This window comes from Aethalodelphis obliquidens, unplaced genomic scaffold (assembly GCF_003676395.1).
Source record: "Aethalodelphis obliquidens isolate GAN/ISIS:26980383/991018 unplaced genomic scaffold, ASM367639v1 scaffold57, whole genome shotgun sequence".
NCBI lineage: Eukaryota > Metazoa > Chordata > Mammalia > Artiodactyla > Delphinidae > Aethalodelphis > Aethalodelphis obliquidens.
The window spans coordinates 8,495,862-8,567,950 of record NW_020838001.1 but is presented as its reverse complement, the minus strand read 5'-3'; positions in this window follow the sequence as shown (position 1 = coordinate 8,567,950).

The window sequence follows — 72,089 nt, the reverse complement described above, 5'->3', positions numbered from 1 at the left end:
TCACATCCACCTTAATGAAATGCATAATTAACATATTCTAATTGTGCTGAGCGCTGCGATGATTTTGACAGAACTCACTTTCCATGTCTAATTTGATGCTAATTTAATCTGTTCCTCTCCCGCTGACATGACCTTTCTTGATTGAGTTTCACTGAGGAAATTTTTTGATGGATTGATTTATCAGCATTGCAGAGACAACAAAGGCTCAGGGTGCACGACAGAAAATAGGAAGGGAACGGCCCTCGAAGCCAGCGCGCTCTGAACTCACCGGCTGGAATGTCCTCTTTCCAGAGACGGCTTGTCTGATCTACTGATGGAATTTGAAAAATGTGACATCTGTGTGTGGGTTTGATCTCTCCGATAAAGACAGTAAATATCTTATTGTGGTTGTGAAGCTTTGCATGGAAAACTCCTCCGGGGATAGTGCAAGGAAGCTGAGGTTCCTCCTGTTGACAAAAAGCCAAGCCTGCGAGGCTCGTCCAGCGGCTGCTGGCCACTTCCTGCCGGGATTCTTGGGTGGAATGTTTGGGCAGTTGGCGGCACCCAGGAGAAGGTATGGGAGGCAGGCAAGTGTCCATCTCAAGTTAAGATGGAGAAACATTGCATCTGTGGAGGTCACTGAGTGTGGATTTCATGGGTTCCGGTGTTTTACAGCTAGCTAAAGGAGAGGCAGACCTTGGTCTCCTGACATCTTCCCCAGGGCCTACCCCCTCCCTACCTTTGTCCAATGCCAGGTCTGTGTGGAAGGACGTGCTTCGGATGCATGCTGACTGTCTTGGAGTTAAACCAATCCTCCCATAGTCAATGGCTGAGGGCGTGTTAGTCTCTCTCATGATGTAGGTAGAGGGGTTAAAACCAGGATCGCAGCTAGACCAGGTGTGAGACAGCAGTCCCTCACCCTGCGTTACACAAAATCGGCTTCTTTTCAACAGCCCTTGAGGCTCGGGTTCAAAGGGGTTAGACCAGGACTTCCCAGCTTCGGCACTCTCGTCATCTGGGGCCAGATCACTCAGGGGGTGCAGTTCTGTGCGTTGTAGGTTGATTAGAAGCATCCCTGGTCTTTACTCACTAGAAGTCAGTAGCACCCCCTTCCTGAGTGGTGACAACTAAAAATGTCCCTGGACTTTGCCACATGTCCCCTGTAAGCAAAATCATCCCCAGCTGAGAACCAACAAGACAGAGGACCAGCTTGTAATGCCTGTGACCCCCGCATGTCTGCACTGCCTGCCCCTCCACTTCTGCCCAGTGTCAACTCCCCAGCTGGGCCTTGCCTGACCCCCTATCTAGGATCAAACCTCCATTCACCTCCATCTTCTCACTCAACTTCTCGGTCTTTTTTAAAATTGTGGTAAAAAACACATACCATAAAACTCACCATTTTTACCATTGTAAAGTGTGAAATGCAGTGGCTTTTAGTACCTTGACAATGTGCAAGTATCACCATCATCTAGTTCCAGAACATTCTCATCACCCCAAAAGGATACTTTGTATCTATTAAGCAATCATTTCCCATTTTCCCCCTCCCAGTTCCTGACAATCAATAATTTGCTGGGCTTCCCTGGTGGCGCAGTGGTTGAGAGTCCGCCTGTCGATGCAGGGGACACGGGTTCAAGCCCTGGTCCGGGAAGATCCCACGTGCCGTGCAGCAACTAAGCCTGTGCGCCACAACTAATGAGCCTGTGCTCTAGAGCCCGCGAGCCACAACTACTGAGCCCGCGTGCCACAACGACTGAAGCTCGCGTGCCTAGAGCCCGTGCTCCGCAACAAGAGGAGCCTCCGCAATGAGAAACCAGCACACCGCAACAAAGAGTAGCCCCCGCTTGCCGCAACTAGAGAAAGCCTGCGCGCAGCAAAAGACCCAACGTAGCCAAAAATAAATAATTAAAATAAATTAATTAAAAAATAATAATAACCAAAACCCAAATATCTATTGTGGACACATGTCTAACAAATAGAAACACTGACTCCTCTTTCCAAAATGGCATGCTTTTTCTAGTTAAAAATATTCCTTAGGGCTTCCCTGGTGGTGCAGCGGTTGAGAGTCCACCTGCCAGTGAGGGGGACACGGGTTCATGCCCCGGTCTGGGAAGATCCCACATGCCACGGAGTGGCTGGGCCCGTGAGCCATGGCCGCTGAGCCTGTGCGTCCGGAGCCTGTGCTCCGCAACGGGAGAGGCCACAACAGTGAGAGACCCGCGTACTGCAAACAAACAAACAAAAACAATAATTTGCTTTTTGTGTCTTTGGATTTGCCTATTCTGGACGTTTCATAAAAGTAGAATCGTACAGTAGGTGGCCTTTTCTGTCTGGCAGTTCCTCAGTCAGTTAAACATGGAGTTAATATAGGACCCGGCAATTCCACTCAGGTATATATTCCCAAACGAATTGAAAACAGGTGTTCAAACAAAAACTTGTACATGAATACTTGTAGACACACAATTCACAGTAGCCAGAAGATGGAAACAACCCTAGTGTCCAACAGCTAAAGAAGGGTATAAAAAAATGTGGTCTATCCAGACAATGAAATAGCTGTACATAGGAATAGAGTCATGCCGTCCACGACACCCATAAACCTTGCCTGTCTTTTCATTATTGCAACTTTAGTGCCCACAACAGTGCCTGGCTCATAGTAGGTGCTCAGTAAATACAGGTTGACTAAATAAAAGGCATAGAAAGCTAAATGAAATATAGTCAAGTGCAGTGAATAAATAGAAGTAGCAAGAGGTATTGATATTAACTGTTTCTTTCAATTTAGGGGAAAAAAAGGAAATAGACTCCAAAAGAGTAAACAAGGGAACAAAAACAAACCTGATACTGAATTGGAATTTTTTGCTGTCGTTTTTGTTGACCATTCTGTGGGAAATAGTTGAGTCACGGAGCGGGGCCCTGTTATGAAAGTGTCTAGATAGAATCCTAATAATTCTAAAAACGCCTTGTTTTTTTATTTTTCAGTGTAAAGACTCTGTCTCATCTTTCCAACTGTTTCTCTTAGAAGAGGCTGTACTTAGGGTGTCCACAGTAAATAGATGTTTTCTTCAAAATAGCCCCCTGGGAAGATGAAACATTTATTCCAACATAGTTGCTGTGACTGCGAAGATTTTTGCAAAATTTCTTCAGGAGCTGCCTGATGAGCCCCACAAGGATAGCAAGCTAACGAGATTATAATCATTATAATTACACTTCATCATAGATCAAAAGCAGTTTAACTCAGCAAAATGACCTGGTCGGCTTCACTATCCTTTATTTTCAGTGACTTCTGGCTTTGCTCAAAGATTAAATCTCTGCAAAACCTAGCTGGACCAGGCTGTCAGGTGCATCCCCATGGCTCTGCCACCACCTGGGAAACTGTGCCTTAATTTCCTTGTTGGTAAAATTGCATAACACTAGTCCTACCTTAAAGAGTTCTCTCAAGGATTAAATTAGTTAATAATACAACTGCCAAGCATTAAGAACAGTGCCTGACACTTAATAAAGGCTTGGAGGTATAAGCTCTTCCTATAAGAAAAGTGTCTGAGCCTTTCCAATAATTGTGTGGCTTTCCCAGGGGATTTCTGAAATGGGGCTGCACTTCCTATTTTCTAAAATAATTATTAAGGAATCAGATGCACAGTTTTAAGGCACGTTTTAATGATGTGCCCACGTCTACTGCTGTTGTAACAAATTACCACAAATTTAGTGGCTTACAACCACACAGGTTTGTTACCTTCTAGTTCTGGACGTCGGAGGTCTAAATCAGTCTCACCGACTTAAAATCAAGGTTTCAGCAAGGCTACTTCCTTGCTGAGGCTCCAGGGGGAATCCCTTTTCTTGCCTTTCCAGCTTCTAGAAGCTGCCTGCATTTTTTGGTGCATGGCTCCTTCCTTGAATTATTCCAGCCCCTTCTGTCCTTATAATCTCCTATTAATGGCTCTGACCTTCCCACCTTCCTCTTATAAGGACCCTTGTGGTTACTTTGAACCAAGTGCATAATTAAGCTAATCTCCCCAGTCTCAAGATCCTTAATTTACTCCCATCTGCAAAGTCCCTTTTACCATGTAAGGGGACATATTCATAGGTTCTGGGGCTCAGGATGTGGACATCTTAGGCGCCATTATTCAGCCCACCACAAATGATTTCCTTTTCAGTGGAAAGTGGTTCTCAGTCGACTCCCTTCCACCTCTCAGAGTACCTCTGCTGTGCCACTTTGAGGAAAGAAAATCAATTTGGAGGAAGCTGCCGGAATCCGAGATTGGAAGGGAGGTCTAGGGTGGTGCAGTCTTTTGCAATCCTTTGCCTCAGAGGCTATGTGAGAATTGTTTGACCATCAACCCTGGGCTTGAAGCTATTCAAGGATTCTAACTCCAAATATGTCACATTGGGGGATATCAGTTTGGCTGCGAGTTTGATCATGACATTGCATCCTACCTGGTGCATTTAAGACAGCACACTCCCCTAGTGCACCTGGCCAAAGCCTTTCTTATTTCTTACATAGCCTCCATCAAGTCAGAATTTTGTTGTTTGTCTGTTCTCTGCTGTCTCTGCAGTGCCTAGAACAGTGCCTGGCACCTTACAGAGAATGAATAAATAAATATTTGCTGTATAAATGAACGAGTGGTTGATATTGAGAGGTTTTATGGTGTTTGGAAACCAAAACTGTTTTTCATAAAGATGAATCCCGTTTTGTCTATTCTACCAATATTCCACCTGGGAAATCCTGGATTTCTCTGAATATTATCATAATCTGTGGTCACCTTGAAACTTCAGGTTTTTCCCATATGAAACCAGAAGAGAGACTGTGAAAGCAATGCTGCTTAGAGCAATGCCTGTTCATCAAATCTTGTCCTTCATTAGAATAGCTCACTTCAATAAGATCCTGGGCATTTTTGATAAGCCAGCATCCAGGGAACAAAGCTGTTATAAAATGACTTACTTAGAGGTTCCAACCATAATTTTTGGCCTCAGAATATTGCTGGGTGTTTTTTTCTTTGTCAGTCTAAAATGAAAATGTAACATTTCAAATGCAATCCATTAGAAAGAAGGGGCTATTTGCATTTGATCCACAAATTGGACCAGAATAATTTTTGTCAACGTCTAATCTGCCAATACTCAGTTTTTTAAAAAATTAAACTAAATACTCATTAATTCACTGTTTTCCCTTATTGAGTGAAAAGATTTTTTTCTGTCAACTGTGTTTTTATTCAGAATCAGCTATAGAATATTTGCATTATTAAAAATTGGAGAGGAGGAAGTGACATTTCCTTTGAACTCCAAACAAATTGCAAACTTCAAAAAATGTCTGATGAAACAACATAGCATTATAACCCAAAGAGTCTACGATGGAGGGACAAAAATATAAAGGAAATAAAGAGATTTTTTTTTTGCAAATAAGATTCTAATGATACTTAACTCCACAATGTTAATGTTAGTGTTTACAAGTATTAATTGATTCTCTGTCAAAAGAAGTATCATTCCAGGTCACATAAAAAATTAATTCAATTATCATCAATCCAAACTTTTGAAAGGCTATACGTAGTAGGGAAAATTCTAAAGATGGTCTCCCATGATTCCCATCTCATATTTATTCAACCAAACACTAAGCGAGGTACTGCAGAGAGGGGATCTTGCAGGTGTAATTAATATCTCAAATCAGTTAAATTTAATATATAGAGATTATCTCAGGTGGGCCTGATCCAATCACGTGACCCCTTTAAAGGTAAAGTGCTGGACTTCCCTGGCGGTCCAGTGGTTAAGATTCCAAGCTTCCACTGTAGGGGGCACGGGCTCAACCCCTGGTCTGGGAACTAAGATCCCACATGCTGTGTGGTGAGTCCAAAAAAAAAAAAAAGCAGAGTGCTTTCTCCATCTGGCAGCAAAAGGAGAAGTCAGAAATATGCATCCCTACTGGCCTCAAGGAAGAAAACTGGAAGAACAGGGAGAAAATTACAATCAGACAGATTTGAGTTCAACTTCTTCACTTATGGTTTTGTGACATTTAGCAAACTCCTAATATCGAATGCTTTCATTTCCTAATCTCTACTACTAGTAACCTCATGAGTTTATTGTGAAGCATTAAGAGACAGAATGTACGCAAAATACTTAGTACAGCGCCCGACCAAGTCCATGTGCACAGCAAAAGGTGACCATTATTTTCTTTTTATGTCCTCTTTATAAGATTATCATTCGCTGACTCTTTTGCAATCTGGGTTTTGATTCTAAAACCATGTGAGTCTGCATGCAATGACGCAGAAAACCATAGTTCAAGTATGGAGTGTTGTATTACGTTGGCTGCTTGTTTAGAGCCAGTTCATCCCTCCATGTTCCAGTTGGCTCCTTACCTAAGCTCAACTTTTTTTTCTTCAGTTTACACCATAGCAGACCAACCCTACATTTTTCCAGAAGCCCAAACCTTCGTCACCACACATTTCTCAGCAAAAATTAGCTAGCCTGTGTCCAATTCTTACAGGTCTTCACAAGCTGACTCGAAATAATCTTAGAAATTAATTTACACCAAGTTGATAATGACCAGCGATGACTTAACTTTCCATATGCATCCCATTAGAGACTTTTGAAGCCTTAACTGTAAGAAATAAAGTGGGAATTTTAGGTATTAACTTCAGAGCTGATGGAAGGATAGTTGGGGAGCTGCAAATCTTTTTGGTATTACTAAAAATTACCCACATGTGTAGCCATCTATACCATGTCCAGTAAATGACATTTTCTTGTTACCAACCCCTCTTCTTATACATGTTTTTGCCTAATTTCTCCACTTAACACCATGCAAAGATCTCCCCAAGTTCTTCTGTTCTCATATAAATAATTTGTATCACTTAGAAATAACTAAAAGTAATACACATTTATTTATAAAGGAATATAAAAATGAGGAAAATCAAAATAGAAAAAAAACCCTGCAAAAACTATAATCCCACCATCCATAGAGAATAGTGGTCTGGGAATGTCAGTAAAGGACATTTAGGTTTGGTAAAGCAGATTGAAAGAGAGCCTAGATTTGCCCTGAAGCTATGTTGCATAGCAAGCACCTCATGGTACCTGGGGGTATAACTGAGTTAATGGAGATTAAGACAGGGATGAAGCCCTATCTCCCAGCTATCCAAGACCATCCCTTTGTACTGTAACTGCCCACTGTCAATATTCTGGTTTGTAAATATTTATACGTGTGTACGCATGCGTATCGTAGAATTTTGTTCCTTGCAAAAATTAGAGTCATATTTGCATATTGTTTTGTAGGTTGACTATTCCTAACCTAAAATTGTGAACATCCTCCCCATGCCATTAAATATTCTTCTACATTCATTTTTAAAGACTACATAAAAATATTCTGTGGAATGAATTCATACTTTATCTATCAGTGGCCTATGGTTGAATATTTAGATTGTTTCCAAGTTTGATTTTAATTAACAGCACAGAACTAAGCATCCTTGAAACCAAATAGTTGCACCCATCCACGATTAAGTGAAATTTCTGGGTCGATGGGTTACATATTTAAAGACTTTTCTAAGATAACTGCATCATACACTTCATCTCAGCTCCATCATTGGGCAGTGGAAACAAAGGTATTAGAAATCTATTTAGATTAATATAGAGGGCTAGGCTAACGGAAAGGCACCAGTTGTCTTTAAGTTGTCTTAAAAAACCTGGGAGTAGGATGACCAACTGTCCCAGTTTGCCCAGGATTGAAGGGTTCCTAGAATATGAGTCTTTCAGTGCTAAAACAAGGACAGTCTCAAGCAAATCAGGAAAGTCAGTCACCGCACCTGGGAAGACCAGAGGCTGGCTAGCCACACTGGAAAGATTTCAGTGTATTAGTAAACACTGAGAGGAAGTGAACCAGCCTGGGCATCTGACTTGGACTAGAGTCATGGTCAGAACATGGGGAAAAATTTAACAACATCAACAGAGCCAAGATGGCAGAAGGCAAGTCTTGGACTAGAGTCATGGTCAGAACATGGGGAAAAATTTAACAACATCAACAGAGCCAAGATGGTAGAAGGCAAGTCTTGGATTAGGTCAGTAGCTGTATTCAAGAACTTTGAAAAGTAAAGGTGTAGTCATAATTATGGGGTAGGAAGCACAGGCTGGACAAAAGGAGAGTTTCTAGGAGTCCCATGACAGTTTTAGGGGATGCTGGAAAGCATGGTGTTCTTCCCGTGGTAGCCTCTATTGGAGTCTGTTTTGCCCTTTAAGTGATGAACAGTGTTGATTTGAAAATTTTTCTCTTTTTATGTTCTCTTCTTTAGGAGATTTTCTTGATAATTGCAGAATTCTGAATGAAATAGATGCGTATATGCTGCCATTTTGGCTTATATAGTAGCAATGTGGAATTCTCCCTATTCTTAGCTTGAGAAAGCATTAGTTTGAGCACAAGAAGATGAGTCAAAGTGGCCCATGGCAAGGCAAGATCAATGCTCAAAACATCATAGTTGTTTCTAAATTTGAGTCATTTTTATTCTCTTGAATCAAAGGGCCACTTGACAAGCATATGTTTCCACTATATATGTCTTGTCTTTTTTCTAATATCACACAGAGATTCAGAAATCAAAATTCCAGACAAATGTCACTAATTTGGGGAAATATGGGCAGAGTTATATTAGCACCTGGATACTCTGAATGCAGTTTCATATATAAACAAGTCCTCTTCATAAATATTTATGAAGAATTAAGTATCATTTATACATTACTTTTTATGGTATGAGATTAGTGCTAAATTATTTTCCTTTGCATGTGGGTATCCACATTTTTCTTCTGACCTTTTTCTCAAATCTTACACGCTTTTAATGACTTTGCATTTGGTCCCAGGAGAATAGATGTTACCTTAAAATAGTGCTTCCCCATTTGCTGACTGGGTGTGGACGTTGGAAGTACAAAGTATATGCCATGTGTATTGTACCAAAAATTATTCAATGCAAGAGGTATTGATTCGTTCATACACTCAGCAATTATTTATTAACTGCCTACAGTGTACCCAGCACTAGGGATATACTGATTATCAAGGCAGTCCTAGTTTCTGCTCCATGGAAATTACATTCTAATTGAAGATACATATTTTTTAAAAGAAAAGAAAAAAAAGAACGACAAATGAAAATAGAGTATTCTGACAGAAGTTAACAGGGTTCAAAGAGGATACATAAGAGACAAGGGAACACTTTTGGGCAGCATAGTCAAGATAAACCTTTCAACTTGCACGCAAATGTTCTCAGTAGCATTTATCATAACGGCCAGAAAATAGGAACACCCAAATGTCCTTCAATGAATAGTAAGTGGATAAATAAAATGTGGTTTATCCATACAATGGAATACTGATGAGTAATTAATAAAAGATGAGGTACTGATCCATGCTACAACATGGATGAATCTCAAAAACATTAGGCTAAGTGAAAGAATACAGACTCCAGAGAACATATATTGTGTGATTCCATTTATATGAAATGTCCAGAAAAGGCAAATCTGTAGAGACAGAAAATAGATTACTGGTTCCCTGGGACTGGGGAAGGGAAGAATGAGGTTCTTCCTTTTTTTTTTTTTTTTTTTTTGGGTGTGGGAGGTGGTGTGCTAATGTTAGTTTATGGTAAAGGTTGCACAACTCTGAAAATAAAGTAAGAACCACTGAATTCTGCCTTTTAAACAAGTGAATTTTATGGTATGTAAATTGCATCTCAATAAAGCTGTTAACAAAACAAAAGGAAGGAAGAATGAATGCAAAGAAGAAAGGCCTTCCTGTGGAGGTGATATTTAAACTGACATGGGGTTTATACAAAGAGGGGGCTTGACTGGGGTTAGAAATAACATTCCAGGAAGTCTGTGCAAAGACCCTGAGATGAGAGTGGGCTTGGCATGTGTCATGAATGAGTGGAAGGCAAGGATGGCTTGATTACGTTGAGCGAAGAGCAGAGGTGGTGAGAGGAGAGTGGGGAGGCCAACAGCAACAAACTCCCACAAGACCTTGCAGCCCTGATGTGGAGGGTGCCCCAGGGACTGTGGGGTCATTGAGAGACTTTAACTGAGGGAGTGACATGCTGTGATTTACAGTCAACAACATTTTTTTTAAAGAGTAATAACAGCCAGTGCTGTGTCCTTACTATTCTAGGGATTTTACACATACAAACTTCTTTATTCTTCACAATAATCCTGTAAGGTACATACCATTAGTACGAGTAAGGAATGTAAGACACAAAGTAACTTACTCAAGAAAACTCAAGAGAGCTATGATTTGAGCTCAGTGAGTCTAACACCAGAGCTTGAAATCTTAACCACTGCCCTACACTTGAAAGTAAGGCTGGCTTCACGGTCCTACAATGTGTACGGTCACACAGGACCCCATGCTTAAAAGGGTCCCATATTTGGTTTAATGCTCTGCTGTCACCATTTTTAAATGCTTAATAATTTTTCAACAGGAGGCCTCTCATTTCCATTTTGCACAGGACTCTGCAAATTACTTAGCCAGCTTTGCTTGAATGGCCTTCCAGAGTTTTCACTATAGGAAAAACTGTTAACCCACTGAAGGTCACAGACAGGCTGGCCAGGGAGGAAGGAAAAGCTCTTAGAACTAAGCACGAAATTTCTTATGCACGTCCATTTGGGGAGCAAAAACTCCCAACTCTATCAGATACTCAAGGGGATCCAAAAATGCAAAAGGGAGATGACTCATTGATTTACCAGTGGCCACCCATTCTAATATTTGGGAATAGCTGCATGATGGAGTGAACTATCTTTTTCTCATCATTCAGCTTCTTGTTGTCTTATATTGATCAATAGAGAATCTTAGCATTGGTAACACTCTTTCCAGAAAACAGAAAAAAAATAATAATAATAAGGATGAATGAAAACAAGTGAAAAAATTATGAGCGAATGATTTTCTTTGATGTGTTGTTTTCCTCAAGAGCACCTGAAATTGTCTTTGTCTCCATTAACATAATTTTTTTTATCCCTAAAAAAAAAGTAGTTTTCTGAATTTATACTAATGAATGTATTCTAACATTTTTCACCAGATTGTATAAATTCAGTTTCTCTGTTTCAGAGACAAACTCAGATTGTATGACTACTTTTCAACAATCATTATTATATAGAAAAATATTCTGCACCCAAAGTATATTAATAATAATAAATAATATTAATTGCTAGTTTAAATATTATAATTAACTTATTCAATAAGTTGTTATTATTATAATCTTATACCCTGGGCTTCTATATAACTAGAAGAGAACTAAATTTTAAAGGCAAGTTTTCAATTCCATTTAAAATAACCCCCAATTAATTTCTAAGCTGCTGAAGACTAATGATAAAAATGTTTAGCTCCTGGTGCAAAATCTTCTGGAAATTGTTTGGGTTCAAAAACAATTCCATACCCATGAAAATGGAATTATCCATTTTAAGAATAATAGGAATGACAATAGGTCTCTGAGTTTAGAGTGAGAGGCTTACTTGCTCTTGCCTGTTGGGATGCTGATTTCTCTGTATGCCTAACCGTGGTTGCGTGAAGTCCCCAAGATCGCTGAGCTTTCAGATGAGTGATATTTGTGTCTCCCGGGGCTCTCCCAGGGCGACCCCACATGGGGACCTCCTGGCTCTGTTTATTCTTAGAGTGAGCAGTTGCATACAAATAGAAGATACTATGACATAAGCCACCAGAACAGAATACAGAGACAAGAAGATATCTCTATGAAAACAAAATATCAATTCTACTCTAAACCCAGTCTGAAATTTTCGCAGTGGAAAACTTTTCCTAGAAGGAACCAGAGATGGTTTTTCTTAGTTTCATTTTCACATTCACCACCACAAACTCCTGTCTCTTTGAAGGGCGATCGATGATGCGCCCAAGACACAAAGACTGTGGTCGTGAGACAGACAGAAGCAACGTTTTCTCATTTGCTGCCTAATATTCTTTTAATATACGAGACAGTTTTCTTTTCTGTGTCTTTATGGAAAAAACAAAAAAAACACAAAACCAGCTGTGAGTTGTTTCCATATAGTCACTGAACCTGGTAAACTGGAAGAGGACCGTAGCGATTGAAACCAGAGCGAAAAAAGAGTTCTATTCATTTTTTTTTCATTTCCATTTTCATTCCCATTTGATGGGGTAATTTACCAAATTTCTGCATAAATTAAAATGGTAAATTAGACTTCTTTGGAAAAATAAATTGTATAAACCATTCATCTTTTCGAGATGTTTTTTAATGGTCCTTTGCCACTTGATGAAGCAAAAATAAAACTTTACTCAGCTGGCAGATAACCCAGGCAAAAAAATCCTTCTTCCTTTCCTTATGTCATGAATGCTTTGGATGTTTTTGTTTTAAAAACCAAAAGTCCTATGAATGTTGTTTTTTATTTTAAAAACCAAAAACTGGGCTTCCCTGGTGACGCAGTGGTTAAGAATCCGCCTGCCAATGCAGGGGACACGGGTTCGAGCCCTGGTCCGGGAAGATCCCACGTGCCGTGCAGCAACTAAGCCTGTGCACCACAACTACTGAGCCTGCACTCTAGAGCCCACGAGCCACAACTACTGACCCCGCGTGCTATAACTACTGAAGCCCGCGCGCCTAGGGCCTGTGCTCCACAACAAAAGGAGCCTCCGCAATGAGAAGCCCGCGCACTGCAACAAAGAGTAGCCCCCTCTCTGCAACTAGAGAAAACCTATGTGCAGCAAAAGACCCAACGAAGCCAAAAATAAATAATTAAAATAAATTAAATTTAAAAATAATAATAACAAAAAAATAAAAACCAAAAACCAAATATCTATTGTGGACACATGTCTAACAAATAGAAACACTGACTCCTCTTTCCAAAATGACATGCTTTTTCTAGTTAAAAATATTCCTTATTTAATACTTTTCCCTGGTTGCTCTCTTAGCCCATATCCATAGGTATTGTTTACTGTGTTTACTGTGTACCAGGTGTTTTATACATTTATCTCATTTGACCTTACCAACAATTCCATGAAGTAGGAGTTATAATCCTGCTTTATAGACAGCAAAGCTCCGCAGCATGGACCTTCCTTCCCAAAAAGGCTGCAAGAGACATCCTTACACACAACTACGATCCGTTGTTTATCTGAAATTCAAAGGTAACTGAGCATGTTGTATTTTTACCTACTAAGTCTGGCAACACCAGCTTTGTACCAATGCTAATCTGGCAAAAAAGATTGAACTGTGCTGGCTTGAGATTATTATAATCTTTATTTGACTGATATGGTGCAGGTTTGGGGGAGAGGGGCAGCACTCACAGCAGCTCAGAGCCACGTGCTTGGTATATTTGACAGAAAGAAAAGCACAGGGAATAGAACAGAAAGATGGGCGGAGGCTCAGGGAGAGGCCCAGGAGATAAAGTCAGAGAGGAAGGCGGCCAAGAGCCAGATTGCATGCTAACAATGTGATGCTCACGGGGTTACATGGTATTTCAAAGTCTCACATCAAATTAGTGACAAAGCCAGGATTCAACCCTCGGTCAGTTCTATCAATACTTTCGCCAGTCTCTCAACAAACATCACGGGGGAAAAGTTATCCTTAAGACATCATTATAAAGATGTCCTTGGGCTCTGGTTCTAATGAAAGGATTAATAAATATGGCGGCCACTCAACTCCTACATTGACTTTGGCACCTTAAAGGGCTGCAACTTCAGTCGACTTTCTTTTGAGGTGGTAGCATTGATGCTCACGGCAAAGCCCTTGCTAAGTTTCTCTGTGACAGGGGAAGCATCTTAGTGAAAAACCAAGACTTCAGAACGAGGGGAGAAATTTTGTAGACAGAGTATAAATATATTTACATTATAAACACAATATAATAATGACAAAATAATTTAGTATCAGACTGTGCCTCATTTTATCCCTAATCGTGTACTCTGCTTGTCACACATATCACCTCCTTGTATGTCCTAGGATGTAATTTCCTCGGGGCTAGAGTTAGTGGAATGTGGTTTACCTGGCAAACCTACCTTGTGTACTTTGACCTGAATTTTCTACCTTTTTCACCCGAAATCCATAAATCTTCTTGAACCTCTACTCTGCATCAAGCATAGGGCTGGCCACTAGAGTCCTAGAAGTAGAGAAGATACTGTCCTGAATTCACAAGCTTGTAGTAACTACAACTGTTGTATTCTCAGCATGCCAAACAAGTGATATTTCATTGTCCCCAAAAGTTGATATTGTCCCGATTTTAATAATAATACCAACATTTAGCACATCCTTACAGTGTGCTTGGCACTGTGCTCAGCGTTTATGTGGATTATTTTACCTAATTCTTACAAAGCCCCAAGTTTAGCATTATCCCCATTTTTCAGATGGGGAAACTTAAGTGCTGAAGATTAAGTATCTTATTCAAGACCCAGAGCTTGCAAACGATGGACCTGAGGTATCAAACCTTGACAAGTCTGACTCCAAAGCCAACCCTCTTAAGCATAGTGCTGTGATACAATGTATATTAGAAACCTGTGTGTCCAGTTCAATGCCTAGAGCCAATCTCCCTTCCACTTTAGCTAATATGGTCTTTTACATAGAGAGGCTGCCTCGAGCCTCTTCTTTGTGTCATCTTAGAGGGCTTGTTCAGGCTTTGCTTTTGAACCGATGAAGCATAGAGAATCCACACTCACCACATGCTCCATCCTGGCTCTGCACCCCCCTGCCCGCCCAGCCCCCAGGATTTGCCCAGCACGGCTGTGCTCACTGACCCTTTCCGTACTGTCGCTGCTGAAGGGCTGGTAAATAGAGGACACACCGAAAGCCTGTGAGATTCTTCTGCACTGGTGCACACACCCCAATGATGAGCTAACTCCTCTATCATTTGTCCAGTATCTTTGAATTTAGATGCTGGGTCAAGAGAGAATGACACTTTTGCAGGAAACTGTTCTTCAGGAGAAGTGATATATTTTAGCATCTTCCCCAGGCCTGCAACATAATAGGCAGGTATTCCCCTGGCGATAAATGAAAGTTCCCCCAGGAAACAATGACAGCACTGTGGGTCGTAAGCTGAGGATTCTCCGGCATTCCTCTCTGCTATGGAATGAGGAGGAATCTTGCCACCAAATCAGAGGCACCTGCAAAACCAAAACTCTCTTTCCTGTAACTCAATTTTTCATTTCAAATTCCCATTCATCTTAGTTAATGGGAAATTATGTCTCAGTCATTCTTGGAGTTTCCCACCCACCCTTTCTTTAAATCAGCATTTTGTAAATGGGAGTGATACTGCCCCAAGTGGGGATTTCCAGAAATTATTTTGGGGAGTCAGTAGCCACAACATAGAGATGACATTAGCGCTTAGTGGTCAGAGACCAGACGTGCCAAATGTCCTGCAATGCACGAGACAGTCCCATGCCATGAGGAACTGTTGGGGAACCCGACTTCTGAATGTCCACTAGACATTCATATGGGTGAAGCACCCGATTATGATTCTCTGAGCCTAGACCCTAAGTCCATTTGACATAGGCTCACAAAGTATTCTTCACGGAATTTTAATACACACTGAATTTTACAAGAATGAAACTACCATATAAATTGAAAAAAAACTATACGTTGTTCTACCCAAACCGAGATTTGTTCCACATATCAGAAAATCATGTTGTAAGGGCCATACCATGAACGGCATTTGAGTCTTCAATGTAACGCGCAAGTCTCGATCTGTATTTGTGGCGTTGAGCTAAGTGTTTCTGTGTGTGAGGCCAATTGCTTTACTGTGTATTCTAGCGTGTCGATCCCGAGTATTTAAATGCTGATATATATTTTTTATTATAAATTTGTCCTCTTATTTGTTCTTTAAAAAATCATGATTGTAGATGAAGGATTTTAGGTTTGTAAGTGGGGTGTTTAACAGACTCTGCCTATGTCCTACCATCTCCGGAACACTCATTCCCACACAGAGAAAGATGTCCTCTGCCACCACCTGCCACCCTCGGCCTCAGGGCCTTTCCCTTGACCCTGAAGCAGTCCTTGACCAATGGCACATGGCGAGCTGATGGTGAGACACCCCTAGAGGTCTCAGTGGGAATAAGCCTCAGTTGCCTGTGGTGGTAACTCTCTAGATCAGGCATCCTGAACTGGCCTCTGGCCCTTCCCTGTCTCGCTGCACCAGTCATTCCCCTGGCAGTGCCTCCGGGGACCGTCTCCCATGTACACTTAAACTCGTGTCTTTGTCTCGGTCAACTTCTGGGGAACCCAAACCAATATATAGGCTGTTCCAATGCATTTGTTTGAAAAAGAGGACGTTGCATGTGACAGCACTGAGAGCCACCACTCCAGGATCTGTCGAGCTTGGAATATTGTGCAATGCCAAGGAGCAGATCCCTGGGATATAGATTACCCCTCCTCATGTGGCTCCTTCAGGACTGAGATTCTCTCCTGATTCTGGACCAATCTTTTTTGCTTTGAAGTATAGTTCATGTACAATATTATATAAGTTACAGGCGTACAATATGGCAATTCACAATTTTTAAAGGTAATACTCCATTTATAGTTATTATAAAATGTTGGCTATATTCCCCACGTTGTACAATATATTCTTGTAGCTTATTTTATACATAATAGTTTGTACCTCTTAATCCCCCGCCCCTCTATTGCCCCTCCCTCTTCCCTCTCCCCACTGGTAACCACTAGTTTGTTCTCTATATCTGTGAATCTGCTTCTTTTTTGTTATACTCACTAGTTTGTTTTATTTTTTAGATTCCACATATAAGTGATATCATAGAGTATTTGACTTTCTCTGTCTGACTTATTTCCCTAAGCATAATACCCTCCAAGTCCATCCATGTTGCTGGAAATGGCAAAATTTCATTCTTTTTTATGGCTGAGTAGTAGTCCATTGTGTATATATATATATATACATCTCTATCAGTTATATATATATATAATGTATATATGTATATATATACACATCTCTATCAGATGTATATATATACATCTCTATATACATATATATATACATCTCTATCAGATGTATATATACATCTCTATCAGTCCATCTGGTGATATACACTTAGGCTGCTTCTGTATCTTGGCTATTGTAAGTAATGCTTCTATGAACATTGGGATGCGTGTAACTTTTCAAATTAGTGGGGTTTTTTTAGGGGGGGATATATGCTCAGGAGAGGATTGCTGGGTCACATCATAGTTCTACTTTTAGTTTTTTGAGAATCCTCTATACCAGTGGTCCCCCACCTTTCTAGCACCAGGGACCAGTTTGGTGGAAGACAACTCTTCCACGGATGGGTGGGGGGGAGTGGTGGTTCAAGAGGTAATGGGAGCGATGGAGAGCGACAGGGAGCCATGGGGAGCGACGGGGAGCGGCAGATGCAGCTTCGCTCACTCTCCGGCCACTCACCTCCTGCTGTGCGGCCCGGTTCCTAACAGGCCGTGGACCCGTAGCAGTCCGCGGCCCGGGGGTTGGGGACCCCTGCTCTATACGGTTTTCCACAGTGGCTGTGCCAGTTTACATTCTGCAGCATTGAAGAACCCAGCTCCTCTGGCCTCCAGGGGTTGCTGTGTCAGACCCACAGAAATAAAGCAAATAACAGGAAAGAGCAAAGCTCTCTGGGTGCAAGAAACGTCACGCAGGTCGAAACATCTTTTGTTTCCCACTTTCGTTCAACAGTATTTATTGAGCACCTACTGTCAGGCACTAGACACACAGTGATGAACAAAACAGACAAAATCATTTCCCTCATCAAATTGGGAAAGGCTGATAATAAACGAATACATAACATGTGGATTATATTAAACAAAAAAAAATACTATAGAGGAAACGAAAGCAGGAAACGGAAGCAAGGGGGAGCTGGAGGTGAAGGTGTTGATTTTTTTTAAAGGCAGGTCAGAGAAAACCAAGCACAAGTGTGACAAATGGCAAAGACCCTCAGCCTTAATGTCCAGGGTTTGGTTCCTCACTAAAGGAGCGGTGGGCACGGTGGAGGGTTGGAGAGGGTTCACCCCATAGAAGAGGCAGCAAATATCTCCATGTCAGAAGGCAAAGCCCAGACTTGCAAGATCTTCTGACTTTCCAAGGAAAACCTAGGGATTCGTCACCTCTGTAGAAGGCTGCCAGCCAGCAGGGCAAAGTTCTTGGCAACTTTAGGATGTTCAAACTTTCCTTTCTTCGTAGTATTTTTAAAACAAAAGCCAGGAAGTTATGCAGGTGGCCTGTCTTTTACATCCTGCCCAGCCTCCCCTGAGCCATGATTCCCCGTCCCCCTCAGGATGGAGAGGGAAGAGGGGAGGGGAAAGCAGAGAGAAAACAAATCATAAATTAGGATTATCTGGCCTCACCTATTTTCTTTTCTTTTCAACATACTGAGAATATTGGAAGCACCGCCTTGCAGTATCCGTATTTGACAGGGAAGTTTGTGATTTTTCTTTCCTCCAACGCTTCGGGATGGCATGTTGCTAGAGATCCCAATGGGAAAGCCCCAAATAGAAAAGCCATATTGGCTCGTGGAGCTTCAGGCTTGGCATAGGGCACTGCCTTGGCAGAGCTGGGCCGACATTTCCCGGACGCGATTGCCAACTCCAGCGGAACTTCCAGCGGGAGTTTTACAACCCTCTCTCATCCAAGCTGCTATTTGGGCGGAGGCCTGATTGCTTCTAATGACTCCGTTTCTGCAGCCATGACCAAGTCCTTTGTCATCCTGCCGTGGCCTGGAACGGCTCAGGTTTTAGGAAAGAGATGCTCCTTGCGAGTCATGGAGGTGCTAACGGCCGCTCTCCGGGATGCTGGTCCGGGAGCCAAGAGCAACAATGCAAGTGTGCAGAAACCATCCCTGAAACGGGAGGGGTAATTAGTTTGCCTATTACTAAAGATGCCTCAACTCTTCTCGCGTCAGGAAAATCTTTGTCCTTGAACATTTCGGTATTTCCCTGGCTCCTAAAGAAGCCAAAGCCAGAGAAGGAAGGGTGCTTTTGTCATGAAGAGTGATGGTTGGGCAAAAACAGTTGGCCCGTTTTCTGGTTCTAAAGCCTTCTCCTAAAGTGTTCAAACTGGCTCTTAAGCTCCCGGGGTAAGGCGTGCGCAAATAACGGTGTTGCCAACAGTTCGCCCAGGTTGGGGGTCTGTAACTGGTTCGTCCAGCGTGCAATCCTGACACACACACACAGGGTTTCTGCACCGTCCCCTCACTAGATCACCACACCTCCTGCTTTTGGAGGGCTCACACTGCCTGGGGCTTTGCAAGTGGGGATTTCTACATAGAGCAAATCGAATGCAAACTGAGCGATGTCGTAGAATATGGATGAATGCTGCTTTGGCGAGGAAGTGACTAGCTTGATGCTGGGTTCTGAAAAAGTGAAGGTGTGGTGACAAGCAGTGGTCCACAGTGACGATACGTGGTGGCGGCTGACGGTGGCTCCACAGCTGCAGGGCTTCCGTCTTTCTACCAATGCGCCTCGCTGCTGAGAATTCTGTCGAAGCCACCCATCCCCGTCTAACCCCTCCCGAGCATCGATTGGTCTCTCGTCTCAAGAAGCCTCACCAGCTCAGATAGCAGGGACCCCTTAGAACCCACTTCCTTCTCTATCAGCTCAAATCCCTTGTGAGTCCAATGGTACGAGAACCTTTCTTTTGCTGGAGAGCAGAGCTCCCGTTGCCTCCACCACAAAAGCCTTCCTTCCTCTCTGTTCTTCCACGGTTCTAAATCTTGAAGATTCTTTGGGCCCAAAGCCAGAATCAGCCAAAATTTAGTTCTGTTTTGCTCCAAGGAAAGGAGGGCGTAGCATTCAAATCTTCTGATGTAGCAAAGAGAGGGAAAAGGGAAAAGGGAAAAGTCTCTACATTAGGAGAATGTAAACTCTTGTATTCCACCTCATCCAGCAGAGAGAGTTACTTGGGTCATTCTCCCAGTGTGTTATTTTAGGGTAAGTGGCAAAGGGCAGAAAGTTTACTGCCTACGGTGGAGGCCAAGTTTCCAGGATTCCTTGATCAGAGCCAGGAGTCAAGACAGCCAAGACACCGTCCACAATTTCACCGAGAATTTTCCTGTAGAGTTGATACATCATTGTCCTTGTCTGTTCGTAGGTGTGTCCATCTGTCATGAAATTTAGGAAGTAAGACATTTAGCCAATTTAAAGAAATAAATCCTCTAAAAATAATTTTGCCCTTTTTTTGCATGCAGACACGTGGGTTGATTCCAAACATGATAATCAACGTCTCAGTGCTGAATTTTAACGGCCTGGGATCTAATTCCAGCTCTACCTCTTACTACCTTTGTGGAAAATGACTCAGCCTGTGCCAGTCCTCTGTTTTCTCTTTCCCAATGCAGGTGGCAACAGGCTTTCCCTCGTAGAGCTGTCGTAACTGTTAAATGAGAGAGGCTACGTCAAGGGCATAGCAAATAGGAAGAATCCACCGTGTTAGGTGTTGGCTATTGTTACTATTAAGGGGAAGCCGATATAGACCAGACTCTGCTCTATATTGTTCCCCTTGGTCAATAGCTTATGTTATTACATATTCTCGAAAGTAACAGAACCACATGCCCTTTCAAATAATAATAACCAAAGGTGTCCGTATTCGCTTCTTACTCTAAGCCAGGCAATTTGCACGTATTATTTCATTCAATCCTAGCAACGCTTCCATGAGTCGCCACTATTGTCAGCTCAGCTTTGCAGGTAAGGGACCCTGGCCACACAGCTTGATCCGGGACTTACAGCTTTAAGCCTCGACACCAGGATCCAAACCCAGATCTGACTCCACAGCCCATACCCTTAACTAGTACTTGAGATGTCTTGCTTTTCAAATGCCAAACAATTCAGAAGTTTGCTAATTCTGCAAGCACTTTCTTCTACTTAATCCAAATTAGACTGGCTCTCTGTACATCTGCTTTCTATGACAATCCTGAGACGGTAAGCACTGCTGAGAATAAAGTTACAGTTTTTCTTTCTTCTTTTTTTCTGACAAGCTGTTGACTAGAAATGAAAACCAAAGACAAACTATTTATTTTTAGAGTTTCATGAACTTCAGATATTAAAAAATGATGAACACAGATGCAATAATGTAATTTCAGCACACTTGTTTATATGTGATGTATACACTTTGGACTCGTGCATTATTTTCCCCCTGCCCTGGGACAGAAGGTCATTATAGAAGCTCGTAGAAGCCCCCCTAAAGGATTTCTGCCCAGTGGTTTGTTTGGTGATTGTTTTTTTGGTTTACATGTTTTTTGGTTGGCGGTGGGGTTCTTTTATGGGAGGTTGAGTAGTCAAAGCTAAAAGATCTTTACACAAAATGATAACTGCTATCCCAAACCAAAATACCAACAGGGATTCGGAACCCAGGGGAATTTTATCACCACAGTGTTATCCAAGAGTCAAGCCACAAACTGGTAACAATATTGGATCACATTTTCACCTGTCCTGAGCAACATGAGGGGAAGTAAAGATGATGTTGGGGACTTTTAAATAAGTGAAATGTAGTCAATACAGTTCAGTATACTTTATTTGATCCAATTCAGTAAAATGTATTAAGTATCTTCTTGCGCCAGGCACTCTTCTAGGCATTGATAAAAACAGAATCTTTGTTCCCCTGTAGTTCTTATTAAAGTTGAACAAATAAACAAAAAATAAATACATATGGACGACGCGTGTAGTAGTAAGAGTCCAAAGACAAGCACGCACAGGAGCCCAGAGAATGTAGTCAAGTGAGGGAGGGCCATGCTCAGGAGGTGAAATTTTAGTAGAGACTTGAGTGACTTAAGAAAGTGAGCCTTGAAGCCCTCGGGGAAATGTGTACTGGGGATAGGGAACAGTGAATGTACAGTCCCTGAGGCAGGGGTGACGTCATGCTTTCAAAGAACAGCAAGGAAGCCGGTGTGCGGAGCAGAGCCAGGTCTGGGGGTGAGGAAGGAAGGAGACGAGGTTTGAGAGAAACTCATGAACAGCCTGTTTGAGCCAACACAGTGTTAATTTTTACTCTGAGCTTGTGTGTTTCCTGCTTTGTTGGTGATAAAATCACCTTTTTTTTAAGGAAAAAATGGTAATGGCAGTGTTGGGTTTTTTTTAACCTTCTTTCTTGGCAAAATAAAATGTGGGAAACTCTTTGTCGATTCCTTGAAATTTTGGGAAGATGGTCTGTGAAATCTAGAAGCGTGCGCTGCCCGCCCCAGGGAACATCTTGTGGCATTCTGTAGGTGGGAGCAGCACGGAGCCGTAGGAAGTGGCTGGACCCCAGGCCCCCTCTATCTCAGACACGCTGGGTGACATGAGGCGGGGGATGCTATTTCTGGGTTTCACTTTTCTACTCTCTAAAATGAGGAGCGCAGTTTAAAAGAATCCTGAGTCAATGAAGGCATAAAGGACAAAGACAGCAGACGAGTAGAGTTAAACCAGCCATGCACACCTGGCCTTGGGGAGTGACAGTGGCCCCCGAGCTGAAACACGTGGACGTTTACAAAGGGGCAGAGCTCTGCTCAGCTCCATGGTCACCACGCGTGAAGGAAATCCCAGGGTTACTGTTACCTCCAATTTTCCAAGAAAAAACAGAAATCATGGTCTTTATGTGAAATCTCCCTGTGTGTAAATATTAACAGCTATTTCGATTTAAAAATAAACAACCCTGTGTGAGACCACAAAACACATCTGTGGGATGAGTTTGGCTGTAGAATGGCCCATCGGTGTCCTAAGGCTGCCGTGATAAATTACCACATACTGGGCGGCTTAAAACTGCAGAAAGGTATTCTCTCCCAGTTTTGGAGGCCACACGTTGGGAATCGAGGGGTTGGCGGCGCCCTGCTCCCTCTGAGGGCTCCAGGGGAGGGGCCTTCCTTGCCTTTTCCAGCTCCCAGCTCTCCGTGGTATTCTTTGCGTTGCAGCTGCGTCACACCAACCTTGGCCTCCTCCTTTACGTGGCCTTTTCCCTTATGTGTCTCTGGGTCTTCTCTTCTCCTCATAAAGGACACCAGTCATTGGTATCACCCACCCTAATCCAGTAGGACCTCGTCTTAACCTGATGACATCTGCAAAGACCCCACTTCCAAATGAGGTCCCATTCACAGGTACCACCGGTTAGAACTCAAACATAACTTTAGGGGGGGGATGTAAGTCAACCCTCAACAGGTGAGTAGGGCTCTGTGATGAATTCTTAAGAAAGGAGATTCTGGCCTAGAAATCTGGGAACTGTAATATGATTAAAACCTGCTCTGTCAAGTTTAGGATGACCATCTCTCCAGGAGGTGAACAATAACTGGAAGAGAGCTGGTGTGGATTTCTAAAGTGGCTTCCTGGCTCTGAGACCTAGATCAAGTCAGGCACACCCTGTTTTTCTAACTGTGTTGCATGATTTTTCCGAGTTGTCGTACAAAGCACCACACACTGGGTGGCAACCACAGAAATTTATTCTTTCATAGTTCTGGAAGCTAGAAGTCTGAAATCAAGGTGTCAGCAGGGACACGCTCCCCTGGAAGGTTCTAGGGAAGGATCCTTCCTTGTCTCTTCCTAACTTTCTGGGGGCTCCCAGCAATCCTCGGTGTTCCTTGTCTTGTAGCTGCATCCCTCAGAATCTTCCTCCTTCTACTAGGTGTGTGCCTATGTTTTCTCCTCTTCTCATAAGGACACCAGTCTTTGGATTGGTCCGCCCTAATCTAATGGTCCTGAATTTCGGGGCAACTCTATTCAACCCAGTACAGATTCTATTAGCAATAAGATCCCTTCCAACTGCCTGACTCTGTGAATCTAACTTTTCTAGCTTTCCTTGAGAGTCATTGCTGATCTTTCCACCCAGCTACGTCTTCAAGACGCTTGTATCAATTTCCAAACCTCCACACCAATTTAAAGTCCAGTGTCAACTTGAAAATGCCATTAGTGGTAAAATATTTCAAGAGAAAAAAAACTTTGTTTCCTCTGCCGTTTTTAAATTTGGTATCTCCTGACTTGTAGACTTCAAGCTCCAGTAGACCCCTCTGCAAAACTACCTACAGAAATCATGATATAGTGTGTTCAGAGGAAGAAAACCAAACCACTTTCTCCACTTTCTTTGTCCCAGACAATAAAGAACTTAAAGAAAAGTGTTCCATGCCTTTTCCAATCATATTCCTTTATGGCCTTTTCTAACTCCAACTCTTTATGAGTTTCCTTTCCATCACATTACTGATGAGTCTTTTTACTGCTTTGCATGACAAAATACAGCAAGCCCTAAAATACGGATAGCTTGTTCTTGGGAGAAAATGGAAAAGTTCACAAGAAAAGAAAATGACATAAGATGAGTGAGTCCACTCTTAGCAATGGTATTCAAAAGTAAGGAGATTAGATAATGATGCAATTAGAGCCCATTTCTTTGGTTTTCCATAATTCTGAACATTTGCTGACTTCTTTGACTGGCTTGGTATTTATTCTTACATCATAACAATTTAAAATCACCCTGTATGCTATGTCCACGAGGGCTGACACATTATGTGGAAAATACATTCAGTGAAATTTTAAAAGGGACTCTCTGATTTTGACCTGAGATGTTATTATGAGGCCACCCAATCACTGTGGTCTTTTTTATCCTATCATTTGTGTTCCAAATGTTTTAAATATTTAAATTGTCTTTCTTCTTATTTCCCTAATGAGAGTGTATTTGCATCCATTACATAATAACTGACTAGAAATGGCTTCCTTCTTTTCAATCCAGTGAGAATGAGGACCCCAGTTAGGAGGGCAATGTAGTCAACTCAAGGAGAGACGATGATGACTTAGAGGAGGGCGGAAGTCATCAGAAATAGTGGGATTGGGGACATATTGTAAGTTGAGTCAACAGGACTTGCTGATGGTTTGGCTGATGGTGGAACTTAGAGAAAGCAAGGAACTGAGGATGTCTTTAAGGTTCTGTGAGTGAGGTCTTTATAAAGTCAGAGCCACAGGGGAACGGCATCAGGCTTCTGGATCCAGGAGCTGGTGGGGTTCAGGTGGAATGTAGGTTAAAAGTCTTCCTGGGCCAGAGGTTACCTTTACAGTAGCAATTTTAAGTTGGCTTCCTATTAAAAGGAATAGATCGCCTTGGATTCTATCATTGTTTTCCAAACTGTGATGTATATAGTACCTACACTAGTAGGATTATTTTAAGTTCAGAAAAACTCTACTTTTTAACATCGCTCTATCCCAAGTCATAATTCATGAAATTATGGCTTGATGGGCATGTTTTTAATTATAATTTTTAGGCATTTATTTCACTGAGAATTGTACGCATATATGCACAGACGTGCATGCACGTGCGTGCACGCACACACACACACACACACACACTAGCCCACCAAACCCATGATTACATAAATTATGACCTAAGGGTGAGACTAACGTTTTAAAAACTGGTCAATTTTTTTAAGTATTAAGAGAATAATAATAAAATAAGTTCTGGGATATGGCAAAAATATTATGAAGGTGGCCCACGAAGGATGGCAGTTTGAAAAACACAGAATCATATCAAATCTTATCTGCGTGTATATGAAAATGACAGGAGAATAAAACTCAAGTTCAGTTAGTGAGAAGTTCTTCCCATCCACAGTCTACCTACGTCTGCAAATCAAAGCGACAAACTAGCACAAAGCACGGAGATGAAATGACAGCATCGGAGGGGTGATAGGAGTGGTACTTATTCCCCAAATGAAATAATGACTTACTAACGGAAAGTTGAGTGAGGAAAAACATTGATAATTGTCCAATAAATCTTTCTATAACCTCCCATTAGTCATCACAGCATTTCTGTCTCTTTTGAACCTTCTCAGGAGGATAAGTAAGACATAGCACACAGGCAAGCAATTGCTGGAAACCATGCAACGGGGCTGCAGAACTGCTTATGTTCCCTATGGGCCTTTCCATTCCCATGGCATCAAGACCTTCAGATACGACATTAGCCGATTGTAGATTGTCCTTTGCCCTCATTAGAAAGATTGAGAAAGACTGTTGTGCACTGAAATCATGTTTTCTGCCCTGGCCGTGGGACCTGGGTCAATTCAGGCCATCTCCTCATTACTAAAAGGATTTGAAAGGTTCTGAATCTTTACACCTTTTCCCTCCATCTGAGACATAAACTGAGATTCTGGGTACGAACCAGCTTTGCCCGTTTGCCTTCGTTTGTTCATTAACTCCTTCATTTATCCACTGCCTCGTAGGCCAAATACTGACATGACAGCAGCAGCAAGAACAAACACAGTCCTCACAGGCTTGAGCCTCACCGTGTAAGGTGTTCGTTAGAGAAGATCCTCGTTAGATAAATACATAAATAACCAGCAATCGAGTTTGGTGTTTCTAAGAAGCACAACGTGTTGTAAGAGTCTTTATTACACGGTCTTGGGAGTTAGAGAAGACACCCCCAGAAATCGAAGTAAGAAGGGGAGAAGTCAACCAAATGAGGAAGGGTACAACAATAATAATACAATAATAATAAAATGCCTAAGGCTCTGGCCTTGAAGGAACTTGATGTGTTTAAAGATGAGAAAGAGGGACTTCCCCGGCAGTCCAGTGGTTAGGACTTCCACTGCGGGGACGCGAGTTCTATCTTTGGTTGGGGAACTAAGATCCTGCAAACCACGTGGTGCAGCCAAAAAAAATTTTTTTTAATAAAAAATAAAGGTGAGGGCTTCCCTGGGGGCGCAGGGGTTGAGGGTCCGCCTGCCGATGCAGGGGACGCGGGTTCGTGCCCCGGTCCGGGAAGATCCCACATGCAGCGGAGCGGCTGGGCCCGTGAGCCATGGCCGCTGAGCCTGCGCGTCCGGAGCCTGTGCTCCGCAACGGGAGAGGCCACGACAGTGAGAGGCCCGCCTACCGCAAAATAAATAAATAAATAAATAAATAATAAAATAAAATTAAAAATAAAGGTGAGAAAGAAAGTCTCCATGGCTAATGGGTAGTAAGTCAGGGGGACCAACCGTCTCGTGGTTTGCTCCAGAACAAGGGGTTCCCCAGGATGTGGGACTTTCAATGCTAAAACTGAGAAAGTCCTGGCAAACCAAGATGAATGGGTCACCGTAATAGTAAGCAATAGGAAGAATGGTGTTCATTTGGGGCTGAGTGTTGGAATCGTTGTTGGTTACTCCTAGCAGATCCTGCCACCCTCTCTGATGCCTTAGGGGCTCAGGATAACAAGGATATGCTCTTCCATTTACCTAATGCTGCATAACAAACCTCCCCAAATCCCAGTGGCTTAACAAAATAATGCATTATGCTCTCTCACAGTTCTAGGAGTCGACCTGACGCAGCTAGTGGCTCTCATTTGGGGATCTCTCATATAACTGCAGTCAGATGACACCTGGGGCTAGAGTCACTTGGAGGCTTTACAGTACTGGGTTGAAAATCCAAGATGGATGTAGATTTCTCTCCTCACATCTGGCATCTCAGCTGGGATGGTTGGAGCAGCCAGGTGCTAGCTGGGCCCCTCTCTCTCTTTCTCTCTCTCTCTCGCTCTGTCTCTTTCTCTCTCTCTCCCTCCCTCTGCTCTCTCTCTCTCGCTCTGTCTCTTTCTCTCTCTCTCCCTCCCTCTGCTCTCTCTCTCTCTCTCTTCCATTCCCAGCCTCCCCATATGGCTAGTTTAGCTTCCTCACACCGTGGAGGTGTGGCACGGTGGTCAGACTTCTTACACAGTACTGACTGTCCCTGAGACCCACGGAAGTTGCAAAGTTTTTTATGACCTAGCTTGGAAGTCACTTCTGTTGCATTCAGGTCAAAGTGAGTCACAGGCCTAGGCTACATTCAGAAGCAGTGGAAGTAGAGTCTTTTTGATGGGAGGAATAGCAAAGCAATTTGTGGCCATCTTTATTCTTCCAAAAGATGCTACAGGTCAATTTGCCCCATACAATCATGGTGAACTTGACTGACAACCAGACATGTTTGGCCCCATGGGAAAAGGCAAGGCGTCATCACAAGTCTAGCTCAAAAGTACATATTTTGACTAAGGCTTGTGTAAGTCAGTTCTCATGGTACAACATTTTATAATCCCTTTCAAGAACATTACCCTTACTCTCTTCACATCAGCAAAACATCTCACATCATGGTCTAAAGAAGGAACAAACCTGTGAATGAAACCCCAGTTCAAGATATTCGTTTGCCTTGAGTGTCTCCTGCAGTGATTTTTGCCATCTTCTTGCAGAACCTTAGCATCTCGGGAAGTCCTACATCCTCTCCTTCCCTGACCGTTCTCGTTCTCCTAAACGTTCCCAGACAAATCAGAGCTCTCTCAGTACCTTGGAAGCAAGATTATCCTTGACTCTTCCTTATTTGTCACAATCTATTCATTATCACAGGTCAGCAAACTTGTTCTGGAAAGGGGTAGATAGTAAATATTTTAGGCTTTGCAGACCTCACAGTCTCCGTTGCAACTATTCAACTCTGCTGTTACAGCCACAGATGATACATAAAGGAGTGGGTGTGCTAGTGTACCAATAAAACTTTATTTGCAAAAACCAGCTGCTGGTCAAATCCCATGGGCCATAGTTTGCCCACTTCTGGATTACATGACAGCCTCGATTATATACATTCTCTATTTCTCCTAAGGGAAATGTGAAGACAAAATATCCTGAGGTATCCTGGGAGGAAGTCCAGCTTTCACAAGATGATTCTGTTTAAAAGATTAAAATAATGGACAGGGCTTCCCTGGTGGTGCAGTGGTTGAGAATCCACCTGCCAATGCGAGGATACGGGTTCGAGCCCTGGTCAGGGAAGATCCCACATGCCGCGGAGCAACTAAGCCTGTGCGCCACAACTACTGAGCCTGCACTCTAGAGCTTGCGAGCCACAACTACTGAGCCCACGTGCCACAATTACTGAAGCCTGTGCACCTAGAGCCTGTGCTCCACAAGAGAAGCCACCACAATGAGAAGCCCGTGCACCGCAACGAAGAGTAACCCCCACTCGCCGCAACTAGAGAAAGCCCGCACGCAGCAATGAAGACCCAACGCAGCCAAAAATAAATAAATTTTTAAAATTATAATAAATAAAATAATAGAACATAATGCAGAAAACTAAGATAAAATATTAGCCAAGGAAAAGGTCACTCAAAATTTCCCTGAACCTGGAAGCCAGAAAAATATCACTTCAGATTCATGCTGAATTTGCACTTTTAAGTCCCAACAGGTTTTCTCCCTGTTTTAGTGTAGACTCTGAACATTCATAACAAAGGTAAATCCCCATATAGTCCTTTTCTCATGACAAGAGTTCAATGAATGCATTTGAAAATTAACTTGCGTTTTCCAAAATGTAAAGTGTACACCTCTGGTAATAAGTGAAAAGACTTGAAGTGTATGATTAGTGAATACTTTTTATTTAAATTGTCCATTTATTTATTATAAAATTTATTTTAACATGTATTTCAAAAATATTAACTGCCACATGGAAGCTATTACTTCACTGATGCTGCTTAGGACAAGCTAAAGAGTATGATTACATTTTTAAGTGAATTGATATAAATAAAATTACTAAAGAAAAATAATATTAGAGATGACCAAACTATGGAAAAATTGTGAAAAAAAAAATTATTCTTTCTTAGGAAACACTGGATTCAGTGTTTCCTGTCCCACCCTGCCTATTCAAGTACTGGACTAACCACCTGGTGAAGATTGGTACCCTGGGATGTTTTTGCTTATTTGTCTGTTTTGTTTTTTTCATCTCTTTTACCTAGCACAGTGCTTGCTACATAAAAGGCCCTCAAAACACAGAATGAGCAAGTAAACTAATTAAGTTGTCATTCAAGTTATTAGGTTAATTTTGAGTCATGGAAAGTAATCTGACACAAACTCAAGGATATAGTATTTCAGAGGCTCCTAAGCACAGTCAGAAGTTCACAGAGCGGAAGAGATGCGCTTGTTTAAAATCAGTCAATTAGAAGTGGACAGTCTCTTGGGATGTCTTTGCCAAGATAAGCCCAATGGTGCCATAAATCAGGCTGTCTAATTGAAACAATGTTTTAGGAATTAAGCAGCAATTAAATCAAATGAGGAAGTTTCTAAGGGACACCTTTGACACAAGGGGGAAAAAGTCAAAACAACCCCAAGAGTCTATGGGGAAAAATGGTTTCCTTCCAAGGGGCCTTGCTGGTTAATAATTATCAAAGACATCTGTGATTAAAATCCTCTTCCTTCCAGAGGCTTTATGATCTTGCCATAGATTTCTCACATGTAAGATCGTAAGCCAAAGTGGGAAAATCACTGAGGTGTCAAAAATGTAGCAAACCGTGGAAAAAGGGACTTGGAAAGGGAATATGTAGCAAAAAGTTTGGGCCTGTCGAAAACTAGTTTTGAGAAAGCAGTTCCCAAAACAGTATAATCTGTGTCTGTTTACCCAGTGAAAGTAATTCAGGTCATTTCAACATCAATGTCACCAACTTCAAGGAAAGCCCAGTTTGAAGGCTGATAAAGTGTGTGTGTGTGTGTGTGTGGTGGTGTGTTACGAAAGGGTCATCTAAAACTTGGTAAATTCTTCCATACCAATGTTTTCCAAAAATGTAGGACTGTTACTACTATCTGCAATAGAGGTGATTTTAGGTAATAGGTAATATGTGGTAGGGGTGGATTTTCTTTAGCAATTATGTACTATTTTGTATAATTAAATAAAAATACATCTCGTGCATCCATATGTATTATTATGAATTATGCCTTAGAATGAGGTGAAGTTTCTTAAAAGTATGTTAATTTTTCTGAAAGGAATATCAAGGAAATAATTGAACACAGGGGTAGCTCTCAGACATGGTAAAATTCAAGAAAGTTGTTTCCCAAATTGTTGAGGGTTGTGAAGCCCTAATCTGTACAGAGCTGTGACTGTTTCTTGCATACAGTGCAAAAGAGTGGTCCACATCCTTCATTTAATAAAATCTAATGAAAAGAGTAATAGATGTAGAGGGTGGGTATACAGATTCACTTTTCAAGCTTAGGTTAATCCTGGTTAATTATCCAATCGATTGGTTTGATTAGAAGATTCTTGAAAAATAACCTTCATCGCTAACATTTAACTGGGCACGCGGATAACCTCTTTTTTGCAGATTTAAGAGGGATTATTTACGTGAAGCTTCAAAAGAGTGACAGTTGCGCACATTTCTGTCTTTTTAATAATAATGACTATGATTATTATTATATTATTAGTTTTATTAGGAAATCCTCTCTATCTCAAACAACTAGGAAGTATTTATAATAAAAGAGATACTATCATGATGACTATGCTGGTCTCATCAATTCAGATTCTATTTCAAACCCATCCTATGCAGACTCTTGTGTTCATAGTTCTAACCCAGGATCCAGCATTTAGTAGCTGTGAAATTTTGTGTGACTCATTTATTCACTAAGCCTTGATTGTATCATCTGTAAAATGAGGATAATAATTCCCACCTGACTGATGATTAAATCAGAGGATGCAGACAATGTGTATAAAATACCAAGTGTGAAGCAGGTCCACTGTACATACTAACTCTTCTTCATTCTTCTTCAGAGAGAATCAGCACATAGCAGACCCTTGATTATTCAAAAGATGGGTTATAAACCCTTTAAGGATACCAATACCACGCAAAATCCCCTCCACGGATCTTTGATTTCTTGACTTAGAATCATCACTCTCTAGACCTTTCACTTTCTCTTTACCGCCATTGCTCACTTTAATAGCTGACTTCCACTGGGCAGTCATTTTCACAAAGGAACAATGCTTTCGCGCTTGAAGAGTTACATATGTGAGGATGAATGGAGAACCACAGAGGCATGGCCATCGTGAGACGTACATCCTGGCTGATCCTCCAGGCTCGCCGCTGGCTGGGTGGCTTGCTCTTTCCCATAGAACCTGGCTTGCTTTCTGCCAAATTCACAAATGAGCTGCAACTAAATCACAAATAGGAGCATGCCATGGACATTCAAGGTTGTCCCTAAATACCTAAAACTGTAAACTGTCAAATCTGTGATTGACAGAGGTCAACTGTATTTGACAAGTGCCCCATAACGTAGAAAATGAACGCGTTTGCTTGCCAGTAAAAGCCCGTCATCTCTAATTTTCTGTGATGATCCAACTGATATTGGCATCCTGAATCCCCCTTTCTTTCTTTTCCCCTTCCTTCCTTCCTTCTTTCTTTCTCTCTTTCTTCGTTGACTGTTTACTGCCATGCCGTATGCTTGCTCCAGGTGGGAGAAACAAAGCATTCAATGCACAAGGCGGGTACAATTTTCACAGAGCACAACCTCCAGTGTGTGAAATGTATAATCTGCTTCATGTTTATCCTATAAATTGATTTAATTCTTTCTTTGAGCCCGCATTACATCTGGAGGGGAAAAACATACCTTAGTGAACGCAGGGTCTTCTCAGTTAATCCACGGGTTTCCCGCTTGCCCTTCTCTTGTTGCTTCCAAGTGCTAAGGGATTTATGTAGCGTCGATTCATGGGGGGAATTGGGGGTTGTTCTTGTCCTGGGTTTTCATTCCCTCCCGATAACCTCTGGTGTCTCTATCTAGTCCTGATTGGTCCATAGTAGAGATCACTCCTTCCACGCTGGCCTCCACTGAGATGTCCACGATCCCAGATCCATATGGCCATCCGCTGTTCCATCTCCTGGTCCCCTGTGAGCACTCACTTTGTCAGCCAGCACTTTCTTCTTAGTTAAGTTCTGCTCTCTTCTGGGACTTCGCTGGCGGTCCGGTGGTTAAGACTCTGTGCTTCCGCTGCAGGGGACACAGGTTCAATCCATGGTCGGGGAACTAAGATCTCACATGCTGCACAGCACAGCCAAAAAAAAAAAGATAAATTCTGTATCCTTCTGGGAGACAAGGGAAATGTTGACAGTTTCCAAAAACTGCTCTCAGACCGTGAAAATCAAGACAGGGCTGGCTCACAGCCTGGTGGTGGACGGACCTCCGAGAGCCTTCCCAGAGCTGCAGGGAACGAGTCTCCTTTTGAATATTCATGTCTACCTGGGGGGACCCTTTCATTCCCTACCTAGATCTAACCCACTGTGAGGGTGGAATAGGTCAAACGTCAGAGCCCCTCCTCCGAGACCCACCCCACCATCTTTTTTTCCTGCTTCTTGAGATACTCCTTTTTCTCACCAAATCCTGACACTTCCTACCACCTCTGATGCTGAGGTTGGGGATGATGAGGAGAAAGACCAGCTCAGAAAGTATTTTATCAAATCGATTGTTTATGTCAGGCCCTTGGTGCCCTTGAGTTCCTCTGGGACTGTCCCCCAACCAAAGGGGGAGAGTCAGAGGGGTTAAAGGATCTGGAGAAAAGAAGAAAAAAAATCAATGAATCATCCCAATGTTATCCCACCAACCTGAGCCAGCACAGCACAGGTGCTCAGGTATGGGTGAGCACGAGGGGCCCTAGGGAACCCAGACAGCTGTGGGGGGTGGTCAGACGAGACCAGAAATAGAAGGTGAGGATGATGATACTCAAGGTGCTCTCCTTCAGCCCTGATGCCCTTTGCCAGGACTGTGTGGGTCCTTTGAGTCTGCAGTTCTGTCGGCCCTGCAGAGACTTGAATCATATAGTCACATAAGATTCACAGTAACTACACATGTGACCTCCGAGCCCCATATTCTCAGGGCCAGAGAGAAAACCTGCATGAGGAGAAGGACAAGGTTCTACAGCTTGAGTTCAAGACACTACTTCTCCACCTCCCAGTTTTAATGACCTTGGGCAAGTCCCTGCTGCTTCCTCAGCCTCAGTTTCCTTATCTGTAAAATGGGATGCTAATCCTTACTTTACAGGGCTTTTGAAAGACTATCTATGAAAATGCTTTGTACACCAAAAAGACTACACAAATATTAGGCATCATTTTACTTATGGTTTGCAATCAGCCTGAATACAGCCCTAATCACATACCCCTAATCCTGGCATCTACCCTAGAAGTTCAGTGGGGGCCTATGAATCTATATGACTTTTAGTTTTATAACTGCCTGACTGTTTCTTACAAAAAACATGCACGATTCCCATTTCCTCCTAAATACCTCATTTATTTAAGCTTGCTAGTTATTTCAGTTCTGGAAGTTTACCATGTAAATGATTGGCTGTTCCCTTAATACAATTTCAGGAGGTATCTAAAAAGCTTAGGCTTCCTGAAGAAGTCAGATCTGATATTTGCAATTTGAAGTGTTCCCAGAACAATCCTCAGGATGATGTGGGAATTCCACCTGAGACTCTGCGTGTCACCCTTTTGCTGTATGGGAAACCTGAACCAGTTAGTGATGCCCCTGGGAAGGCTCCTGTGACCTTGACCAAGGGGAGGTGTGAGAGTCAACCAGATTCCCTGAGGAGCCGTGAGATGGAGGGATTTCTTCCAGAAATACAGGGAAATTTATGCCAGGAGCTCACAGTTGGGAGCTGTGAGTTGGTTCTTGCTTACAGACAAATAGCAGGAAGGGACGAAAGGGGCAGAGAGGAAGCCATTCATTACTGCAGGCGAGAGATTTGACAGGGGCTAGAGACCCCAGAAAGAAGGAAAGCAAAAGTGCAGCCCCCAAATGGCTTCGTGAATAAAGCCATCCTCTTCTAGCCACGTGCGGCCATATTTATTAAATCAAATTAAGATTAGAACACAGCGTCTTTAACAATTTTATTCTTTGGTGGAGAGGGTGTCACACGGTCCACATCTTCTTTCTTTATGGCCTCACTCTTGTGACACTCCTGCAATCCTGCCAGAGTAGTAGCTGTGAACGGTGTGCTGCATTTGCCATCACCGGTCCTGACCACTAATCCCAACCTTACCGCTTCCCAGCTGTGTGACTTCAGAAAAGGAGCCTGACCTCTCTGGGCCTATGTTCAACAATACAAAATGATTGTGATGCCTGTTTCACCTGTTTGTAAGTAAAAATACTCCCTGACCAGAAAACAGATGACTTAGTAATGGGCCATGTGGTGTCTATATTACTCAGTGTCCTCGAATTAACTTTTTTTTTTTTTTGCGGTACGCGGGCCTCTCACTGCTGTGGCCTCTCCCGCTGTGGAGCACAGGCTCCGGACGCGCAGGCTCAGCGGCCATGGCTCACAGGCCCAGCCGCTCCACGGCATGTGGGATCCTCCCAGACCGGGGCACGAACCCGTGTCCCCTGCATCGGCAGGCGGACTCTCAACCACTGTGCCACCAGGGAAACCCCCTCAAATCAACTTTTTGGCCTTAAACAGAGTTTACATCTAATGAAAAATAAAGGAATCAATCCAGGAAAAGTATTCCACGTGCCACAGGAATAATGTGGAAACAGGAGGCAGAAAGGAGATAACCCTTTCTGAAAAGGGATTTTGATCGCTTTGGAATGTCACTTTACTGCCTTCTGATAGATCAGCTTCTCAAAAATAAAAAAAAAGAGGAAAACTCAGGAGTTAGTATTGCACACACACCCTGGCTAAGTAGATAGGTTCGGCCTCACAAGAAGAAAAAGGCTAATTAATGTGTGATCATGATATACTCCCAAGGACCAGTCCCGTGCTCCTCTGTGTGGTAAAGGACAGCCCCATGCTTACCGTGAGAAGAGGATGGGCACACATTCTCCATTCCTGGGGCTGACAAGCCTTTCTCACAATTCATCCTTAATATTTTACTTATCTCCCTGTCACCACAGAGGCGTTTTTAAGGTCACCAGTGGACCCTGAGCTCTAATCCAGGGTCCCCAAACAGAGCTAGGCAATAACTGGTCCACAGGGAGCTTCTTCCATTCATTCCATCAATTTCATGTACCTCTTCCTCGGCCGCTGGGCTAGGTGCTAAGGTTAACTAGGAGGGACAAAGCCCAGGCCCTGCCTGAGGCAGGAAGGAGCTCGGAGCTTTTGAGATTCTAAAAAGTAAGCTCCAGAAGATAGAATCTAGGGAGCAAAACAGGAGAGTGGCCCAGACAAGCGGGGGAGGAAAGCGCGGACCACATCACACTGGACAAAACGGTGTCGCTCCAGCCCATAGCGTCAGCCTCCCCCCAATCCTTCAGAGGATATTTCATCCTCGGCACTCACCAGCCCCTACAGGAGCCTGCCTTTGCAGCATAGGAGGAGGCTGGACCCACCGGCACGTACAGCTCGTGTCTCAGCGTGGCCTGAGACTCAATTGCAATGACAAGGCTCTGTATTTATATAACAAGCCTTGCTCCAGTATTTTTAGGCCTACTGTTTAGAAACACACTGGGGGGTGGGGGGGGGGGGAGAAAGAGAATAAATATGGAAATCAAATGTAAAAACTTCTGGCTCTCGCAACCAGCTTCCTGGGGGAATTTTCCTCTGTGTTCTTTCCACTTCTTCCACTCAGCGGAATGACTGCTAGTCATTAAGGAAACCTGTGAGGAGCTCACGGTACAGGAATTGTACACCGAGGCTCCCGTCCTCATTTGCATATCCCAGTTTTTGATTGGCAGCTGTACATGAAATGCCATATCAGTTGAAAGTATGTTGTGAGCTGGCACTAATGATCCTATAGCTCCAGGGAAACCTGCCATATTGTAATTTGGCTATCAGGCATGAAAGAAATAATTCTAAGTGCCAGGACTGCAAGACTGAATAAATGTTTCACTGCTGCAGGTTGCCAAGGGTGACACTTCTGATTTAGTATAAACGAATGCCCCGTTGCCTTTGGGGTACCGGGAGTTTGCATTGTATCTGAGCTGTGTGTATAAAACATTAGTCTAAGAAAATGGCTTCGGTGTAAGATGGGAAACAGAGGCCTGCTCCCAGAAGGCGGCAGAATGTTTACAACTAATCACTGGATGAAAGGATTTTGCTACCTTCTATAATGACAGGCAAATAGGATTTGCTTTTCCTGAGATGGAGAATAATGGTTATGTGAACTCTGCCTCGCCTCGCCTTTTTTTTTTTTTTTTTAATGAAATGCTCTTTTGTAGAGAAAATCACATCTGTTTCCTTTTATATATGAAAGGGTTATAAATTCTTTTTTTTTCCTCCCTCTGTGTGAATAGCCCACTGGTGTACCTTGGAATTAAATAACCCTCTCTGATGTCATCCGGATTTCAGAGGTCTGGAAAGATGGCTGTCACTTCCTTCTTCCTGGCTTCTGACTTCATACACTTGCCTCTACACAGAGGCTTTAGAAGTGACGAGGATCACTTTTGCTTGAATTTTCATTAAGGTCCCAGTGCTAATTTCAAGCATATCTAGCTCCACAGCGTCTCACTTTCCGTTACGAAAGCCCCCTGCGTCCACCGTGTGAAATGCAGAAAATGGTTGTCTAAGAGCAGTGCCTTTACTGGAAGAAACGACCCAGGAAGTTTTCTCCTGTCTGTGGTCTCAGCTGACCATCTGGATCCTGGCTTCAGGATCCTGTTGAGATCTGGGGTTCTTTCCCCCTTGATTCTGTGTGGGCATATTCTTCAGAAATGGTTTCTAGCTTTGAACTTTCTTCCTTGGACATCTTTAAAGTACAGATTCAGGAACCTGTTAGGACAGAACAGTGGTCATAGAAAATGCCACGGTCATTTTGCACTATAGGCAAAAGTCATTGGCGGGGTAAATCAAATCAGAGTTGGAGGATGTCCAGACATCTTGTTCTCAATTCTCCATTTGGGAAAAGACCAACCTGACTCGTGTTCACTCCCCTCTTGTTTGAAACACCATTATTGCAATTTTCTTACATGCTGATGGATTTGGCAAAAGTGGTAGTGAAAAGCTAAGGGTACATTAAAAGAGAAAATTAAGAGTATGGTCAGATTTACCCATCTCTACCAAACCAACTGAGAAAACTCCCTTCATACCAACCCCTTGAGCATTTCCACAGTTGCCATCTTTCCCCTCTACTTTTAGAATGTTGTAAAGACTCAATAACACAACAAATACTTGTTGGGCATGTCCTATGTGTTGAAGAATAAGGTATATGCTTTTAATACACTACACAGATCCCATAACCTATAACATCTTACAATGTTTCTATTCAGTAGGGGAAGAATTTTCAAATTGGAAGTAAGATGCAGGAGATGTTAATTAAAATTCACATTTTTTTATGCCTTCATTTGACACGCAAATTATTGGACATTTGCTCTGTGGCAGGCTTTCAGGAGACAAAATAAATGAGGCAGGGCCCCTGTCCTCAAGTAACTCATAGGCCAATGGGAAATGCCCACCAAAACACACACACAAACAAACAGGCACTTAGAGGGTCATGAGAAAAAATGGGTCAAAAGCTCGAAAATTGTGGTCACAAAAGAACATGCCAGTTTAGAAATACACAAAGCAAGTGGCCAAGCTCTTCTCTAGAACTTTCAAAGAACAGTGTAGGAAAAATTTTTTTTTCTTTTCTTTTCTTTTGTGCCTATATGAGATGATGGGTGTTACTGTGCTTATCATTTCATGGTGTATGTAAGTCAGATCATGATGCTGTCCACCTTAGACTTATACAGTGCTGTATGTCAATTATATCTCAATAACACTGGAAGAAGAAAAAAAAGAACAGTTAGATTTAAATTTAAATTCAGAAAACCTCACTGTGCACCTACCTATGTTCCAGGTTCTATGTTTAGGTACTTTCACAAATGTTATCTAGTTTAATTCTTCCAATGGCAAATTATTCACTGATATTAAAATTACAGAGGTTCAGTGTTAAAATGAAGTAAACCCTGCAGGCAAGCAGAGACATACTGTTCCCCATTTGTGATCAGAGATTTTCTAAAAGTAAAAATGTTTGAAGGTCCAGACATCCGCATGTAGATTTCCCTAGTATTCCTTCCTTCAGTGTAACTCATTACTTCTTAAACATTAGCAGGCATAAAAAATGACGAAACAGAGTTGACTCTACAAAACTCTATATTTAAGGCGGATTTAGGGGATTTCCCAAGGGTAATTTTGTTCTGTGCAGTTTCTGCTTGAAACCCTACCTTAGAGACTAACCCCTACGTGATATTGTCTCCACTGCCTGTCGAAAGGGTCATGAGAGCCCAGAGGAAACTGTGTCTAACTCCACATTAGGCCTAGAGGAGGGGTAGTCATGGAAGACTTCACTGAGGAGGTGGCTTTCCATAATGGATAGATTAGGAGAGAGAATTCCAGGCAGAGTGACCAAGACAAGCAAATGCCAGGAGGTGACAGAGCATGCAGGCTTTGGGTTGAAAGGCTGAAGGCAAAGTAGTGAGAAATGGAGCTAGAAAGGTAGACAAGTGGCCATGCTCTGCTGTTTGGACATTACTGGGTTGGCTACTTGCTTGTTTCAAGATCTCTAGATCTGTGGTTTTCAGCTAGGGTGAGTTGACCCCCAGGGGACGTTGGACAATGTCCAGAGATACTTTAGTTGTCACAAGAGAGAGAGTTGGTATTGGCACCAGGGGTAGAGATCAGGGATGCTACCAAATATCCAACGATGCACAGGACAGGCCCCCATGACAAAGAATTGTCTGGTCTGAAATGTCATAGTGCTAAGGCTGCAAAAGGCTGCTCTGGACCACTTGCTGCTAGACCGTTGCCGGAGTCTTGGAGGTAAATGAAAAGCTGGTTTAAACTTTGTACCTTGGAATAAGGATGTCTCCGGATAAATATTTATTTGGAACTCCTGTTTCCTTTTGAGCTGGGTGAGGGGTTAGGCAGGGGAGAGAGTGACTTTAGAGAGAAATATTAACCTTGCAAATGTGCACATTTTCAATTCACATCCTAGTGACAGGCTACAACTTGTAATCAGTATAAAATGATTTTCCGGGAGAGTAAATGCTTATTTTCACTGTCTTGATGTTGGCACTGGATTACTTGGTATTAATCCCAGAATGACACAGTCACATTTGGAAGCTGTGAGATTTATTTGGATGTCTTGTGAGGCCTTGTGAGGGGCAGCCTTCATTTTACATCCTTGATCTTGGAGAATTTAAATCATAGAGCTGCTTTTCTCTGTACGCCAGGGGTGTGAAAAGGAAGTTATCCACCAAGGACAAATTCCAAGAGCCATGCAAAGCCCAGAGAAGGGAGGGGGATGTTGCCATATACATTATCAGCCCCATGCTGAGCAGCAAACAACAGGCACTTAGTAAATACCAGCTGTGTGCTTTTCGCCGGGCACAAGAGAGCAACAACTCTGAGACCTGTATCCACAGGCTTCGCCGGACATTTTTCCAGCCTCTTCTCCCACATGTGCCCACGCTATGAGGCTGTGCTTGCTCGGTATAACTGTTCTGACCAAATTTGCCATTGTTAGCTCTTATGCATAGCTTTTATCTAGAGCAGAGGCCAGCAAAATTTTCCATAAAGGGCAAAATAGTAAATATTTTTAGTTTGCTAGCCATATGGTTTCTTTTGCAACTACTCAGCTCTGACACAATATGAAAGCAGTCACAGATGATACGTAAACAAACGAGCATATTTGTTTCCAATAAATATGCTGTGTTTCAATAAAACTTTATTTACAAATCAGGCAGCAGGACTGGATTTGTCCCGGAGGCTATAATTCACCAGCCCCTGATGGAGAGTAGCATATTTTAAAGACGTTGCCTTACAAATATTTAAGTGATCCTATTAAGAATCATACAAATTTTCTTATATTTTGACTCAATAATTTGACATTTCAGGATCCAGTCCTAAGAATATCTTTGGATTTTCACATACAAGTTTTTGTACAAAAATGTTCACTAGAGCCATACTTAAAATAATAAAAACTTGGAAGCCATTTTATTGGTCAACAATGGGGCCTCAGAGAAATCTTGTTGCATTATGGAACAATGGAATTTGGGGCAGTCTTTGAAAATGATCATTCCAAAGAGTCTTAATGATGTATACGATGTGAAGTCGAGAAAGTGAGATAGAAACTGTGCCTAGAGTTTCATTCCAATTAAGTTTAAATCTGCATATTCATAGAAAAAGACTAGAAGGAAATATACCAAATTGTTAACTATGGTTATCTCTGAATGGTGAGATTACGGGGTGATTTTTCTTGAAATGAATCCCAGCATGGAGTTATTAAAAGAGGGCAAGTGTAGGCATCCAACAGATTTAGCTTTGCTACTTCACTGCCTTGGGCAGGTGACCTTTACAGGGTTACTTCAGTTCTCTGAGCCTCATTTTACTTCTTTGTAAAACACATGTAGCTTCTAACTTGCCAGATTGTTGTGAAACTAAATAATGTTATATATATAAAATGCCCAGCAGAGTGCTTGTAACATAGTACATACCCCACAAATGGTAGCTCTTAATATCATTATCCTTTGTTCTAAGCAGTTTTGTATTTGATTGTAGTGATGGTTACACAGATCTACACAAGGGATAAAATTGCACAGAACCACACACACAAAAATCTAAAAATTGTCAAAACTAAGGTCTGTAGCCTAGTTCACAGTATGTACCAATTTCAGTATCCTGGCTTTGATACAGTACTACAGCTATAAAATTGATGACACCACTGGGGGAAACTGGGGTATGAGTATATGGAACTCTATTTTTGCAGCTTACTGTGAATCTATAATTATTTTACATTTAAAAGTTTTAAAAACACGTTAAATCTTTTAAAAATTCCAACTGCTCCCATAATTCACATTTGTTTTCTTTTATAAGAGGTAAACCTGAGGTGCTGAGAGACTGCTCTTCTTCAGGTCAATCAGAAAATCAGCAGAAAAAAAAAACAAGTCACCAAACATCCAGGACTCTTCCCAGATGCTAGCCCTGGCTCACAGTTGTCCTGTGTTTTACGAGGTTGATGTTTCCTCAACAAGGAATGTGGCCTCTGAGGTTTAAGGGGAAACCGGTTGTCCTTCATATTCATATTAGTTTTATTTTTTCACATGAACTATTAAAAATGAAAATAAGTTTTATATAAATTGAGAAAACTGGCTTAGAATTGGTAGAGTTAAAGCTATCTTTGCCAAAAACTCAATTCGTTAATTCAACAAATATTTGCTGAATGTCTACCATGTGTAGGCACTGTTCTAGGTGCTGGAGATGTGCTAGTGAACTAGACTGATCCAGTTTCTTCTCTTGAGAGGGATGCAGTTTAAGTCAAAAAGCTGTCAATTACAGCCTGAGCTCTCCCACTTGCTTACCATGTGCCTTAAAAAGCTACCTGGGTGTTAACCTCCTCTATAAAATACGTTTTTGGCCTTGTATCATGATGACAAACACACATACTCACTAACTCTACCTCTTGTACCTAAGGCAGACATCACTAATCAATCACAGTATTCTTTTTTTTTTAACATCTTTATTGGAGTATAATTGCTTTACAATGTTGTGTTATTTTCTGCTTTATAACAAAGTGAATCAGCTATACATATACATATAGCCCTATATCTCCTCTCTCTCGCGTCTCCCTCCCTCCCACAATCCCTATCCCACCCCTCCAAGTGGTCACAAAGCACCGAGCTGACCTCCCTGTGCTACGCGACTGCTTCCCCCTAGCTATCTATTTTACATTTGGTAATATATATAAGTCCATGCCCTCTGTCACTTCGTCCCAGCTTACCCTTCCCCCACCCCGTGTCCTCAAGTCCATTCTCTATGTCTGCGTCTTTATTCCTGTCCTGCCCCTAGGTTCTTCCTTTAAAAACTAAAAATAGAAGTACGATAGGACCCAGCAATCCCACTACTGGGCATATACCCTGAGAAAACCATAATTCAAAAAGAATCATGTACTGCAATGTTCATTGCAGCTCTGTTGACAATAGCCAGGACATGGAAGCAACCTAAGAGTCCATCGACAGATGAATGGATAAAGAAGATGTGGCACATATATACAATGGAATATTACTCAGCCGTTAAAGGAAATGAAATTGAGTTATTTGTAGTGAGGTGGATGGACCTAGAGTCTGTCATACAGAGTGAAGTAAGTCAGAAAGAGAAAAACAAATACTGTATGCTAACACATATATATGCAATCACAGTATTCTTTCCCACTGAGTTTCAAGGAAGACACAGACTTTGAATCCTTCAGAACAAATTGGCACTATTGGCATTTGGGTAGGTAATTCTTTGTTGTAGAAGGTTGGCCTATGCACTGTAGGATTTAGCAGCAACCCTGGTCTCTACCACCTAGATGCTTGTAGCATACCCTGCCCCCATTCCTGTTGTAATGTCTCCAGGTATTGTCAGGAGAGGAAAATCACCCCAGTTGAAAATCACTGCTCTAAACGCTACCATTGATTAAAGCTTACAACTAACAAAAATTATTTGCCATCTCAGGACCAGCTAATTTCTTCAGATCTCTTCTGACCCTTATAGTCTATGATTCCATCAATTTAGAAAATGTGAACCACATTTCTTTATCTAGAGGAAACAAAGTTTTTTGATAAGGAAAATGAGGTGCAAAGAGGTTAAGTAACTTGCCCAGGTTGCATAATTATTCAGGGCAAACTCAAAATGCAAATCTACAACTTCTGAACCCAACAAGCCCTGTCCATTGTGTACTATGGGTCTATCACAAATGACTTGAGCTGAAAATCCAGACAACCCAGAAGGCATTCAGGACCGTGCACTCATCAGGAAGTATTTGTCTCTAAGATATGGACAAATCAGCACTTTTCACTAAAGAAACCAATCAGGAGCAGGGCCTCATGGGTAACATGAATAAAAGTGGGACCCATACTCTGCTTTCAGGAAGCTTCCTAGAGTATGTGTGTGTTGAGGGATTGGGGTGAATACATACATAAATTCTAGTGCAAACATCAGCTCATTAAGGTCAGGCCCGTTTTGACATGGGTGCTATACTAGGAGAAGTGCCCATCCATCATATAAAGATGTTTGTAGAACAATATAAATCCTTACTGCAGCCTCTCCCAATATGCCAAAAGGGTGCGAACATCCATTCATTACAAACTGCTTTTTGATTCTTTTTATTCATCCACTTCTTGCAAAGCTCCACTTTTCATGAAATACCAACTTGTCCCTAGCAACTCACCCAAAAAGTGCTTCAAAATCCCTTCGAAGCCCAGCCTCCTGTGGTTCTGTTTCTCTTTGCCACTTCCCTCACCTTCCAGTTGCCTTTCCACATGTAATTTTTCTGCTTTTCTTTTTTAACACATTCATTGATGCTTTTTTTTTTTGCTTTTTTTTTTCTGCTGCAAAGCTTGTGGGATCTTAATTCCCTGACCAGGGATCGAACCCTGGCCCAGAGCAGTGAAAGTGCCAAGTCTTAACCACAAGACCACCAGAGAATTCCCTAACTTCTCTGCTTTTTAATTGTAAATGAATCAAGATAGCATTGGCTCCTTTTAATATTCCCCTCACCCATTTCCCAGATTTAAAAAACAAGACCAGGATCCTGCTGGTAGAGCAAAGGTCCCTTGAGCACACAGGGAAGGCAGAGAAGCTTTAAATCCTATTGTGGGAAGGAAAGTTCAGTCCTATGTAATAGAAGGTGAATTCATGTAAAGAATACAGACAGATATCATTCAACCAGATTAATGAAATAATACCTGCCAAAGCACATCAAAAAGTGTAAAGCACAATATAAATATATGGTATTGGAGAAGCAGTTTCTGGAATAAGAAAAACGTGACTTTTAGATGAATCTTGAAGAATTGATAGACTCTGGACCCGTGGGATGAGAGGTGATGAGCGTGCGAAGGAGAAGCAGGTCCGGAATTCAGCAGCAGCAGGTGCAAAGGTCCTGTGCAGGAAAGGGTTGAGCGTAGTAAAAGAGCCTGTATCAGTCCTTAAACTCAGGCTTCTTAAGTTTATTTCCTGTCTGGGGCATTCTGTGACACATTTCCAGATGAAAAACTCATTCCCAGTTGAGCTAGCCAAATGAATAAATAATGCAGAAATTATTAAGACATTTTCCAGAGGACCCCAGCATTTCCTGTCTTGACAATGGGGCTGGATTTGACATTGGCTACCTCAAGAGGTTAAAAATAAAATCTGTGACCAATCCAAACTTCCCTTCTAACGGTTTTTCAATAATCTGAGATTGGGCTGAAAGACAATACCTGTAACCAACTTCTTCGGACCATCTTAACATCAGTCATTAAGTCATGAGCATGACCAAGTGGACGTGCCATCAGCTAATCACCGTCCTGGGCTGTGAGAATAGGAAGGGATATGGAAATAAATGATGACTTCGTTGGTCAAGCTACAGGATGTTAAAAGAAGAGGGGGCTTTTAAAAATGGAAATGTTCCAGTAACACGTTAGATGACTTTGGGTTCATCAGACAAAGTTAATCAGTGCGAAGGATCTTAAAGGGAAAAAACAAAAATATTAGCTCACATGTATGCAGTGTTTCCTGCATGCCAGCTACTACCTAGTTTATCCTACCTCGTTTATTCCTGACAATGACCCTAAGAGATGCACGTACTTATGTCCACTGTACAGATGAACAGACTGAAGTGGAGGAAGTCAGGTGACTTGCCCAAGGTCACACAATGGGTAAGAGAAAGAATCAGCATGTGTATTGTCTAAAAAGCCTCCAGAGACAGTGATCAGGAGAGAATATTGAGAAAACCCCTGCCCCTCAGACCCTAAAAACCACAGAAGCCAGAGCATAACTACCTCATCGTATCCAGGAAGAGTGGTTGTCTCATAACAAATGGTGGCAAAACGAGGGCTCAGACAAGGGTGTCTCACTCACAGGAATCAATCAGCCTCCTGGGCATGAGTTTTCTCATCTGTACGATGGATGTCAAACTATCTACTTCCCAAATGAAAAATTATCTAGGAAAGCTCTTCAGAAAGTAATAGCATGGTTAAAAAAAAATAATTATATATATATATATATTGCAATTAAGAGTATCTGAAGTCAGACAAATTGATTTGAAATCAGCCCTACCAATTATTATGAGTCTTATCTATGGACAATTTAGATCCCTCCCTAATTATCAGGGTTTTCACCTGGAAAATGAGAATAAGAATCAAACCTATCTCATGGGCTTCTGGTGAAGATTAAATAATACTATGTATGCAAGGACAATATCCTTTGCACTATCCTCTGCACACAGTAAATGCTCAATAAATATTAAATAATAATAATAACAATAAAGAAATCATAGCTACAACATGTTGTGCTTAATTACCACAAGGTTGCAATACCTATTCTGATGAACCAGAGCATGATAGCTTGAGTAAGAAATAAAATAAATATGCAAACGACGAAACTTTAACCTAATAACGTGACCACTCCCCAAGTTTAGCATATTACTGGAAATCGCTAACGGAGCCCTGCCCATTATTCATGATCCGAGCACTAAGGAACCATGCATAATGGAGCAGAGTCCCTGCTAACAGCAGATTCACGCACGATAATTTAAACTTGTTTGTATGGAAATAAAGGACGAATCTTTGAAGTGAGCTTTAATGAGATTCTGCTTGATCTTCAGTGTATCCCGGGAGAAAGAGTTCAGTTTTTCCGCCAGCATCCGGCTCTTGCTGGTGGCGTGTAGGAAAGAAAGGGCGGGCTTAAATTATGAATGGCCCGTCTTTGTGGTAACAGGTAAGGAGCAGGGGGTGCTCATCCGGGGGCACCGGGGAGATGGAGAGAGACACCCCAGCTCTCCTCCAAGGTGGTTTCTGAATCAGAAACTTACAGAAGGGCTTGGGGGACGGGAGTCTCAGAAGACATTCCTCATGGAAAGGAGAGTGTTACAGACCCTCGGAGATAGAAATGAACCAGTGGGTCCTGGCGGGAGATGCTGGTGTATCAGCATGGCCCCTGCACCTTGTCATACTCTACAGGTGCAGAATCCCACGCCTGTGCCAGAGGAGACCTGGCAAACAGTTGGCACTGCCCCGTGACTGCTGAGCTGGCCGCGGCCAGTGTCTGAAGAGGGCTGGTGTTTGGTCAACTTGGTCTGACTGTCAGAAGCTCCCAGGAAGTGAGTCTGTGTTTTGATTGTCAGGTGAAGAGTTTCTTAAATTGATGGTTTAGGAAAAGCTCGATTCAAGCCGCGGGCGAGGTCCACCTCCCTGGGTGGCCGTTGGATGTGTGGCGAGGAGACCGTGGTGGCCGGGCACAGGCTGGCCACACACTGTACAGCACTCAGCACGTAGCAACTGACATTTGTTCCCTTTTTACCTTTAGCATCGACTTAGGGCTTTTTCATGTCTGCGGCCTTTCAGGCTCAATTAATCGTAGCTAAGCCTCTGAGGCAAAGTGCTTGTTGAATTCCTTCTGTGGTTTCCACACAGAGACACAGCATAACTTGAAGCACGATGGACAACGCGTGTTGAAACTTCCTCTGCAACATGGTCCTCGCTGGGGACTCTGCTTACATTATCTCAATTGATCCTTACCACAGCCCTATGGGGAAAAATATGCTTCTTTAGTCCCATTTTGCAGATGAGAAAACTGAGGCCCATGAGGTGCAGTTACTCACCCAAGGTCACAAAGCCAGGAAGCAGTGGGAACCGGGATTTTGAAGCCAACACCTGTTTGATTCCTGGGTCCACTCTCTTATAATCATGCTCTGTCCTGCCTTGCCCTCAGCTGCTTCCCTGATAGAAGGCTGCCCTGACCTTAACTGAACTCTCAGCTGGGCACAGTGAAGGGGAGGTGCTCCGTACACACTAAGGAGTATATGTCAATCCCTCCCCAGTATACAGATGTATTTTCTACAGATGTGCTGGGAACTCCAGCACACAGCAGACCCGAGCAGGAAGGATGCTTTCCTGACCCCCGTCACCCACCTCAGCTGTCACCCACGTGCAGACAGGAATTCAATTCTCAGCCTATTTTGTCTTGATTTGCTAAAGAAAAACCTCCCATTTTTAAGCCACCACGTGCTGAGCACTTACTTATCCCATGCCAGGCACTATGCTAAGAGGGTTCCGTGCATTCAGTCATTTAATTCTTAAAACTCTTATTCCCAGTTTACCAACGAGACTACTGAGGCACCTACGAATTAAGTAACCAGCCCCAAAACATGCAGCTGGTGAATGGGGCACCAGGATACACCCCTGCATCGTTCCTGTGATGGGTGCGTGTTTCCCTCTATGTGCCTGATGCTGTTCTCAGCCTGGGAATCCAGCAGTGAGCAAGACAGATCGGGTGCCTGCCCTCAGGGAGCCTGTGTTGTAGAGGGGAGAGACGGGCTACAGAGAAATATACATCTGCCACAATAGATGAAGAAAATCAAGGCAGAGGAAGGAACTAGAAAGTAAAAGACGCGGGAGGGGTTGCTGGTTTACGGGGCAACCGGTGAAGGCTGCCAGAGGATACTTGAATTGATATTTGAGCCGACACCTGAGGAACAAAGGAAGTGGCAGAAACATATTTCAGAGAGGGGGATTGTCACATGCAAAGGCCCTGGGGCAGGAATGAGTTAGGGTTATTAAGAAAACATCAGGAAAGCCCTTCTGCCCCAAGTGAGTGAGTCAGAGGGGGAATCATGCAGGGGCATGTCCAACTCAACAGAATAGGTATCCTGTTCTTCTACCCACGACACTGTTCTTCATCTCCAAACCTGCAAAATATCAAGTCCATCGCTAAAATCCGCTCTGCCTGAGGGTCCTCCCCTCTAACTGAATCCCTGAGTCCCTCTTTCCTTTATGTTTAGATGATTACCAAACGTAGAGGCTCTGGAAACCATTCTCTTTTAAAGTCATTTGAATTAAACTAGGATAAATGTCCACCAAGAGATGAGGAACAGAGAGGAACTCTCTGAGAAGCATCCATGCAAGGTACATGTTCATATTCACAGATGTCCCCGCTGACAGAGATGCCAGTGTGCGTGGGGTGAGAATATCATGTAAAGGGGGCATCAGTGTCGCTGCTCCCACAGAAACTTTTCCATCTCCAAGAGCTATAGAGTTAAAATATGCATTGGTACTTTTAATATTGAAACAAATCAATAGCAAAGTTGCTACAGTAGCTTCTCATTCAAATATATGAGTCAAATATTTCTCGCTGAAGGTCTGAGGCTCTGAGGTTCCTTGTGGCATTCTACTCCCTCTTAGAACAGTTACCCAGGTCTAATTTGGTTATTTCCTTCCGCTGAGTAGATGTATTCTTTTCACGTTTGATTACTTACCACAGCCATGAGCCAAAAAAATTATAATTAAATAAAATAAACAGGTCATGGGATGAGTCTTGGAAGAAAAGTTTGTCTTTCAATAATCAAAATCTTTATTCATTTCATCTCATCTTCATGCTAAAATGCTGAGAGAACTGGATTTCTAGAACATGACTTGGTCTTTGAGCTCAGAAAAAAAACACATTCTCCCATTTAATCTGGCCTTGACTCTGTGTCTTCTCAATGACAAATTTCAGCTAATCACCTCAGTGTCTTGGGGATAGCCTTTTTTTCTCCCTTTTTTTAAAGAGCAGGACTGAAATTTCACTGTGTTGAACATAAACGGGAAAAAGTACATGGTAGAATAAAACTTAAAATGTTTTTATGGAATTTTTATTCTAAGGCTGCCTGTAATGGAGCTGACCTCATATTCACCTAAGGTTTGTCTGGCTCTGAGTTCAGATTTCATGCCAATTAACATGTTAATGACATATATCATTTAAAGAGCCCATCATAACTTTTATCACACCATGTTACATCTATTTCCTTGTAATTAAATCAGAATTACAGGGTGTAATTACTTTTCTTTTCCTGAATACTCATGCCTTTTCAGACATTTAAATTCAAGTACAAGTACTAAAAGACACTTGCAAGTAACAACCTAATAAAAATATTATCAATTAATGAACGTGTTGGGTTTCTCCTATTATCTGGTTTCTTTCTGACAAATTCCTTTCTCCCCCTGTGCTTTGGATGACATGTAATGTTTGGTTGTATCCAGTCAAATGCCTCATAAGTTCTTTAAATCCTCAGGGCCCTAGTCTCCATTAATATGCAATGTTCTCACGCGTAAATATAATTACATACAATTATTAGGGAAAAGGATCAGATAAGGTTTATTAAGGAAATATCCTATAATTACCCAAGTCCAAGACTTCCCTTTACATGCTAATTCAACCAAGGGCTGGGGTCTGCAATCACTCCACCTGCAAAACGGCTATTGACTTTGATTTCACTTTAGGAAGCTGATAATTCATGGCAGGACCGGAAAAGGGATATACCTTGTTATGTCCTTGTTTTAAAGACATAACTATAATAACTCTAGAAAGAGTATGGACCCAGAGGCGATCATCTGGCCACTTCTGGTCTTCCAAACCCTTCCAAACATCGAACTGAAAACTTAAAGTGACATCACACTTAATTTTTGAACCTTGTTGTAACTTCAAGGGATAGCTAAGAACATGCACCTAACATACAAGCATGTGATCTATAAGGATCTGTAAGAATTACATTGGCAGAACTACCACGGACTAACACATATTATTGGAGGAACTGGGCACTGAAAGATGAGTAGAAAAGCAACTCCTTTGTTGTCAGATCAATTCAACCATTCCTTTGAAAAGTACTATTGAGCATCTATGGTGTGCTATGTACTGTTCTAGGTATTGGCAATTAATAAGATGGTCAAGGTCACTGCTATCCAGGTGCCAACATCCTAGGGAAGGAAAACAGACTGTAAACTAGTAAACAACAGAACGAATAAGAGAATTACATCTAGTGATGGGAGCCAAAATGAAGAGATAACAGAACAAGGTGATGTGATAAAAAGTGATCGTATTTGGGGCGGATGAGTTTAGACGGATTGTCAGTGAACGTGTCTCTGAGGTGCCTGATCTTTGAGCTGGGGCCCCAGAGATGTGAAGGAGACAGATGTGAAGGCCCCAGAGATGTGAAGGAGACTCGGGAGGCACAGAACCTCCAAGTGTCAAGGTACTAAAGGGAACAGAGCATGATGTTTTGCAAGAACACAGTGGGTAGGGATGTGGCTAGAGCACAGGGAGCAAGAAAGTATAAAGATGGAACCATTTAGGTGAAAGCTTAGTTACCCAGGGGAGCCATGAGAAGTCATACAGATTTTGTTCTCAGAGTGACAGGAAGCAATGAAAGGGTTTCAAGCCAGGAAGTGACATTATCCGAATTACATTTTGAAAAGGATAGTCTGTGGCATAGAGCCCAGATTTGGAGGGGGCAGGAGTGGAAGCAGGTGGTCATTTAGGAGACCGCTGGTGTCTTCCAGGTGAGAAATGGCTCGGGTTTGAATTAAGGAGGGGCCAGTACAAAGGTACAGCCCCCGATGTGGCAGATGGGCCAACAGGAGCTACTCCACAGGCTTGTGGCAGCGAGTAGGGACCCCTGCATCTCCTGGCCGTTTGCTGAACAAATGTATTCTATCTAATACGTGCTGGGCATTGTTCTAAGCCCTGGAGATGCCGAACTGAACAAAACGAACGACATCCCTGCTCTCTCTCATGGACCCTAAATAAGGGAGAAGAGACATCCAACACAAAATCAAATAATTATATAAGAGTATGTCAGGTGATGATAGGTATCTTAAAGAAAACTAAAACAGGGCATAGGGATTGGGAAGGATGAAGAATGAGGGAAAGGAAGCAACTTAAGTACAGGTGCCCGGGGAAGGCCCCGCAGAGGGCATGGTGTCTGCTCAGACCTGAATGAGGTGCCGTCCAGATGTGAACCAAATGTCAGCCATGTCCCCGCGTTTCCCTAAGCCTAACACGCCACCTCTAGTTTCACTTGATGCCAACCCTGAGCAGGACAGGGCACCATGTCAGTTTCCCTCACAAGCACCCTCCCTCACCAAAGCACCAACGAATGAGTAACGGAGATGGCAGTGAATTTCACAAGGGGAACACAGAAGTGGGGTGACCTCACCCTGCCCTGGCAACACCTGAGAAAGACTCTCACACATTTCTCTGAAAACTCAGAGATTTCTTTTCTCCCCGCTCTGCGTGGGGCCCACAGCTTTCTCCTTGATTCCTTTTGTCCCCGCCAATGCCCAGTCCTGCTTTCTTTCTGCTAAGTGAAGCAATTCAGCTCAGCCCCAATTTCTCCCACAAACACTCCAACACGCTCAGCAAAACAAGGCCTTCTCTGGAAACGCGACCAGTGACCCTTTTCGCTCTCAGGAGACCTCATTTCCCCACTCATATCCCAAGTGGCTCGATAAAGTATTTCTCCTTAGAACACTCAGCGCCTTCACTGAGGGAAATTCTGGTGAATGCAAGTGTCACCTTGCGAATTGGTTATGGATCAGCCCAGCCCTACAGGCTCCCTTCTTACTAAGCCCAGGATGTGGAATTTCCTGTCCACGGAGCTTCTTCCTGTCCGTGGTTTCCTATGTTCCCTCTCTCTCGACCTGATAATCAGTCAGAGATGAGAAAGGAGCTGAATCCTTGCCTTGAACCTATGGACTGTGGTTTAGGCAGAGTTGGCTAACTATGAAAACCAGCAGAAAAGCTGTGCTGGGAACACAACCACACCCATTTCTCAGCAGATTGTTCATGGCCGCTTTGGGCTGAAATGCAGAGCTGAATCATTCCACAGCACAAAAGCAGCCACATGCAATGAGACTGGGCACAGCTGTGTTCCAACACCACTTTATCTCTAGACACTAAGATTTGAATTTCACGTAATTCTCGCATGTCACGATATATTATTACAATTTTGATTTTTTTTTTTTTACCAAATTAAAAAGGTGAAAACGATTCTCAGCTTTCGGGCCTTACGGAAACAAGCAGCAGCGTGGATTTGGCCCATGGGCCTGCGGTTGCCACACGGATATGAGGGACTGTTGACAAACGTGAGGCTCTCTGGATCTTGAATCAATCTCAGCAACGCAAGTTGCCAGCATCCTCCTGAGGAGAAAGCTGAGCCGGTGTCCAGCTGTGCCTGGATCCTTCCTCTGCCTCCACGCTGCCAGCGCCTGGAATGCACGTCCTTCCACAGAAATGCATCCCCTTCAGTTCTTCAAGCCTGGAGCCTGGGCTCTTTGGGGAAAGGCGATGCTTGTTCACCCTGAGATCTCCAGCATTCAGCCCTGAGCCCAGTGCCCAGAAGACACTCAAACCACATTAGCAGAGAGAAGAAACCAAGGAATGCACAAAAGACAGAGCATCTTTGTACCGTTCTCAAGCCGGTCACCGATATTGTTCACGCTTATGATAAGATAAAGCCATCACTTACTAGCAAAATGAATAATTAACCATTTCTCAAAGCTTAGTGGGATGGACAACAAGGGAGACTGCCGTGAGCGATACGTCTAAATGACTTCCTGACACACAGCTCACAGCCTCCACTCCGCACGCAATATTTCCATCGATCGCCAAATGAGTTGAGGCCGTTTCCTAACAGTTTTGGGGGAAAGGGGGCAAACCGCTGGGCTCCTACTCTGTCTTCAGCATTTTGCAATTAGGAGCTGGTCTTGGGGCTTCCCTGGTGGCTCAGTGGTTAAGAATCTGCCTGCCAGTGCAGGGGCCACGGGTTCAAGCCTTGGGCCGGAAAGATCCCACATGACGCGGAGCAACTAAGCCCTTGCACCACAACTACTGAAGCCCACGCGCCTAGAGCCCGTGCTCGGCAACAAGAAAAGCCACCACAATGAGAAGCCCGCGCACTGCAACGAAGAGTAGCCCCTGCTCACCGCAACTAGAGAAAGCCCATGTGCAGCAACAAAGACCCAACGCAGCGAAAAATTAATTAATTAATTTTTTTTTTTTTTAAAGAACCGGTCTTGTTTAAAGTTCAATCTATCATTACCTTTAATATCGAGATAGGACGCTTTGATCCAAGTGGAATCTGACTGCCTGGTATAACCCAAAGGTAAGCTGCTTCCCAATGCATCTTTCACTCTGTACATCATCCAGGCCAGCTGATGTCTGTTTCAACCGAGCGGTGGGCTGTTCTCATGATGCTGCGATGGGGAACTGATGTCGCCTGAACTTTTCTGCAGTTGCTTCTTTTCCGACTGACAGCCTCACCCAGCACCCTCGGCCTGCCTGTTCATCTCACAGAGATGGGGCCCCGGTTCTCTCTCTTCTGATTAGCTTGGGTAATGATTGGGATAATTTAGGACTTGCACTGCATGATCATCTGTACAGTTATAAAAAATAAAACATTTTAATATGAGCAGTCACTGCATGTTTACTGTATCGTATTGCTGAGAGCTGAGCGGATGCCAAACGCTCTAACACAAGGGGAGATGTGAACTCTAGAATGATGACACTAATAAGGAAATTACAAAAGGCCCAACAAATGGCATTTGTGTTAAATCAATAATGCTCTGTTTGTTTTTTTTAATTCTAATCTTTCTTCAAAAAAGAAAATTATCTTTCTAAACAGTTGGCGATTCCTATTCTTGCTCGTCTTCCTGAACATAATTAAAAACATGTTGTGGTGTCTACTTAAGACATCAACTTTCCCAAGGCTGTCTTGTCCACTGCGCTTTAAACAAAGACACTTGTTTTGGCATTGTTCCCTTAATTAATCATTGGAGGTTTTATTGCTGTACCAAAAAAAAAAAACATGTGTCTCTGTTTAATGATTCATCACAAGTCCAGTTTCTGCAGAACTTAATCAAATACAGAACCAACTTTCTAATCAGCTTAAATACCAAGAAAAAGTAATAATAAGGCAGGCCGTGTTTTTAGGATGGTATTTGATAAGAAATGTTGGTATATGACAACTTGTTAATACAGGTTGCTTGGGAATTCTTTCACGGAGTTGAGATGGGCCCTTTGCTTTTGGAGTTGAGGACGGAAGCTATTTATTGAGAAAAATAGAACCTTTGACGGCTCAGTGAATATCATGTAGCACTTGGGGCTGCTGAGGAAGAGGTGAGGCTTTGAGGGGCCCATTGGAAAAGAGCCCAAAGAATTTCATATCTTCATATGCAAATTTTAAGGTTCACTCTGAGAATCAGCCCATGCATCACAGGGTAAGGTTGACTCCAGGAAGTGCTAAGTCCGCCGTTGCTGACTCTGATCAGGCCACGGATCCTTCCCTGCTTTCACTCTGCCTTGAAATCACTGGGATGCCTGTCCACCGAACTTCCCTTTTCCGGGCACTTCCCTGAGCACGACCCACACAGAAGTCCCTGATGCAAGAAAAAACAAAACAAACCGAGCCATCTCTAAATCGCACCAAGTCAGATCTAGGATTTTGAAAAAAGTCTCAATAGGAAAACAAAATTACTGGAGGAGGCGGTATCTCCTTTGAATTCAATCAACCTACAAAACACATCCTCTTCTGGACTTGCTGTTCATGACACCCCTGGAGAAGTTTTGAGCTGCTGAGCTTTTATTATTCTAATAATAATATTCCATTATCATCATCACTGTAGTAGTAGTAGTAATAATCATAATATCATCTCTGCTGTATTTGTGAGAATTTTAAATGTGGCATGTTGATCATTGGTATAGTTTTGAAAACACATTAATATAAGCTGTAACTCAGTGTCCCTTCAACTCCCATTGCTCGAGTCAAATATTATTGCAGCTGTCATTTATGGAGCCCTTGCGTTATGCCAGGCATGCATACACACACTTGAACACTGCTTGTCAAGAACCCAGAGCCGCCACTCTGAAGTCACATGCCTCTAGGAGCCAGGCAGGAATGAAGCCAGAGAGCCAGTATGGAAGACAGCAGGGAGTGGTGGGGAGCATGGCAAACTACAGAGCACTTGCTTAGTCCAAAGGGGATAAGGAGCTAGTCATGTCCATGCAGAAATTTGGACCCAGAGTTGCCAGTTTTTAATTTTTTTTTTTTTTTGCGGTACGCGGGCCTCTCACTGCTGTGGCCTCTCCCGTTGCGGAGCACAGGCTCCGGACGCACAGGCCCAGCGGCCATGGCTCACGGACCCAGCCGCACCGCGGCATGTGGGATCTTCCCAGACCGGGGCACGAACCCGTGTCCTCTGCATCGGCAGGCGGACGCCCAACCACTGCACCACCAGGGAAGCCCAGTTTTTAATTTTTTTTAGAAGAAGCTATTATGTGAGAGTTTCTGATTTTTAACTTGTTGGCAACCACTCCATATCTTTCAAATACCCTGTGCAGTTCAAAAATAAAAAAATGTATCTTCAGGCCAAACACAGCTCTCCAGCCAAAAGTTTAAGGCCTCTGGTGTCAAGCAACATTTGAGATAAAGAGTATTTCTCTTTCTCTATCATCTTCTACTTTATCTCCTTTGATAAAAGCCAGAGCATTCCATATTAATTGCACAAATAGGTTTGGCCACCAAGAGGCAGGTGGAGGAATGTGATGACCTCAGCTGATATTCCACACGCCAAGAGTTCTGTTCATCCAAACGAGCCACTAGCTCTCTTGGTGTCTAGGCACATGAAGCCCCTTTGCCAGCAGCCTTCCTCTCTCCACATCATCCCCTGCCTCCTCGATCTGCTTACGCCATCAGCTAATTAATGTGACTCAATGGTAATAAGAAGCTCAGGTGTCTGCCTGTGCTAAGCACTGTATGAGTAGTTCCGTGTGTGCTGGTATGGTTGCTAGGCAGCTAGCGAAGGTGACTTCTCTGCTGGGGCAACACAGGAGAGAGGCTTGTGGGATAAGATTATTCTGCCAGAGGATGATGAAATCAAGACAGTTGAGTCACACAAGATGAACTCAGGTGGCTTCCGTTCTGTCCAAAGGAGAGGCACACTCCTTGTTAAGACAGGAGCCCACTCCATTTAACCCCCTGCCATAATAAAGAGCTGACACTCCACAGATGGGACCAGGCACTGTTGTTGGCAGCAGAAATGGTTTTACTTTTTAAGGAGGAATTTGGCAATAGCTGACAAAATTTGAAGCATTTATTCTCTTCAACCTGTAAGTTTATGGCTGGAAATTTATCTTTTACATCTATCTGGGCATGTGTACGAAGATGTGTGCATAAGGATATTGCCTCCACCTAGAGGGCAATGGTTAAAACCATGGACTCTGGTGCCAGACCCACTAGCTTGAATCTTAGCTCTTCCACTTACAAGATGTGTCATCTTGGGCAAGCGTCTTCACTTCCCTATGCCTCAGTCTCCTTGTCTGAAAACTAGGACTATTAAAATACCTATTTCATACGGTACGTAGGAGATTAAATGAGCTAATACAGGTACAGCACTTTTAAATGTGTGGTATTTTCTACCCGTTGGAATTGCACAAGCATTTTTCAGTTTTCCATACCAGACGTTTCAATAGAGCCCTTTAAAAGAATGAAGTGAATCTCTGTGTGTTGATAGAGAACAATCGCAAAGATTTATTATTTAATGGAAATACCAAGTGTCCATAGCATTCACCTTTGTGTTAAAAATAATATGTATAGGGCTTCCCTGGTAGTGCAGTGGTTGAGAGTCCGCCTGCCGATGCAGGGGACACGGGTTTGTGCCTCGGTCCGGGAAGATGCCACATGCCGCAGAGTGGCTGGGCCCGTGAGCCATGGCCGCTGAGCCTGCACGTCTGGAGGCTGTGCTCCGCAACGGGAGAGGCCACAGCAGTGAGAGGCCCGCGTACCGCAAAAAATAATAATAATAATAATATATAAATCATTCCCAACAAAGAACCTGTTATTAGCCACTGAGCTTAGTCCTGGTTTTCCTTTTATATAAAACTTTTACTTAAAATCTTATTTAAATAAGATTTCATGTGTGTGCGTATACATACACTTAAGTTTATGGAGAGAATATTTCTGCACTGACCAGAACGGAGCACTAGGGTTGGATGGGGCACTTTTGATTTTTGTGGTGTTTGATATTTTTGACCAAGTTCTTGTGCTATTTTTTTTATCCAAGAAAAATCTTATTTGAAAGGAAAAGCCAGGACTCAGCGCCGTGGCTAGTAGTGGTGGACTTCAGCCCAGGGCTCATGAACTCATGTTTCCATGTGGACCTTTCTGATCGTCCTTATTGATAAGGCTGCCTCCACCACAGTGGAGTAACCCTGGCTCCCGAGTGGGGTAGGTCTGTGGGAAGCCCTGATTCCACCCCTTCTGGCTGGGTGAACTGACACAAGAAATGTCACCTCTCTGTGCCTCCTCTGCTTTTTCTTCAATGAGCACGAACAGCTCCTTAAGGATTTTTAGGACTGACTGAGAGAAGGTTTGTGACGTGCCGGGGACAGGGCCTGTCATATATAAATAAGGGTTATTATTATATATGGTGGCTGATTTCCAACTACCAGCTTTACAAAGGTGGCAGTGAATCAAGATGTTCACTATTGTCATTTATGCAAATTAAGAAGACAACACCTAGGGAAGAAAATATCTTTCCTGTCTCTCTCTCTTTTTCTTTTTTCTTTCGACTTTAACATGCCCCATTTCCAAAATCCCTCAAGGCTTCTGTTGATAATTTACACAATAAACACATTAAAATCAGCAAAATGCCAGGTAGGCTATTGTCTAAGATTCATCTTTTTAGTCCAGTGCACAGCTTGGGAAATGCCTGTTGGGGGAAAACTTAAAAATATGCAATGATATTGTTGATTCTAGAGAAGCAGGCATTGCAGCTCAGACCGGTGTGCCTTCTACCCTGGCTCAGGACCCCTCCTTCCTCATTTTCTGCTCCTTCCTCTGCTCTCCATCCATCCCCATCACCCATGCAACCCCCCAACACACACAACCTTCTCCACACAGGCTTCCTGAATAATGCAACCTTTATTACCCTAAAACTGTTTTTCAGATAATGCACCTATCTATACCTGCTTCTACAGCTCCCCTGAAATCCACATAACCTCTTAACCCCATAATATAAGTAATAAGCGAAGAGATAGTACATTATAAGAAAACAATGTGCTATATTATATATGCATGTATATACCTATTACGTGTGTACATATATTATATATGTGTCCATGTATACACACACACTCAGGCACCACCGCATTAGGGCACATAAGCAAAAGTCCGGACTTTAGAGAAGTGAGACCATATTTAACCGACAGTCATTTGCACTTTTTATACAGCTATTTTGAAATAAAAGCTAAATAATACGTGTGTGTGTGCACATGCGTGCGTGCATGTGTGTGTGTGTGTACACATCATCGTGAAGCCAACAACTACCACAAGGGCAATGGAGTCAGGGAAGGATTCAAGCAGGGTTCACACAGTCGGATCTGCAATGTAAGAGGGTTACCCTGGTGCCCGTGTGAAAGGCAGAGGCAGGAGGCCATCTAAGTGCATCACAATCATCACGCTCACTGTTAGTTACAAAGGGCTCAGAGGGAGAGAAAAGAGCGAAGACTCTTGGTGACCCCACCACGGAGCCCAGCTGCGGCTTTGGACATTGTTGGAATTCTCAGTGGTCATCAGAATGATGGTGGTGGTTAGAAGAGCCTTCAGATATGGAAAGAACACAGGTCAGGCTTCATTAACATCGTTGACCAAGATGACCAAGGGAACTGGGCCTGATAACAATATTCAGAACATCTGCTAACCAGGCCTCCTCTCTTCATACAACAGTTGAGCTTTATTCACCTGTCAATTTCCCCTAGACGCTCAGTTCCTTGAGAGGCCAGTCTTTGCTCTTTTCATCTCTGTGGCATCAGGGATTGGGATACCAGGTCTGGGGACCAAATCCTGCCTATTACCTGTTTGTGTAAATAAAGCTTTAGGGACACAGCCACACCCATTCGTTCACATGTTTGCCTTAGCCCTACAATGTCAAGGTTGAGGACCTGATACAGAGACTCTATAGCTTATGAACTCTAAAATATCTGGCTTTCTAAGAATTTTACCAGTCCCTGATCTAGCATCATGCAGAGAACATATAAATATTTATTCAATGCATAAATGTGAATAATAATCATAGTAGGACTTCCATTGGTTCCTTTCTGATCAACACACCCCTTGAACTGCATCCCCAAATGTGAAACCTTTTTTCTGTGTCACACTCACTCTCCTAATTGTCCAGTCCTTTGGGGAATCCCTGAACAGAGCTGGATTCAGTGGGGCCCTTGAAGACAGCAAACTGAAACATCTCGAACAGATGGTTTCTCAACCTTGGCACTACCGACATCTTGGGCAGGACAATTCCCTTGTGGGGCTGTTTTGCACGTTACAGGATGTTGAGCCGCATCCCTGACCTCCACCCCCTGGACGGCAGCAGTGCTCTGCTCCTGTGCATGACCTTCAAAACGTCTCCCAGGAGGCAAAAATCTCCCAGTTGAGAACCATGGTTCTAGAGAGAGATTGCAGATAAGAGCTAAGTACCGGGGTCACTTGTAAATGTCCCTGAGGATATTCCCCACATTAAAAAAAAAATACTTGACACGGGACTTCCCTGGTGGTCCAGTGGTTAGGACTCCGTGCTTCCACTGCAGGGGGCACAGGTTCGATCCCTGGTCGGGGGAACTAAGATCCTGAATGCCATGCAATGTGGCCAAAAAAAAAATACTTGACAGGAGTTTACACAGCCTCCCTCTGTAGCGCAGTCTAATTACCCAATTCAGCCTTAGACAGGAAATTTCTGACGTCTAACCTAAGTCCCATATGCTGCCTTTGCCCCTCTTTATTCTTACTCTCTCATTAATGAAAATTAAAAATAGAATTGGTGCATATGCTCTCCATATTAACCCTCTCCCATGACAGTCTCTTTACAGAGAAAGCTGGTAAATGCATAACGCAATCAGTCAGTCATTCAACAAACACTACTGAGTAGCTCCTCTATCCAGCACTGGTTTAGATGCTGAAATAGAACAAGGAACAAGACTGACCAGGTTTCGGATCTCATGGAGCTACATGAGATCTTTTAGTTCCTCTTTTGGTGAGAGGAACAAATTAGCAAACAAATAATCAAGACAACCTCAGTTATTGTTGAGTGTTTGATGCCATAAGAGTGAGTCAATTATACCTCAATAAAGCTGGAGAGAAAAAGAATAGGTGGACCCTTAGCTAGGACGGTAAGGAAAGCCCTTACTGTGGAGAAGGTATTTAAACAGAGGCCTAAATAACACTAAGGATCAGAGAGACAGAAGTGGGCAGAAATGCCTGGTTTCCATGCGTTACCCTTTTGGAGTTTGTGTCCTGACGCGGGTCCGCGGAGGCCTCACTCCTGATGTTCCCCCGTGTTCCCTTCCTTCTGATGTGAGGGGAGGCAAGTAGTCCTGGACTCTCTGAGCTGCTTCATGAAACAGCTCTCGGTTAGCCTGGCTCTGCCCGGGGCTCTCATGCAGATTTCCTCAGTGACTGTGGTCAGCGCCAAAGGTAAGGGACCCTCAGGTTCGCCAGGAGATGAACCGGAAAATGAGGTCTTCTCCTCCCCACTGCTCCCAGCCCAGCCCAGTCCCCACGGGCACCAACAGTAAGACAGGCACCTGGAAGGGAGTGAGTGAGGTTAGGATGGCTAAGAGGATATTCAATCAAGTCAGGGAGGCCTCTGACCACCTCCACTAGACCAGAATATAAAAGTCTGGCGTCGAGCTTCCCTGGTGGCGCAGTGGTTGAGAGTCCGCCTGCCGATGCGGGGGACACGGGTTCGTGCCCCGGTTCGGGAAGATCCCACATGCCGCGGAGCGGCTGGGCCTGTGAGCCATGGCCGCTAAGCCTGCGCGTCCGGAGCCTGTGCTCTGCAACGGGAGGGGCCACAACAGTGAGAGGCCCGCGTACCGCAAAAAAAAAAAACAGTCTGGCGTCACCTTCCTCTCTCCTCCAGCCCCTCCAGTCAGTTCCCTTCTTTCATGCAAAGGATGAGCCACCTTGTACCATAAACCAGATCCCAGAGGTGAGTAATAACATGAGAAAAATTCAGACAGGTTGGAAAGGTGTAGATAGTTGTTGGAAGGAGCCAGGAGGGAAACATCGATTGTTCGGGGATTTGGGCAGCTTTACGGACAAGCTGTTCTGTTCTGTTCTGCCTGTGACTCTGCCTCCTAAGACACGCAGCAGACAGGAGGGTGGGGTCTGGGGTCCTGCAGATGTGAGTGCAAACCTGGGCTGCACTTACCAACTGCCAGACCTTGAGGAAGGCTTGAGTAAACCCTTGACCCTTCGTTCTTTGTCTGCAAAATAGAAGGTCTACTCTGGAGGGTTGTTATGACGATGAGACATAGGTATATGTTAATAATAATGAGTTTATTGTTATTATTGAGTTTCTACTGTGTACTAGGCACTGTGCTAAATTCTTTTCACAAATATTTAATCTTCACACCAGCCCTAAGTGAAGGACCCATTTTATGGATGAAAAAAGTGAGGCTTAGAGATGTTGAAGAACATGCCCATGTTTACCCACTTTGTAAGGAGCAAAGCTAGTATCTGAACCCAAATCCTGGGTTCTTACCACAGGTCCCTGTCTGCTATGGGCAGTCCATAAAAAATACTGCGTCATGTGCCATGGTTCTCATCCCTGGGGGAATAAGCATGTGCGTGGATGGACAGAAATCTGCCCTCGCTCCCCACAAACACAGGCAACGTGAGCAAGCTGCTCGGGCCGAAGGAGCATTTCACTCAGAGCGAGAGCAGCTGTTACTAGAAGGCACACTGTCCTAGGGCCGGAGGACACCATGCTGCTGGTTTCCCAATACACCCTGTTGAGCCCGATGGCTGATGTAATCACGCCTGGATCATATGTACACTCCGCCCATCTCTGTGTCTCTGCCCTGGGCGTAAAGCAGGAATTCATAAATTCATTCATTCATTTAGTCAACTATCATTTATTTATTAAGTGCCCTCCACCCCTCAATGCCCGGCACTGCTCCATAGAGAAGTGCGTAAGATGGACATAAATCCTGTCCTCAAAGAGCTCACGCTCTGCAGAGGAAGAGAATCCAGAGAGTAAAACATATAACAGGTGCATGGCCATGCAGGAAGAATCAGGAATCTGCATCAGCAGGAAGGGAGGAGAGGGAGTGTCAGGTGCAGGAAGATGCTCAGGATGAAATCGGGGTAGAGAAGGGGGACAGGTGAGAGTGAGCTGGGCAGAAAGCTGGGAGAAAACGTTCCAGGCAGAGAAAAACTGCGAGAGGAACCAATGGCCCCGTGGTGAGTCAGCAGTTAGAGGAAAGTCTCACTGACTGCATTCCTCAGAACACCAACCCCACAAGATGTTCGTTTGGAAAAGGCTCTGGGGTCCAATAACTTTTGCAAATACCGCACACCCGATGTTTGGAGTTTGTTTTGCCCATCAGCATAAAGAAAGACAGACAGTGAGGTCCTGAGTTGGAGCCTTGTTCAACCTAGCCTCAGGCCAGCACATGTGACTACACAGCCATCTCTTCCCGTAACACCTGTTGGCATCCCACAGACCTACGTCTCCATGGAAACCAACTGGGGGATCTCTGGTTTAAACTAAGGGCCCTTCCTTTACAACGATGCACAGTTTCTTGACTCTCTGTCCCACGCGGGATCACTCAACAAACACCCGTTGAGCACCTCTTTGCCAAGGGTCAGACACTGAGCCAGACCCAGCTGGATACGGAGCAGGGACGAGACCCACTGTCTCCTCTTAAAAAGTCACGTCCACGACACAAGCACATGTAGGCCCAGGAAGAGAAAAGCGCGTGGCTGCTGACACTTCCCTGGGAATTCAGTGACCCAAACTTTCCAGTGGACAGTTTTGGGGACCGAATGGAACAGACCTATTCCAAATCCCTGCTCTTGTCTCTTGAGATGCTTCCTGGACTCACCCGTACTAGGAGGGCACAAAGATGATCCTTACCACATCTGGGTGCTTTTAAAGGAAAGAAGTGGTCGTTGCTTAGGGATAAGGCAAAAGGAAAATCGCTCCGCAATTGGTACCTCCTCCACCCCTTCTCAAGAAGAAGGGGATTGCAAACTTCAGGACCACCCCCTGCAGATCCAATTTCAAACGAACACCCACATAAAACACCTCAGCCCTAAGTGGTCTCTGAGTTAGAATGAACCGACTTCCGCCACCTCGTACACACCAGTGGGTCAGGCCTCTCATTTACCACCCGCATAGGATTAATTTTCAAAGGCCGGGCTTTCCTCATAATGATCTAGAGTCCAAGAACAGGAAGCAATGCTGGGGGAGGGGAAGGACAAAACCTTCTTTATTGACTTGTAAAATATACTTATTTTAATCACCCCTGAACATACTCATGTTCAGTTCAATATACTAAGTCTCATTCGGTTAACGGTCAAGACGTCAGGAGCGACGTGACAGTGTTAAGAGCATAGAACACAAATGATAACAGCTATGTTTGCTAGCAGTAATTTAAGTTCCTGCTTTGGGCCAGCTGCTATGAAGGACGTTACCTATTTAACTCTGTGCTGCATTCTTAGCCCCATTTTACAGATGAGAAAACAGAGGTTTTAAAAGGTGCAGTAGTTTACCCAAGACCACACGGAAAGACACACAGCCAGATTAGACACCGGCCTTGAGTTGCCTCCTTATGAGAAGTATATATCTGGACCTTGGTGTGCTTGAATTTCCTGCAAGGGCACCTTTAGGAAAACCTGCCAACCTCACTGTGTTCTCCAGACGCTCTGAGAACCCACACACATCACCTCATTCCTCCCTCTTCATCCACGCTGCAATATTGAAAGGTCCATTGGTTTCCCCCCACTTTGGCCAGTCAGGCAACTGATGCTTCAAGACCATCCAAAACTGGTCCAAAATAACCAAGCTGCCGAGTAACCAGTTCACACTTTAAGCCAGCAGTTCTCACCCAGGGCAAGTTTGCCCACCAAAGGACATTGCATTAAGTACCTGGAGACGTGCTGGGTTGTCATGACTGGGGCTGGTGGTACTGCTGGCATGTAGCGAGTAGAGGCCAGAGGCACTGCTACACCCTGTACAATGCACAGGGCAGCTCCCCCATCCCACTACAAATAATTATCCAATCAGAGGGCCGTAGTGGAAAGGCTGAACAACCTTGGTTGACTCAGGTTTATGTAGCACCAAAGTTGATAACCTTGCACTACTTTGCTTCCCTTAGGGTTTCTAAACCTCAGCAGTATTGACATTTGGGGCTAAATATCTCTCTGATGTGGAGGGTGTCCTGTAGAACATGTGCAGGATTTTAACAGCATCCCTGGCTTCTACCCATTAGATACCAGTAGCTCTGCACCCTCCCTGAGTCATGACAACCAAAACTGTCTCCAGAGGTCGCAGAATGTCCCCAGCACCCTGCTCATAACCCAGGACTCCCCCTCCTTTCCCTGGGTGGGGTGGGGAAGTCACCCCCAGTTGAGAACCATTGTCCTAACCCAAAGAAGATCAGTTTAGCTGTGAAGTAAGCCTACCAAATGGCCCTGGAAAACATTGAGAGGGACTTCCCCGGGGGCAGTGGTTAAGAATCCTCCTGCCAATGCAAGGGACACGGGTTCGAGCCCTGGTCCACGAAGATCCCACATGCCGTGGAGCAGCTAAACCCGTGAGCCACAACTACTGAGCCCGCACGCCTAGAGCCCGTGCTCCGCAAAAAGAGAAGCCACTGCAATGAGAAGCCCACGCACCTAAACGAAGAGTAGCCCCCGCTCACCGCAACTAGAGAAAGCCTGCATACAGCAACGAAGACCCAACGCAGCCAAAAATTCATTCATTCATTCATTTTTTAAAAATTGGCTTATCACCATAAAAAGAAACGAAATTGAGTTATTTGTAGTGAGGTGGATGGACCTAGAGTCTGTCATACAGAGTGAAGTAAGTCAGAAAGAGAAAAACAAATACCGTATGCTAACACATGTATATGGAATCTAAGAAAAAAATAAAAAGGTCATGAAGAACCTAGGGGCAGGACAGGAATAAAGACACGGACCTACTAGAGAATGGACTTGAGGATATGGAGAGGGGGAAGGGTAAGCTGGGACGAAGTGAGAGAGTGGCATGGACATATATACACTACCAAACGTATAGACATCTACTAAAATAGCTAGTGGGAAGCAGCCGCATAGCACAAGGAGATCAGCTCGGTGCTTTGTGACCGCCTAGAGGGGTGGGATAGGGAGTGTGGGAGGGAGATGCAAGAGGGAGGGGATATGGGGACATATGTATATGTATAGCTGATTCACTTTGTTATAAAGCAGAAACTAACACAGCATTGTAAAGCAATTATACTCCAATAAAGATGTTTAAAAAATTGGCTTATCAAAAAAAAAAGAGAAAGAAAATATTAAGAGAACATTCTGGATAACCATTATTTAAATATGTTAAGAAAAATGTAGGTGGATGTGTGTGTGTGTGTGTGTGTGTGTGTGTGTGTGTGAAGATACGTTAAATACCTGGGCACGTCTGGCAGAAAGATATATTCTCTTTTATGATTTCCTGCCCTAGTATTGTTGGGGCCACAGATTGGCCAACCTCTTTATTTCCCAGCTCTGCTTTATCACTTCCGTCACGTTGGGTTTCAGAGACTATACAGCAGAATAGAAATACAGAGCGGTGTCCCCTTTTGTCCCATTGTTGTGGATAATGCTCTATTTTTGGAACCCCATTATTATTCCAGAATGAATTAGATCTTAATTTGAAGCAATGTTACAAGGAGAGGAGCAGCAAGCGGCCCTGGAGGCCCCGTGATTGACCCCACAGGGGAGACTGCAAATCTCTCTCCCTTAGAGAAGCTGCCTGTCCTCAGACACTGGGCCACAGAAAAGGCAGGTGAAAACCAGACAAGCTCCGAGTTCTGGTACCACGTGAATGAGGCACTCATTTCCCTGGGAGGAAGCTTATCCTTCTCCAGTAAACTAAAAATGTACCTCGGAAAAACCCGAGGGATCGTCGCTGGTGATCTTCTATTAAAATCGTTCGGGCTTCCCTGGTGGCGCAGTGGTTGAGGGTCCGCCTGCCGATGCAGGAGACACAGGTTCGTGCCCCGGTCCGGGAAGATCCCACATGCCGCGGAGCGGCTGGGCCCGTGAGCCATGGCCGCTGAGCCTGCGCGTCCGGAGCCTGTGCTCCGTAACGGGAGAGGCCACGGCAGTGCGAGGCCCACGTACAGCAAAAACAAAACAAAACAAAACAAAAAACGTTCATACAGCAGGATCTCATTCCATGAGAAAGAAGGAAATTCTGTTTGCAACAAGATGGATGAACCTGAAGGACATTCTGCGAAGTGAAGTGAACCAGACAGAGAAAGACAAACACTGCATGATCTCACTGAGATGTGGAATCTACCAAAAAAAGGCAAACTCATAGAAACAGAGTAGAGTGGTGGTTACCAGGGGCTGAGAGATAGGGGAAATGAGGAGATGCTGGTCAAAGGGGGCAAGCGTTTAGTTATAAAATGAATATGTTCTGGGGGTCTAATGTACAGCATACTGACTATCGTTAATAATGCAGTATCGCATACTTGGAATTCGCTAGAATAGATCTTAAGCATTCTCACCACACACACGAAAAAGGTAACTATGTGAGGTGATGGATGTGTTAATTATCCTGATAGTGGTAATCATTTCACAGTGAGTATGTTTCTCAAATCATCACACTGTACATTTTAAATATATACAGTTTTATTTGTCAATTATACCTCAATAGAGTGGTTGGAAAAAAATAATTGCCAGGGCTGGGGAAATTGAGGCACAGCTAAGATCTAGCAAACTTCCCATGATGATATAAATCAGGGATCAGCAAATGTTTTCTGTATTGAGCCAGGGAGTAAATACTTTCTATTTTGCAGGTCCTACAACCTCTGTTGCAGCTGTTCAGTTCTGCAATGTGCAACACAGCCATAGAAGGGATGTAAATGATGGGCCATGTTCCACTAAAACTTCATTTATGGAATCTGAAATCTGAATTTAGTGTTATTCTCAGATCAGGAGATAATCTTCCTTTCATTTATTCTCAACCACTTAAAAACGGAAAAAAACATTCCTCGCTCCTGAGCCGTAGGAGAACAGGCAGCAGCTGGGTTTGGCCATCCACTTCTTACATGAAACATGACGAAAGAGGGACACCCTACCATCTCCAAAAAAAAAAAAACCTCGTATATTCCCACTTATCTGTCCTTAAGATGAAGGAGACACCCTGGACATTTGGAACTTGGTTTGGTGAGCACTACCGGAGTTAATCTTGCCAGTACCTGCATTTCTGGAATGTTCTGTCTTTATAGGACTGGATAAACATTGTAGGACAAACTTGGAGTAACTTAGTGCTGGCTTTTGTCTTTTCCTGCTAGGATTCCATGAAATAGGAGTTTACAGTAGAAAGTAACCAATGAACTGGATTTCCTTAGGACCTCCCAGTTAAAAATTAAAATAGAGAAGAAGAAGAAAGAAGAAAGCCTTGGGTTCTAAACTGTATAAAATACAAAGATCTCAGGTCCCGTGTAAAAGGGGACTCAAAAAAATGTGCCGCCAACTGTCTGTCTCTCTGTAAAAAGCAGACAAACGTCCAAGTTGGAGGAGAGTCGCTTAGCTTAGAACTTCTTGGTGGTGATAAATTCTTCATCAACACTAGATGAAGCTTCTGAAAGGGATGCTTCTACTTTTTTTTTTAAGTTAACATGATCACAATTTTCAGATTTTCAACTACTTATAAAACTTTTTCTTCCCCTCCTTCTCTCACAGAGAAGGTCAATCACTTTTTAGATATAAGAGAATTGGAGAACAGATTAATGACAAAGACAAATGATGATTTTTATTTTAGTGGAAGTTTCGGTGCGTTTTCTGCCCGGCCCGGGTACTGATAATAAAGTACACTTGACATATAACTGCGTAAGTTCTTTGCTTTCAAGTTCAACGATGGATCAAAAGAGCGAATCCTCTCTTTAAAAAGAAATGTCCTGGAAGGAAAAATAAAAGGAAGGTTGGGGGAAAACTCATACATCCCTTTTGTCTTTTTCTCTTCTTTGTGGCCCAGAGACAGAGCCTTGAGTGACTTCTTCAGAAAAGAGATCAGTGAAATTGTCAGTTGATTACTTCTCCTTGATTAGCATTTATAAGAGCCCTGTGATACAGTATTTGCATTCCTATTTAGCCGTGATTTTTGTGGGGCACCAATGATTAAACTTGTCATGGGGCTTGATTGACGGGGTCAGATCTTCACTTTCTACTCTTTTGAAATTAAAAACAAATGTGTCAGCTCCCTTCATGGGCCGGAGCGCCGTGAAGCTCGCCTGCCTTGTCATTGCAGATGGGTCAGGAATGTTTTAATTTTAGGGATGGATTCTGCTTGTCAAGTAGAGTGTGATGGCGTGTGGTTCTGGAGATGAGATGTGAAGGGTGTAAAACAAAGAAGGGGAAGAACAAAGACAAAGACACTCACATTATTAGACAGATTTAATTAGTCTGAATGGATATTATGCTAGATGAAGCAGTGAGCTGTGAAATTAACCCTTGATTACAGGTTGGCGGATCATACTCAGAAAGAGAATCAAAGCTCTGTGAAGAGATGCGAGGTGTGATTTCAGTTTCCTCTGCCCTCCTGGGTTGCGTGCCAGACCCCCACCGACACCTCCACCCCCGTCTACTTAAACACCAGAATCTGTAGGGAGGTTCGTCTTTAGCGTGTGCAAGCAGGTGTACATACACAAGGAATCCTGGCTAGCTTTCCTCCCTTCAACTTCGGAGAAAGCGACAAGCCAGCGGTGGTTGGGTGTGAAAGCTAAGAGGCTCACAACGATACAGGTTTCCGAATCCAAAAGCGAGACTACGAATAGCTAAGTTTGAATGAGGGTTGTTTATGTTGAGTATCTGCGTTGAATAGCTCTATCAATCGCCGTAGGAGCTCACCTCCTAGGAAAGTCCCTGATACAACCTTCCCCAACATGTCCCTACATGTCCACAGTCTTCTCCAGTGCATCTCAGCTACATTGTGACTCCCACGAATTCCACGCATATTAAGAGAGAGATGGGAGGCCTAGACACCTGGTGTCCAATTAAGCAAAAATCGCTTATACCAAGGACCTTAACAAGAAGGGGACATCTGTAACAATGCACATAAGAAGGTATGTGGGTCTGAGATTTATGCAAATCATCAATAGGATATGAACTTTGCTGATAAAAGCCTTGTATAAGCTGTACCAATTAACGTCTCTACTTCTAAGTGACTCCATCTAGATTATTCCCCAGCACCAGTCCCAGGAATGTGAAGGCTCTGGGGGCATCATACACAGGAGGAGTGTCTGTTAGGCTGGCCCAGAGTCATGTGGAAAGTCAGCAAATCAGGGGGAAGTGGAGTTACAGAATTTGCTTTGAGGTCCTTCCCCAAACCCTTCTTGTCAGCTAATGGGGCGTAAGCCTCCTTCCCTAACAACCGCTCACCATTGTGCTGAGAATGGAGTCTGAACTGTGCACTTAAAAGGGCCAGAAAGACATCCCGTGTCATTACTATAGGTCAGTGTCAAAAAAACATGGCACTAATTCTAAGTCACTTTTCTGGCTCTGGCTCCAGTCTTCCTCATCACAGCTTCTCACCTTCGTGTATAAGTGGCTCCAGTTTAGGAAACTCCTGGTTGAGGAACTCCCTGAACAAACAGTTTTCAACTGGGGTCTTGGGATTCTGGATCAATTACAATCAACTGCACATAATTCATTCCCAATCGTTGCTGAAGGATGAGGGTGGCCAGTGAACTCACTGGCATGACACTGGAATTTTCTGAATGTTAGAAACGGAAGGGAAATTGTGATCTTCACCCTGCTGTGCCTACGGGACTCTTGTGTGTGTGAACATGTTCATAGGTCAGGGTGAGGGAAATGTGGAGAATCACTGCTCTACCGGGAAACGTGAGGTCTCTTTCTTAGTAAGTGCTCTGAGCGACCAGCCAGTGGGGGGCACATTGCTCCAGGCAGATGAAGCTCAAGGTCCTTTGATTTATGGTCTCTGGAAAGTCAGACTGTTTCTACAGGTAAACACAGCTCCTTGGAAATGAGGATTGTTTTCTTCCCAGAGACAATGTAGTGTTTCTGAAGAAATTCCTTTCTTAGCCCTAAGTAATAAGAGAAATAGCCTACAGTCTCCAATTAGACTTCTCTGAGTTTCAGAGGAAGAGGGGACTTAAGTTCATCAGGGGATGTCCAGCGTCACCGCCCCTGCCCCTGAACACAAACGGTGCTTTACAGGACACTTGGATCAGATCATCTGTTTTTTTTTTTGGATGGCTATACATTTGTTTTCAAGCATATTCAAATGTGTGTACGTGTCAGGATTTCTCAGCGTCGGCACTATGGACTTTGTGAACTGGATCACTCTCTGCTGTGGGGACTACTGTCCTGTGCATTGTAGGGTATCCAGCAGCATCCCTGGCTTCTACCCACTAGCTATCAGTACCTTCACTACCCTAAATGTTTCCAGGCATTTCCAAATGTTCTCTGGGGGTCAAAGTCATCCCCAGTTGAGAAGCACTGATAGATATCTATAATTCCGTGGATGCTATCGCTTAGGATAAAACGAAAGAAGAAAAAAGTGAGTCAAATTAAAGAAGAATATTAGGTTAAAACAAATAGTAGAGACGATACAGGTGATCATGATGCAGCAGAAATCAAAAGGGTTGTATATGACCAAGGAAGTTTACGATTTGGCATTAAATTCACATTTTACCAATGGGGATAATTGACATCCAGAACATGGAATGGGTTTGACCAAAATCACACAGCTATTTGTCCCTTGTTAATCTCACCAAAATAATGCAAGAAAAGCACTTAACACAGTGCATAGCACATAGCAATTATAATAACCCCTAACATATATTGAGCACTGCTATGTGACAGCTTTTTACCTGTAGTAACTCATTTAATATTTACAAGCAGCCCTGTGAGGTAGGAATTATCATCATTCCCATATACGGGAAGAGATACGGAAACGTGTGAAACAAATCCACGTTGGGAAGAGGAAGACAATAAGCCGTGTGGTGGAGCTGTGGGAGGGAGTATGCGATTTACCATTCACGCTTTCATACCATAGTTTAAAATATTTCTCTTGGGAATTCCCTGGCAGTCCAGTGGTTAGGACTCCGTGCTTTCACTGCCGAGGGCCGAGGTTCCATCCCACCGTTCCATGGGGAACTAAGATCCCACAAGCCGTGCTGTGCGGCCAAAAAAATAGAATACTTCTCTTAATGCCTACCATGTGCCAAGTAACATGCCACAACTGACCCAGAATAAATACTCAACTCCTAGCATCTATGATCAGTTATTATTCCCATGGCTTGGTGTGCTGTTACTGCATTAGTAGAGACAGCCTGTAGCTGCCATTTCTGCATATTCTTCCTGACAAACGGGAGAACTTGTTTTTTCCGTTGGGCTTCCAGAGGTTTTTTCCTGTCAAAGAAAAGCAGGAAGGGACTTCCCTGGTGGCGCAGTGGTTAAGAATCCACCAGCCAATGCAGGGGACACGGGTTCAAGCCCTGGTCTGGGAAGATCCCACATGCCGCGGAGCAACTAAGCCCGCGAGCCACAACTACTGAGCCCGTGTGCCTAGAGCCCGTGCTCCGCAACAAGAGAACCCACCGCAATGAGAAGCCCGCACACCGTAACGAAGACCCAACGCAACCAAAAAAATAAATAAATAAAATAAATAATAAAAATAAAATAAAATAAAATGCCCAAAAAAAAAGAGAAGAAAAACAGGAAGGTTAGAGATGCTTTCAGCTGCAGATAAAAGACAACTTTACTTAGAGTGATTTAAATAAATTGAG